Source organism: Vicia villosa, linkage group LG2, assembly GCF_029867415.1.
Source record: "Vicia villosa cultivar HV-30 ecotype Madison, WI linkage group LG2, Vvil1.0, whole genome shotgun sequence".
NCBI lineage: Eukaryota > Viridiplantae > Streptophyta > Magnoliopsida > Fabales > Fabaceae > Vicia > Vicia villosa.
In genome coordinates, this window is record NC_081181.1 from 183,305,830 (window position 1) to 183,377,918 (window position 72,089).

A 72,089-nucleotide genomic window follows, 5' to 3' on the forward strand; every position below is an offset into this window, starting at 1 on the left:
AACATGAGTTAGTCGAAATGGCTGCAGGTGGGTTAGATTATTCCATAAGGAAGAAATTAGACACCCAACATTTGAGAGATATGGCACAACTGGCAGATAGAGTACGCCAGGTCAAAAGGCTAAAAGCTGAAAAAGCCAGAGTTAGTAAATATCATAAGAAAGAAAAGATAGCTTATGTTACTACAAGTGAGTTCGACTCTAATAGTGATAGTGAATACGAAGAGGGAGAAGTCAACGTGGCTGAATTAAAGCCAGGACCACCATATATCTGTAAATTACTCAAGCCCTCAAAAGATAAAAATCCGATCGAAAGTAAAAATGAAAATTTTTCTAGTAAAACGTATTCATTTGATATAACAAAATGTGATGAAATATTTGATTTGTTGGTTGCTGATGGGAAAATCATAGTACCCCCAAGACTTAAAAATCCTCCTCTTGAACAAAAGAAAAAAAGAGGATTTTGTAAATTTCATAATTTCTTGGGTCATAAGACTTCTCAATGTGTCCTTTTCAGGGATTTGGTGCAGAAGACTTTGAAAGAAGGAAGGCTACAGTTTGGAGAAAAACCAAAGTCATAAATGCAAGTTGATACTAATCCTTTGCAAGTCGAAGAGGCTCACTATATTGAGCTTGCTGATGTAATGATGATCGAGACTACTGATGGTTTCGTTAGAAAGCAAGACGGCGCTACTGACGGCAAAGTTTTGAACATGGTCTATCCTGAACCAAAAGAAAGCCTTCTAAAATTCCTTGAGAGATGCCACAATAACAACTCTCAAGTTGGATTATGTCCAAGGTGTGATGCTGTTTTCAATGTTGATGTTGCAAACAAAGTGAGGTTTGACCCTCGTCGAGGCAAGAATCGTCAATTCATGTATACAGGAGAAAACAGTGGTCGAAGGGCTAGAGAATACAGGAAGATGTTTGAAAAACCAAGTACTTTCCGTCCCAAGACGGATGTCCCTGAAGATAAATGGGTGAAACCCTTTAACTTCAGAGGTAAACGTCCAGAATGGCAGATCCAAGGTGCTGGAGCAAATGCTGAAGGCTCTTGGACTGATAGTGGATCTAAAAGAAAAGATTACATATCTCCAAATTACAAAGAAAATAATCCCATGACTCGAACGCAGTGAAGGCGTTACCAAAGAAGCCATAAGAATGGACAAGAAAGCTCGAAAATGGTGCAGGCAGGATTTTCTCACTATCAGCCAAAACCTTTTCACAGGAAGTTGACTGAAGAGAAGGCTAAAATAGCAAATGAAAGACTGGCTGCAGGAATGATCCTAGGAAAGAAACTGATTAAAGAATTGGTTGACGATGATGCTCCGATCCTCAATACAGAAAAAGAGCCTTAGTATTCTCCACTGTCGGACGAAGAGGTCGACGACAACTTTGACATAGAGTCAGATGAGTTGTTAATCGACTGTGGAATTGTCTCTGTACTTCCAGTAGAGTTCGACAGAGTATCTGAGGTATCTGAGAACGAAGATGATTTTCTTCCTGACGAGAATGTAGAAGAAACGCCTGTCTGTTATTATGTAATGGGAAAAGGAGTAGTGGAAGAACAAAAGGCTGTGTTTGAGAAGCCAGGTCGAGGAATGATGTATCATTTGAAGCCTTTATTCATAAGGGCGAAAGTGGATGGTGTTCCAATAAACAAAATGTTTGTCGATGGTGGGGCTGCTGTAAACTTAATGCCTTATTCTTCGCTTCAGAAAGTGGGTAAGTCCGACAAAGATTTAAGGCCCCATAATATGGTGCCGTCTAATTATGAGGGCAAGACAAGTGGAATACTTGGAGTGATTCAAGTAACATTGGCTGTTGGTTCGATTGTCAGGTCAACCATCTTTATGGTGATTGCATCTCAGGCAAATTTTAAACTGCTGTTGGGTCGAGAATGGATCCATGGCATAGGGACAGTCCCTTCGACCTTACATCAGCGTGTGGCCATTTGGAGACCAGATGGTATAGTGGAGAATATTGAAGCTGACCAAAGTTATTACAAAACTGAAAGTGGTCGCAGACACTTCGACCAGCATCTGGCAAATGTAGCTCCTTGCTACAAAGCAGGAGAGGTGTATTCTTCTGATGAAAGTGTGTCTAAGTATCTGAACTTATACCCAAATTATGGTTTCATTTGGAATAAGGAAGATCCCAATGAACCATTGAATCATGAAAGTCCTCCAGAGCAGAGGACAATAGTCAAAGATGATGACCACTGAGTCAGAATACCTGGCTCGAATAACGGCTTATTTGGCCGAAAACAAAGAAAGAACGGCTTTAGAAGCCGAACTAGAGAAAAATATGGCTATTGAGGCCATGATGGTAAAAAATGAAAACAATCAAGAAGTCGATCACCAGGTCGAACGATTTGATGGAATATATGACGACGAACCTTTAGGTTTCGAAATGGATCCATTAGGATCAGTAAAAAGAATGCAAGCTCAAGATCCCCTGGAAGAAATCGATTTGGGTGATGGAATCATTAAAAGGCCTACATATGTAAGCACGAAGCTTGCAAGTGATTTAAAAACCAAGTTGGTTCGACTTTTAAAAGAATACAAAGATTGTTTTGCTTGGGATTATCATGAAATGCCTGGTTTGGGTCGACACGTGGTGGAGCATCGACTACCATTAAACCCAGGTAAGAAACCTATCAAGCAGCTTCCTAGAAGATTTGCGCCAGAGGTTATGGAAAAAATCAAAGTAGAAATTGAAAGATTGCTGAAAAGCAAGTTTATTCGAACTGCGAGGTATGTCAAATGGTTAGCTAATATAGTGCTTGTAATAAAGAAAAATGGTAGTCTTCGTATATGCATAGATTTCATAGATTTAAATAAGGCTACCCCTAAAGATGAATATCCCATGCCGGTTGCTAAAATGTTAGTCGACTCCGCAGCCGGATTTGAATATCTCAGTTTATTAGACAGATATTCAGGTTATAACCAAATTTTTATAGCTGACGAAGATGTACCTAAGACGGCGTTTCGATGCCCAGGTGCTTTAGGAACTTATGAATGGGTAGTAATGCCCTTTGGTTTAAAAAATGCTGGAGCTACATACCAACGAGCTATGAATTCCATGTTTCATGAATTTATTTACAAGTTTATGCAGGTTTATATCGATGATATTGTAATAAAATCTAACTCTGAAAATGGTCACTTAGACCATCTTCGACAGTCTTTTAAACGAATGAGAAAATATGGACTCAAAATGAATCCTTTAAAATGTGCTTTTCGTGTACATGCAGGGGATTTCCTGGGCTTCGTGGTTCACAAAAAAGGTATTGAGATTAACCAAAATAAGACGAAAGCGATCTTGGAGCTAAAGGCTCCAGAAACAAAGAAACAACTCCAGTCATTGCTGGGGAAGATTAATTTCTTGAGGAGATTTATCTCAAATCTAAGTGGCAAAACAAAGATATTTTCACCACTTGTGAAGCTCAAGAATCAAGATCAATTCAAATGGGAGCAAGAACATCAACAGGCATTCGACCAAATAAAAACTTATTTAACTAAGCCTCCTATTTTGTTACCCCCCAATAGGACAAAAAGTATGAAATTGTACATAGCTGCATCAGGCTCGACAATTGGGAGTATGTTAGCCCAAGAAGATGATAATGGCGTCGAAAGAGCTATGTATTATCTAAGTCGAACCTTAGTAGATGCTGAAACTAGGTATAATGATATTGAAAAGTTATGTTTATGCTTGTACTTCTCATGTAATAAACTTAAGCAATATATAAAGCCTGTTGATGTGTATGTGTCCTCTCATTTTGATGTTATTAAACATATGTTGTCTAAACCAATTTTGCATAGTCGAATTTGTAAATGGGCCTTAGCGCTAACTGAATTTTCCTTAACATATGTTCCTTTAAAAGCTATGAAAGGAAAAGTTGTGGCTGATTTTATAGTCGAACATGGGTTAGTCGAGTTCTCTGCAAATCTCATCGAACAAACTAATTGGAAGTTGTTTTTTGACGGTTCTAGTCACAAAAATGGATCAGGCATTGGAGTCTTGATTATTTCTCCTAAAGGACTTCCAACAAAGTTCCATTATAAAATGAAAGAAATATGCTCTAATAATGAGGTCGAATACGAAGCCTTGATAACTGGTTTGAAGGCCCTAATAGACTTAGGGGCAACACGAGTTGAAATTCGAGGTGATTCTGAGCTGGTAATTCGACAAATCAAAAAAGAGTATAAATGCATCAAAGAAAATCTAATAATGTATTATGCAATTGTGATACGCTTATTAGAAAAATTCGAACATGTTGAGATCTTGCATGTACCAAGATCTAATAATTACATTGCCAATGAATTGGCACAGATTGCTTTTGGGTATAGAGTTTCTAAAAACAAGTTAGAGAACAAAAGTCGAAACCTAAGAAAGAACTGAAACGCCATTTTTCTCTTTCCTGAAGTCAGTCGAAAGAAGTCGCTTGGGGGGCAATTTGTTACCCTAGGATTTCGACTTATTAAATAATGGTAAATAATCCCTAAAATAGGTGAGATTATTAAAGAATCTAAAGAGAAAAGTCTGACTAAAAGGTCTTGTTTAGTCAAAGCTGACGTTCGACTATCTACAAACCATCATTGCCAAGGTTCGACTAGAACAAACAGGAAAAATTTAGACGTTTTGTTTAAGTATAGCCCTGAAGTCGGAAGGCATCAGAAGTTAAGAGGCAGTTTCAAGCAGTTTTCTGGCAGTTTTCACAGGACGCGTGGAGGTCTCACAGTTGAAGATCTTGCATGTCGAAGACACGTGTTGACTGATAATCAGTCAACCGTTAGGAGTAGTTATTTTATTTTTACTATTTAAGCAAGTTCCATAGGAACAGTTTAGGGTCCGCATTTTCTACAAAACACAAGTAAACTCAAATCTCTGTGCAATAATGAGTGACGAGTGCAACTTTGGAATGTACGTATGCGTACCAGTTTAATTTATGCAATCATTTTACGTTATATCTCATTTTCAGTGCATATTTACTGCTCTTTTATTGCTTTTATTTACCTTAAAGCCTTTAATTTCATTGTTTACTTTTACTTTAAAGTGACTGTTGCATTTAATATAAACCAGATACACGTAATAAACAAATTAAAGCAATTAGTCCTGGAATATTCTAGTTGATTCCGCAAAAGTAACCTTTAAAAAGGAAACTAGCGCTTGTTTACCATTTTTCTGGGTAAACACTATCACAAATATATAATAAGTAGAAGGGGATAAGATTTTTACCACTAAAAGTGTACAACTGTCTGCCACCGTCCTTGCCTTCCACAGACTCCATCTCCCAGTCTATAGTAATTGTACGCCAGTACAGCCGATCCCCAGTTGTACTCATGGATATGTGTTGTATTTAATAAGTACGTCTGTGTACGACGAACTCGTGTCCACAAAGAGCTGTGTACCTATCAAATATAGGAAGTAACATCTCAGCGCCCGTTCTTTGTGTATATCTGCTTCCACCTAGTTGTAAGCAGCCTTATGTGCCGTAAGAAGCTCTGTATCATATAACCTCTACAAGGCGTGAAACTTCACATGCGCCTCGCGGGCCCTCTCCACCTCCTCAAGTGCGTCATCTGGATCGCACCCCAGCTTAGCAATTAGCATCTTCATCGCTTCCTCCTTCGTCAGCCTACCGTGACCAAGGAGGGCACCCCTGATAGGTAAATGCAAGAGGCTTGCCACATCATCTAGATTGATGATAATCTCGCCGTGAGGAAGATGAAATGAGGAAGTCTCCGGATGCCATCTCTCCACAAATGCCATCAGTATCCCATTATGTATCGTCGTGTACTGTAGCCCACCTGACAGAGGTCCCTCAGGCCAGAAGCTGCAAGTACATCCTGGAACCATGGCTCGTCAGGCTGCACAAGACTCGCTATCTTCTGGTCGTGGTTGTAGAACCTCTACGGATCCATATCCTGAAATTTTTTAAAAAATAAATACGATTATTAATTAGCAAATTCAGAAACTGAAGAAAAAAATTAATTAACACAGAAAATTTACCTCTCCATTCCATATACACCAGCTCATCCTTGTGTCTCGCCGGAAGTAGCACAGTAGATCCTGTATCGCCCGTCACAGGCACAGGCACATGAGCAGAAGTAGAAGAAGTGCCACGACAATGTCTCTGGGGGATGGCATCTGTGAGGAACCCTCAGCATTATCCTGGGGCCTCCGTGAAGTAGTGGTAGACGGGGAAGGCCCCTAAACTGGGATAGATGGAGAAGGCCCGATTGGAGCGGGTGTATCAACTGGAAAAGGCGTAGAGAGCCCCTTAACTGGGACAGATGTAGAAGGCCTGGCTAGAGTGGGTTTATCAGGTGGAACACTAGCTCCATCAGCCACCTGAGATACTACACGCGCCCGTTCACGCCGCACGGATGCATACTGTGGAGTCCTCTCATGTATATCTCTATCCGGAGCGTGAGTCATAATGTCTGCATTGTGATAACATCTACTTAGCTAGTATGTATCTATACATAAACAGTGATTTAAAAATAAACAAGAAATTTAAAAAAAAAACTCTTTCCATAGGTGCATCTACGGAAGCACCTTAGCTTCAAAATGTATGGTGCTTCCGTAGATGCACCTAAGGAAGCACCTTAGTTTCAAAATGTATGGTGCTTCTGCAGATGCACCTACGGAATGCCTTAAGGTTCATCTCTTTCGTAGGTGCATCTACGAAAGCCCTTGAAGCTCAAAAACGCAATAATGGCGTAACTGCACTGTTCAGTCACCTAAAACCTTATTTTGTTTGCATTATCGTCCAAAATAAACCCCAAACAGCACCTACATTGTCTCTAAAAAATATCTACAATCCTATCCAATCATTTCTACACCTAAATATCATATTCTAATTCGATTTCAAAATACTCTAAAATAAGTCAAAATGTCAAAAACTTACCGATTAAATAACGATTTGAACTTGATGGAATGTCTTGATACTTGATGTTGACAATGTAGGCCGAGTGTTTGAGAGTGTTTGGAGTTTAGAGAGTTTGAGAGATAAAAGTTTTAAATGAAGACAATGAGAGAGGGGAAATGTCTAGCGCGAGTTATAACATCAAACCTTTCCGTAGATGTATCTACATAAGAGTTCCGTAAGTGCATCTACGGAATAAAACAACATTACACAAAAAAATGGTGCTTCAATAGGCCGGCCTGATAGACTTAAAAAGCTTTTTAAAGGTCTGAGGCCTAGCCTTTTTTAACTAAGTAAATTTATAAAAAAGCCAAGACTTTTTCTATTTAAAAAAAGTGTGGCCTTACCTGAGTCTATGTAAGCTAGTCTGTAGGCCCCTATTATCGGCCTGACATATTTCTACCCGTACCTGCTAGTGTTATATATTGTACTTTTTTGTGTTTTCTATTTTGTCTTGTGATCGGAGTTCCTCTTTTTAGATAAATTATTTTTTGTTTAAAAAGAAAATATAAGTATTTGACTTGTTTGTATACCATGTATTTTTTTTAATTTATATGATTTAAAAGCACTAATATTCAATATTGTGTGTTGTCAAATTTATAAGATGGTCTCAAGTAAAGATGAAATGGAAGGAATTTATTTTAAATGGTTTGATGATCTCGAGTATGAAAAAATTTAAATGGAAAGAAATTAATCAAGAGTTTAAAGCTGCCACCAAACGAAAAATATCTAGTAAAAAATTTAAATAATAAGTTTGATTCAATGAAGAAAAATTGACATATTTGGAAGTTTATGTAATTTGACGTAATTGATTTGTTAAGCAATGTAGTCTGTCTAACTCAACCCTACAAAACCGGCTTGTAGGGTGAGGATTGCCCCCACTTATAAAGACATGTTCATGTCATATATTAACCGATGTGGGACTCCTAACATGATTTAGAATGAGATCAAGTTATACGAAAGCTGAGTTGTTTAGATGATCTTGGTATAAAAAATTAAGGTTAGTTTGTTTAATAAAATATTTTTAGTTAATTTACAATAAAAATAATTTAATATAAAATCTAAAAGTTAATGGTTAACTTTTTTTTGTTTGGAGAAACTTGTGGCTAAAACATGTCTTAATAAATCAATAGAAAATCTACTGTTGGATACACTATCTATTATGGAGAAACACCAATATCTTGGTATTCTAAGAAGGAATTAGTTGTGACACTTTTTTCTTGCGAGACTGAGTATATTGCATTGTCTTTATGTATGTGTGTGTCAAGTTGTATGGTTGATGAATTTGATGAAGGAGTTGTGCAACGAAGAGAATGAAGTTTGACATTAATGATAGGGAATGTTTATGTTATAAATCTTGTCAAGAATCGCATTGCACATGGGAGAAGCGAGCATATAGAGATGAGATTGTACTACTTGAGAGAACTTGTGAGCGAAAGAAAATTGAAGTTGGGGTATTGCAAAAGAGAAGATCAACTGTTTGATTTGCTGACAAAATGAGTGAATTAAAGTGTTGAAGAGGTTGAAGAAACACATGTGTATGGAAGACTTGAATTAGTGTGATGTGTTTAAAAAATTGGTAATTCAAGTATTCAACCGATTAAGTTAGGGTTATAATCGGTTACCATAACTGATAGTGAGTCTTCGTAACTGATTACCACAAGTCTGTAACCGATTATTACAACTAATAATGAATCTTCGTAATCGATTACCATGTAATCGGTTACCACAATCGATGTTTTTGTGATTGATTACCAATATTGATTATCGCCTCAAAATTTTTGCTTTCTGTTAAATTTGTTAACTATATTGTTGTGTAAAGTTGTATAAGTACCTCATTGGATTTTTAATGAAATGATACCACTATGCTACTCTATATAGTTGAATAGTGTTAACTTGTGATTGTTTTATCCCAACCGATCCATCCCATTTATGTATTCATTTTTAAATTTATTTAATATAAACTTGCAATTAAACGCTCAAAGTAAAAAAGTTATTGACGTGTAGAATTAGTGTAATGTGTAAATTTATCCATCTTATATTTGTATATATTGTTTTATATGACATTTCGGTAGAATGTCTCTTTCTCTGATGGCATTAATTTGAGCATTGCTTTTTAAAATATAGACCACTAATATTCAAAACTTGTGAAACTAAAGTTAGACAATGGGTTAGGTGATAATCAGAAGAAAATTAATATCTTTAAATGAAATTTTAATTGAGTAATGCCTGGGCTGACCAATACTTATTGATTGGAATTGGAATTAAGGATAACTTACGTGAAATATTCATAAATTTCAATTCAACAAGACATTTATTTAAAAAAAACCGTGATGATTCTCATATTGAAATTAAATAATATCTCGAAGCCCCGGTAGCACAGATTTAAGATCGACTGGAACATTAACATTATCTATAAAAACTCGAAGTTTGTACCATAACCCTTAACCTCGTCCGAAAACATTACAAAACTAATTTCCTGTATGTGTACAGATAACAGCATGACAGTGTATAGAAAGAGGAGCGTATGTTATAACTATAGAACAATTTAATTAAGTTGGGTAGGGACCAAATGGGGAACCAAAAACGGGACACATTTATATAGACATAGCACAAAGATTATGATACAACATATATGTGGCTGGTAATATTGTCTGGTTATATATAAATGGTTATGTTTTTAAATTTTTTGAGTCTTTACAGGAAATGAAAACTTGCAGAGTATTCTATTCCTGATTGATGTGTAGTGACCTATAAATACAAATATTATAATTGTTTTATTTGAAAGGTACGTAGAAATGTGGGGCCATTAAATAAAAGAGTGAAAGTTTCTGACTTGGCCCTTTTCTTTTTCATTGTGACTTAAATTATTTGTCTGGCTAGAAAATCAATATTGCTATTCATTGTTGAATGGTAATATTTGAATTATTAAACTACATTTAAAAAAAGTGTAAGTTGATTTTTGAAAGGTAATGTTTAAAATTAGATGTAAATATTTTAAAATTTTAAAAAAATTAAAAGAATAAAAAATAATATTAATGTATCATATTGTCTTTTAAATATATATAAAAGTATAATTAATTTATTTATCATAGTGTCTCTAGCTATACCATTTTTTCTAAAAAAATCATTGTTTTCCTTAGAAATCACATTTTAAGGATGTCAATGGGATTAGCGTGGTGACACATCTCCATTTTGATCCTCGATTCTATTTCACATCTTCGTGTCAAATCCTCGTCACAAAAGAAATTTGTTTTTTGTTTTCTTCCTCGCGGATTTCTACAGTATCGCAGAGTTTTATAAACATAAAAAAATTAATAATAAAAAATTCAAAAATTAACCACAAGAAATTAAAATATTTATCTTCCGATAAAATTATTATTTTGAAAATATTTAATTTGTGATCATGAGACTCATGGCCACCCAATTTTTAAACCTAAAAAATTTAAAATAATCATTTAGATCCCTCTCTTTATCGAACAATGCATATAGATTCTAAATTTTTTATAACATAAATAATATGAAATTACAAATAAACTTACATATAAATTTAAAATTATATATTAATTAAGGATATTATGATATATTTTAGACGACGCGAAGGATATGTTTGTCGTCCCGTCCACGACAGACCTTCCTTCTTCCTTCTTCATTTCATTTCAAAGACTTTACTTAGAAAAACTAAAACATAGCTCGTGAGTAAACTTGTCTTCCATTATTTTTCAAGCTTTCTCACTACTTTTATTGCATTGCGGCCAAGGCTAGGACATCAATCAACCTTTACTCAACTCCATTCAATTGAAAATCATCAATTTCTCACATTCATTACGTTTTTCAATTTTTTTTGTTTTGGTTTTTGATGAATTTATTTGAAGTTAAACACATTATAGGTTATTATGGTACATTAGGATGCATAATAGGCTGTTTATTGAGACATGCATATTGATTTTTTGAAGTTTAATTTAGTCACATTTGAACATTACTTTGTTTTTTTGTTTTCTAGTTATAGGAGGATACAAAAGTTAACTTCCTTTTTTTGTTGTCCTGCAATGCGGAAGTTCATTTTCGAATTTTGGTGTTCTCCTTTGTTTTTTTACTTATTTTTCCTGTTATATCCCTTATGTTTGGCTTATTTGATTATGATATGATTTTTCTAGTATAATAACAGTTAAAATGTCTGACAACATAATGTATTGCGGCATGATAGAGTGATCCAAAATGCTCCCGTTCAGAGAAAAAGAGTTAGGCTCTCTCGTCCAATAGTTGGTGCCATTTTATTCGTTACTAAAGCATCGTCTTATGGAGTTCAGGTGTCTCCGGCATCGTCCTCCCGGAAACTTGGTGCTTTTGTTCCTGATGCTTATCTAGGAGGCCCATTTGACATCCCACTGATTTTTTTTTTGTATGTAGAACATTTTGTCAAATGTGTGAGATGAAGAGGTAAAATAAATTTGTTTTTTTTATTCTTTTAAACATATGTGTTATAAGATTTGAACTTTCTGATTTTGATGTATTTTTTTACAGCACCGTGAGGCGTTGAAATGTATCAACCATGGTAGGAAGATTGTGAAGCTGCAACAGCCTTATAAACCATGGTTTACAAATGTCATGCATTTATCTGGGTTGTAACATTTACCCAAGATTGAGTATATGTTTATTAACCATGGTGTGTTAACTACTTTCATCAAGATATGGAACTCAAAGACTTCTTCCTTCCATCTTCCATTAATGGTATATTCAGCGAGGTGTCCATCACTCTTGATAATGTGTCATCCCTTCTGCGTCTTTCTATTAATGGTATACTTTTAAATTACTCCAGACTGACTGGATCTGAGGCACTGAATATTATGGTGTAATATTTGGGAATCGACCCAGGTGATGCCCAACAGGAGATGGATGACATTTGAAGATGTCATGCCATGTTTTGATTTCTAGAGATCTAGGCTATAAAGATACCACATGAATGCAGCAGTTAAGGATGATGGTGATGATGCACAGATGGAACATCACAAAGTATATGCATTGAGGTCATACCTCTTGTATTTGGTTGGCACATCCATATTCATGGATAAAAGTGCATATTATGTCGATGTCGTCTACCTGATATACTTTATTGACTTGGTAAGGAATAATGAGTACAAATGGAGGGCCTCTTGTCTGGTTTACCTCTACTCCAATTTAGCTGATGAATGCCTAGGGAAAACCAGACATATGACAAAAAGCAACACATTATTTACAGTAATATATTTGCAACTTTAGTGTTACTAATATTTCATATCACTTGTTTTTCTTTGTTACTAATATTTCATTTGTACCATTTTTAGGTATGGATCTGTCATACCCAAATTTTGACCGCCCCTAAGATTTCACATCATATAGCATCTCATATGCATCACTAACTCAAAACAGATACTCAGAGCAGTTGCTTGTTCACCAAGCTCACAAATTAGGGTTTCAGGCCTCTGAAGATTCAGACAAAGGATCAATCAATAACTGGAATGATCCTCAGTGTCTCATAAAGATCAGGATGCCTCATTCATCCTCATACAACCTTAAGTCTCAAGGCATCAAGCCTCAAATCCATCAAGTGCACCAAATTAGGATTTTTGACTCATCAGCAGGGCCGACCCTGGGCCAAGGCAAGCAGGCCCACAGCCCAGGGCCTAAAAAAATGGGACCGACCCTGCTCATTAGGGTCTACAGTTGAAATTTTCATCTTAGAAGTGTCTCAAAATTTAAAACATGATTCAAGAAGGTCAAGCATTCTCATATGATTCCCCTCATCAATATCTAAGCACAGGTGTGCTTCAACTCAAATCAACAGCTCGCAGTTTCATCTGGTCCACAATTAGGGTTTTTACCTAATTCACTTGGGAGGTTGACTTTTTAGCTAAGACATGATTTCATGATTCAAATCATGGTTCAAGGATCTCCAATACCTCATCATAATCCACTCACGTTATTCATTTGGTTAGAAGAGTCTGATTCAAGTGATACTTACAAGATTACAATTCATATAGAAAAAAGTCAACATTTTAGGGTTTTGACTTTTTAATGAAGAATTACATATTTTTTCATTCTAACTTTGAAAGGTCATAACTTCTTCATCCCTTGGCCAAAGTTTTTGTTCCAAAGCTCATTTTAAAGAGAAAATCAAGATCTACAACTTTTTCAAGGTGAAAATTTTCTCTAAAAGTGAATGGTTTTCAAGTTATGAACTCTTGAATCTTCTTTCAACGTACACTTAGAAAGAAATATTTCTAAGTCATTTTAACCTAATTTTTCACCAACTTCAAAGCTATTTTTCACAATGATCCAAAATGAATTCATTCAATCCATCAACAAGATTTCATCAAGACCAAATATCCAATTTAATGGCTAGGATCACTACTACGGAAAAGGGCTTTAAAAGCGATTTTTTTGGGCTTTTAGAGCGCTGCCGTAGGTAACGACAGCGCTTTTGAAACTCCAAAAGCGCTCTCGTAGCCCCCCCTATAAAAACGCTTTCTCAAGAAAAGCGCTCTCGTATCCCCCCTATAGCAGCGCTTTTTCCAAAAAAGCGCTCTGGTAGCCCCCCTATAGCAGCGCTCTTTCTAGAAAAGCGCTCTGGTAGCCCCCCCTATAAGAGCGCTTTTATCCAGAAAGCGCTCTCGTAGCCCCCCTATAGCAGCGCTTTTCTAGAAGCGCTTTCGTAGGTTGCGTTTTTTTTTTATTTTTTATGCTTTTTTTTTAATCTTAGGCAGCGCTTTTAGTAATAAAGCGCTTTAGTAGGTGGCCCTTTAAGAGCGTTTTTTAAAAGCGTTGTCGTTGCTAAATGAGGTATTTTAAAGTGCAACCTGTAATTTAAGCCTCCCAGTTCGACCTGTAATTTATATTTATTTTCAACCTGTAATATTTTCGACCTGTACTATATTTTCAACCTGTAATATTTTCGACCTGTAATATATTTTCGACCTGTGATATATTTTCAACCATAGGTAGGACAATATATATATACTAATATAATACCATTATAATATCCAAAATTATATATATACATCATTATAGTTCAATTCACATGTAACTAACTCATGTCAAACAAACTAAATCAGTAACATCAACAATATTATACTTCAAATATTGGCAACAGTATGAACAAAGTTAGTAACCACCTAGAGTACTATAATATTATACTTCAAAAGTTTGATCGTTTCCCGGCCTGGTCCTGCAAAGTATGAACAGAACAACACAATCAATTAAAGGCTCAACAACAACAACAAAAACAAACATGAAACAAACTATCAGTTTCAAATCAATCCACCAATATTGTAATGTGTCATCAATCCACCAATGTAATGTGTCATCAATCCAGTTTCAAATCAAACTATCAGCACCACTTAACAACAACAAAAACAAACATGATTCATATAACAACGTCATCATCGTCAACTAATATTAAGCAAAATGAACCAACATCCACCAAAGAAACTCAAACACAAAGTCATTATCAAAATAATGTATTCATAAAACTGTTCACACAGTAATGTATTCATACCTATATGAATAGTTGCTGAATATAAAATTGACACAACTCCTCTTTGATTTCTTCCAACTTACGCTTTTTAACCTTTATTACTGTACCCGGATAGATTTCCGTATGCTGGAAAATCATTAATTGTTCCAAACAACATCGCCCTCAAGTTGAAACTTTCTTTCCTATACCCATCGTAAACCTCCACACCATTCTCCCACAAAAACTTTAAATCTTCGATTAAGGGTGCCAAGTATACGTCTATGTCATTCCCTGGTTGTTTAGGCCCAGAAATTAGCATAGATAACATCATGTACTTACGCTTCATACATAACCACGAAGGTAGGTTATAAATCATAAGAATCACAGGCCAGGTACTATGCGAGATACTTTGAATACCATACTGGTTCATTCCATCAGTAGACAATGACAAGCGAAGGTTTCTTGCTTCTTTTCCAAATTCAGGATATTCACTATCAACTTTCATCCACTGTGGTGAGTCTGCCGGATGTCGCAACTTTCCATCAATAATTCTTTCATCTGCATGCCAAGTTAAGTGTCTTGAATCGGTTTCACTATGATACATGTGTCTAAATCTCGGAATTATAGGAAAATACCATAAGACTTTGGCCGGAGACAACTTTTTCTTATATCGAGGGGCACCGCATTTAGGACACTCATTCAACGCTGCATACTCGTTTCGAAACAAAACGCAATCATTTGGACATGTATGTATCTTATCATAGCTCATGCCAATAGAGGACAACATCTTCTTGGCTTCATACGTTCGATTGGGAAGAACATTATCCTCTAGTAGCATATCTTTCATAAGGGCTAATAACTCTGTGAAACTTTTATCCGACCATCCATTGTCCGCCTTTAAGTTGCACAACTTTAACACCGCAGACAATCTTGTGAATTTTGAACAACCATCATACAACGGTTTCTCTGCATCGCTTACCAACCTCTCGAACATTTTGGGACAATCCTCAAGATCTTCTTCAAGCGCTTCTGCAATCTCTTCGACTCGATCATAATCGTATGTGTCTGTGCAATCGTCGTTTGAAGCATACTTCGTATTACACCTCAACTCAACATTCCCGTTACTTTTCTCACCATGCAAACTCCAAACTGTATAACTTCTATCAATTCCAAACCGTAGTAAATACGATGCCAACTGATTCCCCGTCAATCTTATCCCATAACAGCAACCCATGCAAGGACACGCCATTCGAATCGGGTATTTGGCGTGCGCAACCGCAAACTTAACGAATTCCCATACCCCTTTCTCGTACTCTTTCGATAATCGGTTTGAATTCATCCATGTCTTATCCATGTCTTAATTAAGCTAAACAAAAACGATTAAACTTTCACTCTTCACAAGTAACCCCTATAGCGAATTCAATTCACAAAGTTAGTAAGTTCATCACTTAACGATTAACGAAATTGACATCAAGAATATTCCACATGTCGAAATAATGAGCAAAGCTCTTGAGCCTCTTTCATTTCTTCTTTGAAAGTAGATAACATGACTATAGTTTTTGTTAGAAATCATAAACCAAGAAATTGATAGTGCATGAAAAATAGAAGAGCAACTTATTATCTTGGAATTTTGTATCCTATATTAACTCTCTAAACACATAAAACTAATGAGCTATCAAGGAGGGTACTCTTATGTTTGTAGTTTACCATTAAACAAAATATTAAAATCAAGTGATTACAAAAAGTAGGTGCATGTGATCATATTATAACACATCATAATGTCAGTATAATGCGTTTCTGTCAAAACGCAAAGTATAAACGGAATGAATCCGGAGCAATAAAACGCAACATATATAATCACACAATTTCAGACAAATTCATCATAATACCAGTAATTTGAGAAAGAAATTTACCTCGAATGTTACCGAACTCAAGAAAACGCCAAACGTCGACCTAGGTCGGGAAACGATCAAACTTTCACTCTACACAAGTTATCCCTATAGCAAATTCACAAAGTTAGTAACCACCAAGACAAAATCGATTGAACAAAGGAAATCAACAATAGTTTGAAGTGTGTACATACTCGTAAATATGTAGTACCCGAGTCAATGATACGAGCTCCAAAGAGATCCAAAGTTATCAATCCAGTCAGACCTATACAAGAAATTCAATGCAATGTATGATTATAATAAGAATGGGTGAATAATGCAGATTCCATAAAACACAGTTTCAGAATAGTGCAGACACATACATTCATATTTCATTCAAAATAAATTCAAAAGCAATTCGAAGCAAAACTGACATGAAACCAACTCACTAACAGTTTTGTAACCAACCTGTTTTCAAACTTAACCTATAGAATTTCAAAAACAGAATTGCAATAAAATGTATTCAAGCATTTTCATGATGTGAATCATAGATGAAAGAGAGGGTTGCAATAAAATGTTTGCATATAATATTTTCCACGTAAATCAAACTAGAGAGGAAAGTTTTAATTAAAATTAGATCAACTCATAAAAATCAGTATCCATAAAGTAACAAATCAGTTCCCAATTGAAGTAAAAAATCCCTTCAAATTCCTATTTCAATTCACTATAAAATGGGACGATTCAGAAAAATACAGGGAGGCTTCACACATTCAAACACTAATCCCTCCTTCACCAACCACTACACATACACGAAAATTTCTCAGAACCTCCATCAAACAACACAACCACACCCTTCAAAAATCTCCATACCTCATTCAAACCTTTCAACCCTTCAACACAACCTCACCTCACAAAACTCGCATACATACAGAGAAAGGAAAAACGATTCAGCAAGGGGAACACGAAGTCACACACAACAGGCCTCACACCTTTCACACGAAAACCACCATTTCAACCTCGCCTCACCAATCAATAACCACTCATACCACACAGCCAAACCGCTACACACAACAACATCTCACAAAACTCAGAACCTCACACGCTCAACAACAAAACCGCACCATAAAAGAAACACACAGAGCAAAATCAAAATAATAACACAGCAAAGAATACCTTTAGGTTTTTATTTTTTTTATTCGTTGAAGAAGGTTGAAGAAGTGAGAAACAGGCAGAAGATTTTACACACCTTGAACAAAACCCTAAATCTGGAGAAGAAGATTTTACCTGAAAACAGTGATGCCGGAGAAGAGAGGTAACGGCCACAAGACGGCTGGAAACGGATGGAGGCGAGACGAACGGAGACGAGACGGACGGCGGCGATGAGACGGAGCGAGTAGACGGACGGAGTTGGTGAACAGAGCTAGCGCGAATTGATGGAGAAGAAGATAATGAACAGAAGCTAGCATATCTGAAAGAATAAGCCAAAATTTTTATTAATTTTAATTATAACATGGGTTACCAAAGCGCTTTTAAAAAGCGCTCTCTAAGCATGGGGTACCCGAGCGCTTTTAAACTAAAAAGCGCTGTCGTAAGGAAAGGCTATAAGAGCGCTTTCAAAAGCGCTTTCATATGTCAATCTATAAGAGCGCTTTTCAAAAGCGCTTTCGTAGGGTATGCACTTTTTTTAGCGAATTTTTTTTAAAAGGCTATGAGAGCGCTTTCACTAAAAAGCGCTTTCATATTTCCACCTATAAGAGCGCTTTTCAAAAGCGCTTTTGTAGGGTATGCACTTTTTTTAGCGAAATTTTTTTAAAAGGCTATGAGAGCGCTTTCACTAAAAAACACTTTCGTAAGGGCGCTTTTAAAAGACATTTTTGGCGTAGTGATATAAAATGTTCTCCTACTTAATATAAAATATGAAAGAAAATCACACATGAAATTTTGAATTATTAAAGAAGAATTTGTATTAAAATATTAACTTGATATAAAAAATTAACGTGTTTCGATGAATATAGGAATAATTTCCAGTCATGTAAATCAATGGTAGAACTTAATATTTCTACACTCATATGAATTGAATACAACATTTCTACCACAAAGTATAAATAAACATAAAATAAATTTTTTTTTTGCAACAAATACATCTTGATAACGCTATCTAAAAATAAGTGAAAATTATAAACATTATTTGAAATTTTGAATAAATATCCATAAGGCATCACATACAGAAGATAAGTTGGAACAAAATACTTTTCAAATTTTACTCTAAATTTCAAGATATCATTGTTGTTTTTGAATTTTGAAAATAACATAAGAAGTTATGGGGTGAGTCGCATAATAGTTTGTTCTCTTTAAGACACTGCGCGACGCTGTTTAAAAATATGCAAACCAGTCTAACTACCATAACACCTCTAAGATAAAAAGTTCAGCTCAACTGTACAATAACTACTTACACGGTAAGTATATTTTTAGAAAACACCCTCTGATGACGTTAAAACCACTCGATGATAGTGTTAAAACCACTCATATTTTCTGACAAAAAGTAGTCTTTGATGGCGTAAACAAACCACTCGAAAACAATTTTTTTTGTTTTTTTTTAAGATTTATGAGGTTTGGTCAGCAAAAAAGTGAGAAGACTTGATCGGCCAGACAAAACATGGAGGTCTGGTTGATAATTAGGGTTACTGTTAATTAATTTCCGTAATTTTATAGCACATCATTATTTTAATTAATAATAATTAATTAATTTACATTATACACAATTAATAAATTAATTAATATTTATTTTTTATCATTTCGAGTATAAAAAACTATTGGATCAAAATTCTAAGCTCAAACTGAGCTGCAAAAGTCCTTTGCCCCATAATAATGTTCCATGATTTTCGTGTTTTCCACAAATTTTTCAGGATATTTCAGGAGCTCCAAGAGAGTAGATTTTGTTAATGACGATGCTTAAAACCACTTCCATATGAAAACAAAAGTTCGACCAACAAAAGTGGTTGAAGAAGCATACCTCAATTTTCTGCTCCAGCTTGGCACAAACATTCATCACCGTACCGTTGCAACTAGTAACAAATCCGTGCATACACACTATTCGGTTACACGAATTAGGATACATCATTTATTTTAAATAAAAATATTTTAAAAAAATAAATAATTGATTATTTCGTATATAAAAATATTTAGATTAATAATAGATTTTTTACCGTATAACATTTTTGGATTAAAAATATTTAATCATAAATACCATTTCTCGTACATAATAATATTTAGATCAATAATATTTTTTTTTCCGTATATAGATTTTAATTTTGTTTAGGTATCATTTACAAGAATATCTGGATCAATAGTAAATTTCGTATATAAAAATATTTAGATCAATAATAAATTTTTTCCCGTATACCATTTTTTAATAAAAAATATTTGGGTCATAAATATTATTTTTAGTAAATAATAGATTTTTTTTCCGTATACAAATATTATTTTTGTTTAGGTATCATTTATAAAAATATTTGGATCAATATTAAATTTTCGTATATTAAAATGTTTAGATCAATAATATATTTTTTCCCGTGCACCATTTTTGGATCAAAAATATTTGATCATAAATACTATTTTTCGTATGTATAAATATTTAGGTCAATAGTAGATTTTTTCCTGTATACAGACTTCATTTTTGTTTACGTATCATTTAGAAAAATATTTAGATCAATAGTAAATTTCGTATATTAAAATATTTACATCATTAGTAGATTTTTTCCCGTATACCATTTTTGAATAAAAAATATTTGGATCATAAATAACATTTTTCGTAAATAATAATACAAATATTATTTTTATTTAGGTATCATTTACAAAAATATTTAGATCAATATTAAATTTTCATATAAAAAAATATTTAGATCAATAATAGATTTTTTCCCGTATACCATTTTTGGTTCAAAAATATTTGATCATAAATACCATTTCTCGTATATAAAAATATTTAGATCAATAATAGATTTTTTTCCGTATACTGACCACACTTTTGTTTAGGTATCATTTACAAAAATATTTGGATCAATATTAAATTTCGTATATAAAAATATTTAGATCAATAGTAGATTATTTTCCCGTATACCATTTTGAAATAAAAATATTTGAATCATAAATACCGTTTTTCCATATACAAATATTATTTTTGTTTAGGTGTCATTTACAAAAATATTTGGATCAATATCAAATTTTCGTATATAAAAATATTTAGATCAATAATAGATTTTTTGGCCTATTCCATTTTTGAATAAAAAATATTTGGATCATAAATTTTTCGTATATAAAAATGTTTAGATCAATAATAGATTTTTTTCCGTATACAAACTTCATTTTTGTTTAGGTATCATTTACAAAAATATTTGGATTAATAGTAAATTTCGTATATAAAAATATTTAGATCAATAGTAGATTTTTTCCCGTATATCATTTTTGAATAAAAAATATTTGTATCGTAAATACTTTTTTTCGTAAATAATAGATTTTTCTGTATACAAATATTATTTTTATTTAGGTATCATTTACAAAAATATTTAGATCAATATTAAATTTTCGTATATAAAAATATTTAGATCAATAATAGATTTTTTGAATAAATTTTTCCCATATATCATTTTTTACTAAAAAAATATTTCGATCATAAATACCATTTTTCATATATAAAAAATATATATCAATAATAAATATTTATTGGTGAAAGAAATAAGTGAGAAAGTGATGAAAGAGAAAAAAAATAGAGAATGAAGAGATATTTGATAAAATTAAAGAGTTGTATTATTTTAATAATAAAATTAACAACTTTATGGTACAAAGACCAAGAAACCACAATTTTAATGTTGTGGCAAAAAATCAAATAAGAATATTTTTTAATTTTCCACAACCATTAATTTTCTTATATTATAAATGTTCAACAAATTAAAGTATCCGAACATAAACTATTTTATAAGTACAACTTCGCAAAATTAACTTTTATAAACCGTTGCGACATATCAATGATTTTTTTTCTCTTTCTAATTTCAAATTTCAAATATGGAGAAACGAGTATAACATAACTTCGAAATGAATCCAATGATTACCTTGTTATATGGAGAATGAAAAACAATATAATCAGAACCTGAAATTGAAAAATATCTCCCTTCCAATTTTTCATATCTGTACATGCACAAACAGAATATGAAAACAATGAAAATACCATAAGTGTTGTTTTAGTTCTGTTTATTCTTACTTCTCACAAGATAATAGGTGTGTGATAGTTTTCCATTAACAACCTACAGCCCAAAAAGGTCAAAGGCGGAAATTTTAACCAATGTATGCTGAATATAATTTGGTAGAAATAATCAACAAAGCTCTTGCATGTAAATGGGGTACCTGCTCCCATGTAAAAAGGTCCATTCACTAGTACAAAAATGTTAATTTACACCCATTTTTTATTAAATTTACACCCATTATTTTTAATAAAAATCGGGTGTATATCCACCGGGTGAGAAATGTCTAACGAATTTACACACGTTTAAAACGGGTGTAAATACGTTCTAGTTTACACCCTATTTTAATTAAAATCGGGTGTAAATACGTTCTTAATTACTCCCCATTTTAAAAATATCGGGTGTAAATACGTTCTACGTTACACCCTATTTTAACAAAAATCATGTGTAATTGGGCGTAATTACGATTTTAATTACACCATGTTTTAATAAAAATCGGGTTTAGATACGTTCTTAATTACACCCTATTTTAATAAAAATCGGGTGTAATTACGTTCTTAATTACACTCAATTTTAATAAAAATCGGGTGTAGATACGTTCTTAATTACACCCCATTTTTATAAAAATCGGGTGTAAATACGCCATTTATGAATGAACAATTATATTATATTTAAATCTATTTACACCCTATTTCATATACACCATTTAGTTATATTTTATTTTCAGTCATAATATTGCAAATACTATAAAATCATATACATAAAAATCATATTTTAACTAAGTCAAAATATTTTTAATATTAACCAAAAAGTATACAAAATCATGTACAGTCATAATATTTCAAGTACTATAAAATCATACTATAAAATCATATACATAAAAATTATATTTTAACTAAGTCATAACACTTTCTTCATATATAAGTTTTCTTCTTCTTTGATTTTTGTTTTGGCCACATTTTCATGTCTTTATCCTCTTCAACCATTTGCATTTGATCTTGTAGATTTTGCTCCTCAACCTTTTGATTTTGAACTAAAGACAGTAGTCGAAGACGATTTAATCAAATCTTTCTCAAATCTGAAAAGTCTCACAAGAGTCATGGGTGGAAGTCTTATTGATCTTTATTGATGTTTATTAGTATCACATCTTTAGTTTTAAAAAAAAACTACGGTTCCTGAACATAGTTTAGCCTTTTATTGATGTGATACTAATAACTATGCATTAAAAGAAAGAATTTATATAACTGGAGTGATTTTCTCACCTGACTAATTGCAGCATAGCGAGCAAGACCCCATGCTGCTTCCTTGACAGCAAGAGCAGAAGGACTGTTGGGGATGCTCACGACAGTACGCCTAATATACGATAGAAACTCGTATGGTTAATAAAATGATCATGACAAGTAGTACCAATGCAAGCATACACTTACCATTTGGCGAAACTGGCACCTTGCTGGTATTATGCAGTCGAACGAGAAGCAAGATCGTCTAGACCTTGGCACTATGATTCATTGTTTGAGCCAGCTAGGGGCACTAAACCCTATTGTTCATGGCACATTAGCCATATGTTAAACATCATGCCTGATTAATAGAATACCACACTTACAAATGTATCCTAATGATATTACTGTGTTAGAGTAGATATGATAATCATCATGATATTATATATCATCTAAACCTTCTGCTTATTCTTTTCATCAATTGTGCAGTACAGCAAAAAGCAGTCAAGGTTTTGTTTACAAGCAGTTGAATGTAATTTCAAAATATGGCACAATTGCCACAAGTGGGAACCATTCTGTATTTTCAACAATTATGGGGTGATCAAAATGTTACAATGAAATTAAGAGGTTCAAATCTAAGATGCAATGCCCTGTTTACAGTAAAACTGTTAAATTACTGACAGTTAAAAAATGCACCTAAAATCAGCTACAAGTCTTTGATCATGAATGTCATTACATACATATATGGGTTTGAACTGCCTGTTCTGTTTCTCATCCTCGATGCTAATAAATCTGCCATCTGCTCTATATCAGGAAGAAACTTCAAAGCGTGATAATTGACTCTACATCTCAACTTGTTGATTTCTGAAGGAACATTGTCATATCTGAAACAATAACAGGGTCATTATGACAACATCAACAACATAAAATAAAATAAGAAGTGGAATCTTGCATTTGTATCATCGTTGGCCTACCCTAGCCTATCAACAAATGGTTTCAGAGCCATAATCTTTTTCTCCTTGATGCGAGGCAGAACATTGTCAATGTAAAACTGTGTAGGTGCATATTTTGGAATGTTCTTCAGAGTTCGTCTGAAAGACAACACATTCTTGCTTTGTTAGTCAAGTCAGTGGCATCAATATTGAGCAATTATTGGAAAATGTTGATAACAGTATTAATAATTTGCCAAAGTTAAGAGTAGCATGTAAAAAGTTGAATATAAAAGGCATATACAAAGGAGATTTGGTTTGTGTCTTCTCTGTCCATTCACAACAACCCATGGCCTCTCAAACCATCATCAATGCAGGATATTCATAGTGAAGAAGTAATTTAAACTCATAATAGTCAAGCTATTTGGTCTATACACTCAGCACTTGAACCAAAATCCATGTAAATAAATCCTCGGATGAAATAGAAAACCAACATAAAAACTAGTTTTTACATACTGGCAGGGGAATTTGTGCGTTTGACAGACTGAAATAAAAGGCACTGGAATCTAACTGCAAAATCATAATTGAACGCCATTTGATAACAAAATGCAGCAGATCAACCAAACCTTATGTCAATCAGTTCATGAATGAAACAACAAACAAGCATGATACTGGCTTTGGCCATACTAATCAATCCCTCAAATTGATATTACACAAACACACAGACACATCTGATTGAGACCACCTTAGTTCAAAAGTAACTTTTGTCATAGTTAATTCATTTAGCAACTTCTTTGTAGACATTGAATTGATGAAACTTAAATATCTACAATGAGTTATTAAATAGACTAACTTTGACAATTTACTTTCAGAGTAGGTGGAGACATATCGAGAAGGTCATCTTTACGCTAGTAGAGGAATAAAACTTGGCCCTTAGATCGAACCATGAAATGTCGGGGTCAGAAGATAAAATCATGTGACTTTTTAAATGGTGGACCATTAGAAAAACATTCAATCTTGACCATCCATAAACAGTTATATGGCTAAGATTTACTCCTCCACTTTCGTATAAAGAAGTCCTTTCACTAGATACATGACACATTCCTTGTGCATATGTAAATAGTTCTTCATCACTGGCTGCAGCTTGGGATTTATATTTTCAACATACCCTACTCAAAGGGACAAGAATCTATCAAACCTTATACTAGAAAATAGCTCTGTTTTATCATTAAACCATTCTGGGATATCGCGGACAATACGGACATCATACTTTAAGTAGTCAATGAAGTGGTCCACGTCAAAAATGTCTTCAAATTTCCTGTAATTATAAAATGTTAGGAATCCACGATCAGAAAAAAGAACAGCCAAAATGATTTTATTGAAAAACTGAAGAATCAACAGAACAAAGAGAATCCTCTCTTAAGAGGGTTTCCCCTTGTACAATTGAACTATTGTACGGTTTTTTCTAAATTAATCAAATCTCAATCCTCTTCTACTAAAATTATAAGATTGACTGAAAAGAAATTAAAAGTTAACACATTTTTCCATTAGCCAAGAATAAATAAAAAAAAAAAGAAAATCAAAACTGAATAAAAAAGAAGAAAGAATCGGGTTGGAACATTTCATCGAACACCTTGCGAGAAAGGATAAAATCTGCATTTTTCTTCATTTGAACTGGTAAGCGATCATCCAATTTAGCTTTACGATGTTGTATACTAGCTTTAATTTTAATTTAAACCAAAATCTGCACCGAAATTGAATCACAATCAAACTGTAGTAGAACCCGTAATTGAGTCGAAAACGTAAATTAAATTCTGAAACAAAACTCTATTTGAAATCGAAACAAACAAGTACCGAAAACTTGGCTCGAATGCAAAATATGAACCTTGAAAAAGCTCTGCTCGAATCCAAACTCCGCACTGAGTCGAAACCTCCAAACTCGAAGCAAAACATAACTGAGTAGCAATTGGTTTCTGAACAAAAAAACCTTCGCGAAAACCAAACATACTCGTGAAGCTCAAATAGAACCGCGAAACCGAAATTGAAACAATTCCAAATCAAAAACTGAATCTGATTGTTGGTTGTTTGTTTTATCAATTTTTTCTGAAAAACTAGATGAAGAATTTGAGTGTATTGTTGTTGTTATGTGAGAAAGATGAGAGAAAAAAAATACCTTTTGGAAAATAAGCACTTTTGTCGGGTTTAGATTCAAGTTTGAAGAAAACAATAGTTTTAAGAGTAAATATATAAAATAGGTAGTTAAAAAGAGAGTTAATAAAATAGATGGTGGTTTGTAAATGTGTTTAGAATAATATTAATATTTTGAATAATAAAATTAAATAATTTTTTTAACTAATTTAAATTTACACCCGTTTTAAATTTAACGGGAGTAATTGAGATTTGATAATAATAATATTTTTAATTTACACCCATTATTTTTAAAATAGGGTGTAAATTCTCACGTGCTATTACTTAAAATGACACTATATTTACAAAAATGCCATCATATTTCTTATTTACACCCGTTTTTAGTATATTGGGTGTAAATTTTAAAATTATATTGTTGTTTTTACACTAGTGATTGTATTGTCTCAGTCCAAATATATCCGAAACTTACACCAAAAAAATATGGTGGATGTAAATGGGGTACCTGCTCCCATGTTTAGCACTTGCAAATTAAGCAAACATGACTTTGATTTGTTCTCTAATCCTCATCAGTACAGGTCAATGGTTAGTGCATTATAGTATGTAACACTCACCAGACCAGACATTACCTATAGTATGAATAGAACTTAATACTCGTACCAAGCATATTGAGTTTGATATACATTTTGTTCAACACTGTATGTTACAAGATTACATGATCATTGAATACTATAAAGAATCTTTCACCACTCAGATGCCGAACCACAATTAGGCCATCGTTGACAACAGTAACGTCACAAACTTAGATCAAAAGTCAAAACTGAAAAATATCGCGTTAACTTTAACTGATTAAATATTCTAACAGTTATTATATAACTTTATATAATATTGATTTTGCAAATAGAAGTTCAATATGTATAGGAGCTCATACTGCACTGTCTGTACAAATGACAAGTCCATAGCGTCCATTCCATGAACTATTCTCCACCCAATTCACACAATTAAACAAAGCTGTCGTTCCACCATAGCGTCTGTTGATACATCACCTTCAATGTTGGTATTACCACACTCCTGATCATTATTACAACATACATGAGTAAATATAAGATAAGCCATAACAAGGAAATGACAAATTTCTTTACTTTGGTTCCTACGAAATTAAACTCGTCGATAAGTTTAGTTAACAATAAATTGGATTGCAACTTAAAAAGATCCTACATCAGATATCATCTTCTATGTTCTTTCTGCCCATATGTGCAAAAACACAAGTTTGGATGGGAAAGTTGGAGATTACATAAATTGAGATTGAGATACCTCAAAAACTAGCATCAGAAATGTCTTAATTGATTTGCTTTTGTCAATGACAGTTTTACTTCCTACCTCCAACCCATCAATTTTCTTTGGATCAATACTATAAGTGAACTAACAACAAGCATACTATAAATTAGGATTGTTGATGGTATGGTTTAAAAAACTAAACCGAACCGAACCAAAACATAATAAATATTTATTCGAACTGAATCCAACCGTTTCAATTTACTCAGAATCGAACCATAATCATTGGTTTGGTATCGTTTCTAAATTCCAAACCGTACGAAACTTTTAGAAGTTAATTTTTCACGAACCGAACCGTTTATTAAAGAACCGAACCATTAAACTATTTTTTAATTATTTTAAAAATAAATTAAAACTTTTTTTTATGTATTTTTTTTATTTTCAATTTCGGTTCAGTTTGTTTATAGTTTCGGTTCAGTTCGGTACAGTTTCGGTTCAGTTCGGTACAGTTTTGATTCGGTTCTAGAACTATTTGTATAATATGATTTGTCTCACTAACCAAACATAACAATTTGATTATTTTAACTCCATTACGGTTAAGATCGACGGTATGGTTCAGTTCATAATTTTTTTAACAGCCCTATAATAAATTTCAAAAACATAAAGAAAAAAAAATTGAATAACTGCAACTAAACCGTTACAGCTACATCAAACCCATTAACGTTCTAATCAAATCATTGAAAACAAAAAATGAAAAAGATTTATAGTTATGACAAGATATTGCATAATTGAAAATAAAGTGACCTCATTAAAATAACATCTTCAACCTCACTATAAATTGTCATACAATCTTGTCCAAGTCCAATAGTGTATTTCCCATTGCTCACACCATCATGAGCTTCAAAGCTTCCTACAAGAATCACACCATCTCAAAAATGACATAAGAATAAAAATCACAATTTCAACAGCCCTTAAGAAAAAAAACATTTTTTTAACCCTATAACTTGAAAAACAATATTAAAAATCACAACTTTAAATTAAACAAACATAAAAATCACAATTTTAACAACTCATATGAAATGAACACATTTTTGAAAGTAATCTAAGAAATAAAGAGGAAAGTGTTTTGATGGATAATAACTGTTGAACACAAGTGGGAGGGAAATAGATATCTATGAAAGACTTCAAACATTGTTGGGTGTGATTTGTGAATAAGCTATGTTTATGTTGTATTCATGTGGGTTGTGTTTTCTTAAAAAGATGTTCTTTTTACTTGCTCAATGAATCTAGAACACCATCTTGTTTTCTTAGTGTCATGTGGTGGATTTGGAAGTAACTATCATTCCTTTCAACTAACCCCTTTTTATGTGGAAATTTAAAAGGGTGATGTTTGAATGAAACTGAATTGAATGGAAAGTGTTTACTGTTGTTTGTTGTTAGTTGAGAAGCAACAATGTTATTACAAATACTAGAACTTATAACGAATGGATTAATGTTTCAAAATCTCAACATCTCAACTAGTATATTAAACCAGAAATAAAATGTTTAGAAATGAAAAATTGAATGGTGAAAATTAAAATTAGAGTTAAATATATTTTTAATTCCTTTTTCTATAAATGTATTCTACAATATTTTTGAATAATTTTTTTCAAATATATTTAAAATGTTATAAAAAATTATTTCTCATAAAATAAATATTAAATCTAGTTATAGATTTAAAATTTTGCTACATTTTTTCTTGAGTTTTTGCTATTTGAAAAATTCATATTTAATTTATCTTATATTAAAAATTCTGTTTTTTTTTTTGGTTGGTATTAAAGAGACTTTTTAAAAATATGTTTTGTACAAAATATAAAATGAAACTTTTTATGAAAACGAAAAATGAAATTTTATAATGATGAAAAACGTATTTAGTTTTTTAAAAAAGAATCATTAATGTATTTTTCTTAAGAAATGAGAAAAATCGGATGAATTTGTTTTAATTAAAAAGTAATAATAATAAAAATTGTCCTTTAAAAAATAAATAAATTTTTGCCTATGTATGACTTTACACTTTTCTTAATTTAAGAAGTAAAGGTTAAAAAATTAGTTGTTGAATAACTAGATAAAAATATTCATGAGAATTAAAAAAATATATAATGAAGGAAAAACTCTGAAGTGATGAAAGTTGGTGTCTAGAGTTGACCTTATTATTCTGTTAAAAAATAGTTGATCTTATTATTAAGTCCTTTAATATAAATGCAAGTCTTACTATGTAACATACTCTCTAGTTTGTTTTGTGAATTTTTTTCACATGTAACATTTTATTTTTCAAATAGGTATAAGTTGGTAGATAGAGGATGTCACACCAAACACACATTAGCACATGATATAAGTATATAACCAACATCAAGCAAATAAGTGTAGCATAATGAATTTCTTTTAGGATAAAGTTAACATGTACCCCAAGTCAGATTGTTAAGAAATCTAAATATAAAAAATCTGTATTGCAAAATTTAAAAACACATTAATTATTAATTTTTAATAAAAATAATATACAATTTCTAACAATTTTTTTTTTTACATTTAGCTCTTATCATGTGTCCTAAAACCACATGTTAGCATTACCCATAAAAATTTACTCGAATTAAATCGAACTGTTTCAATTTATTTAAAACCGAATTGAATCAAAATTATTGGTTTGGTATACTGTTTTGAAGTTCCGAACCGTTAGAAGAAATTTTTTTCTAAACCGAACCGTTTATTAAAGAATTGAACCGTTAAGCAATTTTTCAATTTTTTTAAAAAATATTTTTAACTTGTTTTAAGCATTTTTTATTTTTAGTTTTGGTTCGGTTCCGGTTCAATTTCAATTCAGTTCTAGAACTGTTTGTGCATTATAGTTTAGTTCACTGACCAAAAATAACTGTTCCGTTATTTTAACTTTAATGGTTCAGTTGAGTTTTTGTATTTTTTTTTAAAAGATCCACTCACAAATTGACTCGATTAATGCTATTGGAGAAATGACTTCTGCTTGTGAGCAAATGTATGTCATCCTAGAAGGCTTGTCCAAGAATGTGAATCTATGATTTTCTTGATAGTGGAAAATTTGGTTCAAACTCCATTGAAGAATCAGAGAATTTGCTTCTTTGTCATGAAACACACATAAAAATATGTTGACCATGTCACTTATAGCAACCTAAACATTCATCAATTCTCTCCCTTTGAAAGTCCTGGTCAGATTGTCATTGGCAATGCCTAAGGTGTGCTACTTCAATCTATTGACTTTTTTTTTTTTTGACTGTATTTATAAAAAGGTGTGTTACAAAAGAAAAATTCAGATGTTATCCTTATCTTCCAGCAATTTAAAATAATGGTTGAAATGAAATTCCCTTTAAAAGTCAAAGTTGTTCAGTCTGACTGGGGGTTGAATTTCATTGAACATAGATATATCATGACCTATTCCAAACCAAACTTACTCCAGTACTTACATATGCCATCTTTCCTCATATATTCCTATAATCAATAAGTTACCTTCTTAAACTTTCTCACCATTTATCAAACCTTCCACAATTAGAACTATTCTCACTCTAGCACTTTCCCAAGGCTGGAAACTAAAGCTGTTGGATATTAATAATGCGTTTTTCAATAGAATTCTTGAAAAAGATGTGTATATGACTCAACATCCTGGTTTTGAGTCTCGAAAAAAATTCTTCGGTGTGAAAACTTCACAAAGCTCTACATGGTCTCAAACAGGCGGACCTATGGCCTGATCAGACAAACTCTAAGGGACACTAGTGCCTAAACTTGACTTGCATGCAAGTGAATGTGACTCACATTTCTCCATCTAGTCCAAAGAAACTAAACTCATATAAATGTTGGTTTGTGTGGATGATATAATCCTAACTGGAAACAACACTCAACTTCTCACATTCATAATTACCAATCTCAATTCCAACTTTTCTCTAACAGAATTAGGAGATTGGGATCAAGGTTTAAAAAAGCGGTCGCAGTCGCGTAAAGGTTTTCGCGATTTTGGTCGGTACATGTGTATTGCGGTCGTCGCGGTGTGAATTAACCATAAATGTGTTCTTCAATATAGAAAACGGTGATAACGTATCGGTTTCGGCATCTTCCAAAACGGTTTTGCCGCGGCCGTTTTCGCGGTCGCGGACCGTTTTTTAAAACCCTGATTGGGATTATTTATTAGGCATTGAAGTGAAGTTTCAACCAAATGGGTGCGCCTACTTCTCTCTTAAGGAAACTATATTAGGGATTTACAAGCAAAGACCAACATACAGGAAGCTAAATTTTTATCCTCACCGATGGTAACTTGCCTCAAGCTTTCTAAGGAAGGGCCTGATACCAGAAATATTTAAAAAGCAATCTCAAAATGAGAAGGAAAATGAGAGTACCACAAAGGGACATGAACATGAGTCGTTGAGGTTTTGCAATTGAATCATCGACTTTGATGTTGATGATGCCACCAGTTCCTGATATCCTTCCCAAACCGTAGAAGCAGAGACACATTCGAGAAATGAATGAATCGCCAAAAGAAAACACGGACAAATCCCTAAATCCCAAACGAGCGTTTGCAATCGAAAAAGTGAATCAACAGCAGCTTCAAAAGCAGCTTCAGTTGATCTATATCTCAGGTCCTCAACAACTTGCAAATGTTATGGACCACAGCACAATATGTGACAATATTGCTCTAGCACACAACCTCATGCTCACACAAAACACATTGAGTTAGATTTATTTCTTATCAAATGGTACACATTGCAACACCGCAACCACAACTTAGAATCACGCACAACCCGATAAGATCAATGAGATACTTCTAATGAAAATATGATTATAGGCCAGGAACTACTACTACATGATAACGGAGGTGACAGTAACATGATACTAAACAGAATTATCAGTGTTATTTTCACTCTGTTTAGAACTATTACTTCGTCAAGTGGTTAAAACATGAGTTCAATGTGCATATATTTTTCCTTTAGAATTAGAATCAGATTTTGCTTTCAATTTTCTCGCTACAACTTTCACTTCAGCGTCAAATTTCAGTTATTATGGACCTGGCTTAATTCATTTGCTAATATACATTTTTTTTTAAAGCTTAGTATCCAGCCTTAGACCGACTAAGCCAAGAGAACGAATTCCACTACAAGAATTGATAGCATCTAGCAGAATTTGCACCTGAGACTTTGTAGGAGCGTTCTCTCAGGTCCCAATTCTTCACCAACATATCAGGGTTGTTAGTACAGAACTGTTAGTATAGCAAATCCAGTTCTAAACAAGGAATGTAAGTATATTTGAAATAATTAAATAATCAGCATAGTTTCTGATCTCATTAAACAAATGAATGAATATGATTTTTGAAGAATCAAATTTCCTGATACATGAAATTTCACCAAAACTCAAACTCTATAGACTCCCCTAAGACAAACAATCCAGAAGAATGAATGAAACACAACGGAACTTAAACCAATGTTGTCAATCGCTGATCACAGAAAATAGCGTATCGTGGAACAGTAGTGCTATAGGGCCGCCGCTATTTGAAAACGCTGATTTAAACTTCAACTGTTTTCTGATTGAGAGCAGTATATCTCCACCTCTCCTTCTCAACAAAATCAGCATCAAGAAACCTAGCAACAAAACACCAAAGCTTGTACACATCTTCAAAATTCGCCAAAAAGCCTAATGCAGCAGTAACAACACTTATTCCATCTTTTTCCCTCTCTTTCTTTTTTCCTTCCTTTAAAATCCTCCCCTTTTCATCTCCATACTTATCTGCAAACCATATATGATGTAACAACCCATAGCTAATCGAAATGCTGCTTCTATCAGCAAGCTTCTGAACAAGAACAGGTTCGACTTTTTCGCCTTTCCAATCAAATACATTGAATGCAATTGCGGGTCCTCTATCGAATTTAACTTTCGGACCATAAATCTTCACTAGAGGAACACCTTCTGTGTTAGGATGCTTAAGTTTGGACATCGAATTTACCAACCAGTTAATCAAGTACCTCGCCCGATCGTTAATCAGTATCAATCCTAATGAATCAACTTGGTCTAAACACTTACATTCAATATCAAAGTCTTCATTTTTTTCACTCTCTTTAACAGTAACACCCTTTTGAAGGATTTGAACTTGCTTATCATCCACTTCCTCGATTTCGAACCTTTGTGATTGTTTTGACTCTTCATGTGGATCTATGATCTTAATCTCAGATGCTTCTCCTTTCTCAAATTTTGCAGATAAAGATGTCATATAAAATGGTTCTTCTTCTTTTAAATGCAAGGTAAGTATTGATGAATCTTTCTGATTTTTTTCTGGTACAAGGTTTACAATTCCAACAGAAGAATTTGTTTCCAACATTGAAATCGAAGTTTTCTTGATGAAAAGGCAACCGAATCCAGAAGGGTTTTCACCAAAAACTTTATAACAAGAACAAATAAGAAAATCAGGTTGAAAAAGCGAAAGACCGAAACAATCCATGTCCTTTGATCCCAATGCACAAGCATCAACCAAAACATTCCAACCATTCTCTTGTGCTATACTAATCCAAATATAAGGATACCTCGATCCTGTTACTCTCGAATGGAGTGGCAAAACAAAAAGACCCTTCTTGTTCTTCTTCTTCTTTCCATTACTCACAATCATTTTCCTCAATTTCGCCGACTGAATTCTTAGCCTTGGCCATGAAAACTCAGCAGACATAGCTTTCGCTCCTCGTTTCTCCGACGAACCAATCATCGCTTCAATAGCTTCGCTCTCGTGATCATAAACTGTCAAAAGCTTTCTACTTTTCTGAAAGTGATAACAATCTGCTACAAGCTTGAAAGCTGATGTTCTATTAGCTGTAAAAACCATGTAGTAATCATTTTCCGATACGTTAAGGTACTTCATGATTCTTTTTCTCATTGCAGACTCGAATTCGGAGTCTTTTCCACCATGAAGAAGTAAAGTCTTCAAGAATCCAGTTTTACAGGAGATACTAAAGAACGGCATATCAGTAAACGGAGGTGAATAATCTTGTGTTTTCTGATGAACAGAAAGTTCGGTTTTTGATGAATCGTGAACATGATAGTGCTGCATTTGAGAGTAAGAAAAAAGACCAATACCGATATAATCAAGACAAGTATGATTAGAAACCGAAAGATGAGAATACTCCTTAGCTCTGACATGATCAACCTGTTCTGTCTCGGAGTATTGAGGATAAACCTTGCTGAATTCAGTGAATGATTCTTGAAGAGATGGAAGAGATTCATGGTTTGTGAAATGAGTGTTTGGGAAGATTAAGGATGTTGTTGAGGAAGCAAAAGTGTGACGACATTCTGAGGAACTGTTTCTGTGTTTTGGTGATTTTGTGGTTTGGGAATTTGGGGAGGTGAAAATTGAGGTTGTGCAACAACATTGTTGAGGACATGTTTGTGATGATTCGTTTTGGGTAAGGGTATCCATAGTTGTTTTTTTTTAAGGTTTTTTTTTTCTGTTTTTTTGAGGTTAAAGATAAGTCTTAAATGTTTATATGTATTAGATGTTTACAATATTATATTTTTCTATCCAGCTAATGAGTTTCTTGATTTTTTTCTGCCAACCGGCATACAAGAAAAAATGCACATATGCAGAAAGCAATGAATTTTTCTAATTTTTTTTATTAATATATTATTTTTAAATTTTAATAAAAATTAAAAAATGTGTATTTTAATTCTGTTAATTCAACTTAACTAAAAAAAAATTGAATATTCAATTACACGAGTTGAACTTGCGGTATGTCATCTAAAAAAAGAAATTTTGTTTATTAGACTAATACTCCAAAAATAAAAAATATGCATATTTTAATATTTATACACAATTACACATCAATTAAGTGATTATTTAATCAATCAAAGTTTTGGAATGTAGAAATAGTATTTTTGTGTTTGGATGAAGGTGGCCAAATACGGCATTGTAAGATCCACCAAAAAAAATGTCAGCTATAACAATGTGGACTTTGTCTTCTATAGTTTGCAAGGTTGACCCATTAAAATTAAAAATTATTTCCACTAGCCAATCATTCTTGAATTTTCCAACTTTGTTTGATTGTGATCAAGTATTATACTTTTAAAAATCTCCTTACAAAATAAATTATTTAAATATATAATTTTAAAGATAAATAATTGATTTTGTCAAGTTAATGATACAGTTTATTATTTACTTATCTTCTATTTTTTTTAGAAATTAAATATTTACTAGGTATAAATGTAGAGACTAACATTACAAAGTATGATCGAATATGATATAAAGTATAATTCTTTTATAAAAATTAATATATTACGTGTTCATGATTGAGTTTAAATCGGAGACATTTAATTATTCAAAAAGATATTGATCATCATTTTATCTTTTTATTTTGTGTAATCTCATATGAGAAGATAAAACTATTATATATTTTTTTTGACTTATTCTGTTTAAAAACAAATTTTAAAAGAATTCAAGTTTAAATAATAGTTAAATTAATTTTTATCGGATTTTTTTATCGTTCTATCAAAATATTAAGACTTTTGTTAACACAAAAACAAAATATTTAGTAAATTTTACTTTTGTAGATTCATTTTCTCCAATTTCATTCTCATTGTTTTTTTCTTTGGAGAAGTATGCCAATTTCTTTCTCATTGTTTTTTAGAGAGGTAGTATGATTTTTCTATTTATATTTTATTACATGTGATCATTCCTAATTAACATTACGTAGACAATGACGCGAGATTGTGTGGGTATGAGCTAAGATAAGTGATGCTAATATATACTATATGGAGATCAAAACAATAAAATTGCTATCTAATCTTGGCCACCCATAATAGAATACAAAGCAAAATTTAACACATCTAGTTTTTAACATTAGCTATAAAAATATAATGCATACATATATTTGAAAATTAAATTTAATGTAATGGGAAACTTCGCAATATTTTCAAATTCAGAAAAAATAAAATAAAATACTTCATTGAATAGAGTAAATTAGCTAGGAAGTATATTTATTAAAATATACAGAAAATTACCATAATTAAATATTATATTAATTTTTAATTGAACTTAATTATTGCATCCTTTTGATTTTTTTAATTTTTCTTTTTATATTCAAAATTATAAGAAGTCATTTTTAAAGTATTGAACAGGTAAATTTTAAAATAATTATTTTATATTTAATTTCATAACATGTAATTTTAAAAATATAAATTAATATTTTCCTTAGCTAGAGCTAGGGGGTAAAACTAGCTGTCATAGTATTGAGAAGTGAGAACCAGTCATGAAATGAGTTGGATAGCAGGCCCATTAGCTATACATTTGTTTGGTTTTTAGTTAGAAAAATCCTTTTGCCCCAAAGTAATGGTAAGAGTTATCAAGCACCAATCTAGGTTTGACCTTTTGCAATGTTCTTTTTTCTTCTTTTTTTTTGATAAAATGACTTTTTGTAATGTTAAACCAAACATAGCCAAATGGATAATACATATGAGGCATGAGAAGGATAGAACCTAAGTCAGAAGAACATAGTGACTTTGGTTGTCTTTAAAGTGTATGCAAATTCAATAATTGAAAAATAATTGCAAGCTATACAACAAAAATTTGAGTGTGGGGAACAAATGAAAAAGGTATCATGGGTTGCTTTCGGTTGAGATGGCAAATAAATTTCTTAGCGAATGTTTCAAGGCATTAATGATTTTGAATAAGACATTTTTAAATTATATAAGGAGGTTACCCTCCTTCTAAGCACAAATCCAATCCATTATTGGAAATCAATCTAGTGACTTTTGAAAAACCTAACATGATCAACATTAATGGGTTTTTGAATGAAATGGAAAGAAATATGTTGGTGGAGTTGATCAAGCAATACGAAGTTTTTTGAGTTACCAAGAGATTTCTAATTTAACTAGAAAGTTATTCCAAAACAAATTACTAATTAAAGATGGCTTGCCAACTGTTCAATAAGATTGGTCCTCTCAACTAACACATATGTGTGTATGTTTATGTTGAAATCTTGCACTAGAGCATTGTTGAACATGTGAGTCTTTACTAAAGCCGACACAAGAAATTTATAGTGGTTTGGTCTAAAGAAGTGACCTACTCCTCTTTATAAAAATTGATTTTGAGAGTATTCACTATTTTCTTGAAGATTTTTAGAAGGTTAACACATGAACCCTCTTATGGAAGGAAATGAAGTTTCGGGCTAACTTCCAATCAAACAACGAACTGAGGCTTGAAGTGGTTAGTCTTCAAACCAAACAACGAACAGGCTTGAAGCGATTAGTTTTTGCACCGAACGAAGATTTTGCAAAAGATGATCTCGAACAGAATTTGGGTTTTGAGTTGGCTATCCTCTGAGTTGAACTGAAGTTTTATACGGGTCGGTCATGAACCAAATCGAAATTTTTAACAAGTTGATCTCGAACATACTGAGCTTTTAACCGTACCGAACTTAAAAATCGAGTAAGATTTTACGCCAGCCTGATCTCGAACTAATAAATCTTTTGACATGTTTGAGCTCAAGAACCGTTTTGAAAATTTTCACTAGTTATTCTTCACGAATTCAAAAAGAGAGCTTTTCTTCAATAGCAGAGCTCATGAACCAAACAAAGACTTATTAAAATCCTCAAAGATAAACAAAGAGCTTCTACGATAGTTTAGCTCTCAATCAAGATAATCACTTGCTAAGGAAGAACGATTTACCCAAGAGAAAAAACTACTCTTGATAAATGTATAATTAAGTCCTCACCCAGAACAAAATTCCTCACTAAACTCAAGAGCGCTCTCAAAGAACTGTGGTTAAAATATGTGAGAAAAATAGAAATGATTCAAAGAGATTACGAGAGAAAGATAAATTGAGGTTTTTCATGTTTTTGGGATGATTTGAAATGATAGAGAAACTCTCTATTTATAGGTTAAGAAATGGTCTTAATTTAGAAGCAACTCATGGGCCAATTAAATGACTTATTCCATTAACTAATTTATTATGCATTGCAATTAATCAATTTTTTATGACCAAAAGGAAGATTTTGATACAGAGTCGTTACTAATTATTAAGAGACTCTCATAATCCATTATAGAATAGATTATGCATCACCTAAATGATTAGGCTATAATTTAATCGATTAGACTGCTTAAAAAACCTTACTTGACTAAGCAGACTATCTCTTAATCATCTCCTTATACTCCAAAAATATATTTTTTGGTTGTTTTAATTAAAACGTGAGAAGCTTCTCTGTGTTTTAAGTGTATGTGTGTGTGTGTTTTAGCCATAATACTTCCATAAATGTCCTTATGTCTTTTAAAATACAATGATCACTCAGATAGACACGAGTAGGCGAGCTTTCGCACTTCCCCTCTTTCACACTTTAAAGCTTCAAGTCCTAGCATTATCTTTGAATTTATCATCAAACCAAACCTTGAGTCTTCTTGATTAGGCTTGAGATATTTCCGTATTAGTTGTCTTCATCTGATATGTCTTAAATCACCAGTGATAATAAACTTTAAGTATTCACTTGACAGTCTTGGATTAAAGTGTTGACTTTAAACACAAATATTTAGCTTGATTCAGAAGAACAGATTGATCAAATACCTTATGCTTCTTTGACCACTTGAGCTAACTTCAAGACTTCAAGTGTTGTCATAAAAAAAACAATTTAAGTGCTGCCATATTCAAAGCTAAGCAGTTTCTTCTTGAATCTTGCTATCAATAAGGTTTACCATATTGGATCACTTCTTGACTATACCTGCAAGCACATAAATTCACAAGCATGAAAATTATGAACATTCAAACAGAAAGGGTGAGTATTTCATAATTATTATATAAGACACAAGGAATAAATATAGTAGTGATACACAATTATCAACAACCACACATATACCGATACAAGTGTATTCTCATGCTTAACATATTTACTCACACCTTCACATCATTATCTACTCACAATATCACCATATAATCCAATCAAACTCATCATCTAAATCATCATTTACATCACAAATAGTAAAAACACCACCCAATCAAATATCATGCAATGTCACAAACAATACAATGCAACATTAATAGACTCATGCATGTGGTACCAAACTTCACTGATGACTCAGTCATCATTCTCCAAAGATCTCCACCAATAGAATTGATTCCCACTTGTAACCGGAGTACTTCACAATATCGCACCCAATCCGCACAATGGGATTGAGGCCACCACTGGACCATTTGTCCTGCAAATATCACTGAACTATCATCCTACAAATATGATATGAATGCATGATGCTCAATGTCACAAAATCAACTACCACGGCTAGTCAATATGGCATCATCATTCATTTACTCATCATAACTACATCTTTCGCATAGCATGTAAGCACATCAATACATGCTTAACATCACCTCATCTAACACATCACATATCCACATCACCTAAATCACCATCATACAATCATCATATAATCATCACCAAACACTCATAATAAATGCATCATCGTCATAACGACTTCAATTCATCATAGAAAGCATACATCATATTATATCAAGCATCATCGCATTACCTCACCATAATAACATCACAACAACAACACATTTACAAAAACGAACAATGCACACATATAGTCAATTAATCAAGCTCTACATCTTTTACAAACCGCCTCCCAAACCCTCCTAAACGTGCGAATTAAATTCCAGAAAATTACTCAGAAATTAGTATAAAATATAAGCTTTCATATTTCAAAACAATTTTTCAAAAATATTAATTGTTGTCCCAGATTACCGCGCTAAGCGGCCTCCTTACTGCGCTAAGAGTGTTCCTCTCTGACTTGACCTTTGTTTTATTTTCAAAAGTGCGCTAAGCAAGGTCTGCAATTTCTGCAGAAAACCCTGCGTGACCTGCATCAAACCAGTCTGAATCTTTCACCCAAAAACATGTTTTAATCATTATTTTTCTGCGATTTAATGCCTATTTACCTTAGACTATTGCAACTTTGATTCCCTTCTCAGGCTTCTACGGTTGTTTCTCTTCTCTCATCTTTGTGCCATACCCTTTTTCTCCGTTCCTCCAAGATCCCTCGATTGCACAGAATGAACACTAACACTTACTTTTCCAAGTTTAGCCCTTGGACTCTTTCTATGATCTTTCTATTTTATCCTCACTTAACTTCTTAGAAGTTACTACATTGTCCTCATAGTCTTTACACCAATACTACTTCATCCATTTATTTTATTATTCTATTTTATTCATATTATAGCTAATGATCACTAAATAAATAACCAATTCTAGTTATTTATCCCAACAATATTATTACTAATTAAACTCTATTTAATCTATTAACACAACATACCACTTAATTCAAGGCACTACCCCACAACACATCATCTCAACAATACATCACGTAATCACAAATAAATCATGATTAATCTCATTGACTCATATATTCACACTTAATTAATTAGTTAATTAATTAATTAATTAATTAATCAATGTTTTTGGAGTGTTACATCAACAACCTAATCTCAATCATTGATATTCATTCAATGACATCCAATATCTCATGTTGTAACCATTGGCGACATTTTGAAAGGCCATCCCTATATAAGCGTGACTATGTGTCACACCGAGTTATAATTCATTCATTCACTTGGAAGTTTCATCTCTCACATTTTAGCGACTTGAGATACCATGAATTCACAATGCAAACAAAATCATGATGAGCATTTACAATCAAGTACAACAGTAAAATACGAATCCCCTTAGTGAAAGACGTCTCCACATAGAAGAGAATCAACATAAAATTCCTTCTCAAATTGAAACTCAATTAGGTGTGCTACAACACGATCACTCTAGAGCATCCTTGAAGGGCACTCTTTTCGAAATCACGTCACACCTACAAAGAGCATCACGATTTCCATAAAATACGTCATCTCCGCCTTCACATCCGAAATCCGCCTTCTCATAACTCATAAGACGACGATAAAAGCCATGTTCCACTTAAAGATTTCCATCCCATGAAGCCCCTCTCACACTGTTCTTAGAGGGAAACCATCATGGTGCTTGATGACACTCTCTCGTAACGTAATTTTTATAACATTATATTAGTTATTTCATAAAGTTTCATCTCATTTTGATTGAGTTTAATTAGGATTTACTATGTTTTTAAATAAATGGAAGAAAAAGGAATAAATAAGAAAATATGAAGAAATGGTGTGAAAAAGAGCAAATTGGAAAACAGTTTTGTAAAAATGTCAGCCAACTAATTTTTCGTATTCTCATTTTCAAAGATAACATTTCCTTTTCAACATGATTCCTAAGGAAATGGTTCTGAATTTTTATATGTTAAGTTTGTGAATGAAGTACATGATTCTTACTAAGGCTTGTTGCGGTAGTGTTATCGCATGTGATTGGAAAATAACTTAATTTTAATTCGTAATCCAATAACTTTAGCTTTATCCATAAGACTTGTGCACAACAATCATTGGCGGTTATATATTTTTCCTTGACAGTAGAAAGAAAAATACTATGTTGCTTCTTACTATGCCAAGAAACTAAACAATTTTCAAACAAATGTTAGGTACCACTAGTGTTTTTCTATTCGACTTATAACCAACAAAATTAGAATCGAAAAAACTACTAATCTTTATTTGCTACCTTTGGGAAATCAAAGACCGTGATGTGAGGTTCCGTTGAGATATACCTCAAAATCTTTTATAAAATATTAAAGGGGATTCCCTAGGCGACGCCTAAAATCTACATACATACACACACTAAACATAATATATGACCTACTCGCAGTTAAATAGAGTAAAAATCCTATTATACCTCTATATTTGGTAATGTTGATCTCTACGCCATTATCGTCTTTATCTATCAGCACATTTGATGTCATGGGGGATGAAATGCTTATCAAATTTAACATGTTAAACTTTTTTATAAGCTCCAAGAATTACTTTGTTTGGCTGATAAACTTTCCATCTTCAACTTTATTTATTTGCAATCCTAGGAAGTAGGTTATATCTCTTATTAGAGACATTTCAAATCCCCTGCATGAAACTTGCAAAATCCTTGCAAAGGGATTCATCAGTAGCTCCAAATATAATATCATCAAAGTAAATGTGAACTAAAAGAATATGCTTTGCTTTACGTCTAATAAACAAAGTAGTATCTACTTAGCCACTATTACATCCTTGTTTGATAAAAAATTCAATAAGGCGCTCATACGAAACTATGAGAGCTTGTTTGAGACCATAAAGGTCTCATTTAAGTTTAAAAACGTAATTCGTATTTTCGTGATCCTCAAAACCAGAAGGTTGAAAGGCATAGACTTCTTCGTTTATAAATTCATTAAGAAATACATATTTGACATCCATTTGATACAATTCAGAATTATGGCATCATGCGAATACCAAAAGGAGTCGAATTGTTTCATGATAAGTTACACGAGCATAAGTCTCCTCGTTGTCAATTCCTTTAGCTTGAATATACCCTTTTTCCACTATCCTAAATTTATTTATGATAATTATGTCATTTTCATCCAATTTATTCCTAAACACCCATCTAGTGCAAATGACTATTTTATCAGATGAATATGGAACAAGGTCCCAAACGTCATTTCATTTAAATTGAATGAACTTTTCTTACATATCAAAGAGCCATCCCTCATTAAGTAAATCATCATATATAGTTATAGGTTCAATTTGAGAGATGAAATAAAAGTACTTACAAAATTGTTAACCTAAATCTTATACTTACACCTTTCATGATATCGTAGAGTATCTCATCTAACATATGATCTCTTGCAACATTCCAATACAGAGGCAGCTGAAGTGAGATTTCTTGTTTATCTTCCTCTTATTCTCTTTCCTCTTTGTTTTCAATAATGTCCTCTTCGGTGGATAAAGGGGGATCCTCTTTGTGAATGTCGTAGTTGATCAAGTTTTCACTTATCACACTTGAAACATCAAAAGAACTACCTTTCCTCGTCTTTTGGGGTGAGGATTCATAAAAGCCACATCAACTGAAATATGCCTTCATCAGACTTAGCATCAAACGTACCAATATGTTCCTTCCTGTTATTTGAAATAAAACATTTGCAGCCAAAAACACAAAAATAAGAAATGTTAGGTTTACTCCCTTTGAGTAACTCATAAGGTGTCTTCTCAAGGATTGGTCGAATGACTACCTTATTTAAGACATGGCATGTGATATTAATCACATCCTCCTAAAAGTACTTAGGAAAAATCATTTCTCTTATCATTGTCCGAGTTAATTCTTCTAAAACATGGTTTTTTACACTCAATAACACCATTTTGGTATGGAGTTCTTGAACATGTGAAGTTATGAGTGATCTCGCTTTCGTTACAAAAGTTTCCAAATTGATGGTTTACAAACTCACTACCAAGATTACTATGGAGTGATAATATTTGCAAACTTAACGAAAGCATTAAATATTTCTCTCGAAGGGACAAACAAGTTTGGATGGAGAAACTCGAGAGGTTTTTAAGTTGAAACAATTTTTTTTTGATTTAAAAGACAATCTCATTTACTTTTCCATTTGGCGTGCATCAAAATAGAAAACTTTATTTTAGATAGACCAACTACTAGATTCTTAGATGTTATCGTCTCATTTATTAAGTCAAAACGTACATGTCATAAAAGTCTATGCAAAAGCGAATAATCTTCATTCTTAGTGACTAAACATTTAGTACCATACGTTGACACATCATCCAAGTCAAGCAAACAAATATTATCAATCCTAGAATCTTTTAACACAAGAATTTTACTTGCCTTATGTTCAATTATGCAATTCAATGCATCGAAAGCAATAAAATATCCCGTGTCTCATAATTTACTAATGCTAAGTGAATTGTGATTAAGTCCTTTAACCAATAAAACACCTTCTACGGCAATTATGGAAGGATTTCCCACAACACCTTCCAATATTTTATCTCTTGTGTTTTCTCCATATGTGACGTGAGTGCTTATTTGTAATCGAACTTGATAAATATCAAAGTGTCTCCCGTCACATGTCTTGAGCATTTGCTATCTAGGAACCATAACCGTTTCACAAAGTGTTGATAGTGTTTAGAACTAACTCACATAGAGTGATGAAAAATTATGTATGGTACATGGATGAAAATGATTTGATCTTCTAAGTTATTTATAGAAGCCCATTGGACCTGAGCTAGAGAGTAATTATTTTCGCTCCTCCATCAGAAATGTGAGGAGTAAGGGAGTTATTCTTCTTTAGATCATGAGAAGGAGGGTTATCCTCTTCGATCTTCGTTTGATTGCTAATTTTGCAGGTCCACCTCGTGCAACTATATTGAAATAGCTCGCACCACCGCGCATCAAATATTTGCACCAACAATTTTGATTCCTGAACATAACAGTATGAATATTTAGAGAATATAATCGAGTTGTTTAAATAACTATGAAGTAATACCATTATCCAAATTCACCTTCAAAGGGAGGTGTTTAAAGACCACTCCATCTAATGCAACCTATATTTATTTTTGATAATTTACTCTAGGGATACGAACAAAACCAAACTTATTCTCTCACTTGTCATATTGGGCCAAAATAAAAATGTCTTCCACATATCTATTAAAGAACTTTTTGAAACGCCCGCATCTTAGAGCTCACAGAGAAATCTAAAATAAAAGGAGACAAGCTCCTTTTCAAAACCATCCCAGTTTCCAGGAAGAACCACCGATCTAGCCAAGCAACAAATAAAAACCCAAAGCACAGAAGGATCCAAGCACAGGCAAAACAAATGAAAATTAAAAGATGATAATGTGTTAAAGCAAAATAGTTGTAATTTCAACCATAGCTTGCCTATTAAAATCATACAATGAAATCAGAGTAACATGTAGAGAACAACGAAATCCTCATACAATACAAACTTTTGGTACATATTATTCACCCTAACCGCACCAAATTATGAAATAAACCCTTTAATTAAGTCAATTAATTTCCTAGCTTTCAATGGATCATAATACTCTGTTGCATGACAACCTTCCTCAAAGTCCTTCACAACATGAACACCCTTTTCCTCCATCAATTGTGCCAACTCTTTCTCACGATCCACCATTGGATCTCCATCATTCCCACTCACCAATACCTTCCATCCAACGTCCCTTATCTTATCGAACTTCTCGAGAACATTCCAAATCCTTGGATTGCAATACTCATGATCGCGGTCAGCTCCAATTGGAAGTGCTAATTCCCACATTAAATCAGTAACACACAATGGAACAATTGGATCATTCACAAGCTTTAATTCGGATTCAGTTCTTTCTTTCCCGCCAAAAAATGGTTGGCGTAATATTAACCCTTGAATTTTAATTGGTTCGAGTTCCTTTACAGCCTCTATTGTTCGTAGACCTGAAATTGTTGTGTAATAAATTAAATGTATGTATGGATATATTCAATCTTATTGTATTTAATACACATAAATATACCAAATTATTCAAAATTAATATATTTAAATTAATGAAAAAAACAACAAAATTATAATATAATTCAAAATAAAAAATCAATTCTACTAATAAATGTAATAAAATATATATTCTCTAAGCATTTTGTAATAATTTTCATATTTGTAAACAATATTTATTATAACATAGTTGCCACTTTTAATTTTTAATATAAATCTTATTATGATATTTTCGAAATTAGTCCACTTTCAAGCATAAAATTCTCAAGGCGCCAATCCAATTAGTAATAGTGTATAGCACATAAGAGGAGACGTCAATTCAATTGTCGACAAGGTACAGTACATAAGAGGAGACCTCAATTCAATTGACATCAGTGTCCAAACACATAAATGAGACAGGAGGGAGAATACACTCTCTCTCCTATGTGTTTGCACACTATCGCCAATTGGATCAACGCCTCCTCTTATGTGTTGTACACGGTCGCCAATTAGATTGGCATCTCCTTTGTGTTGAGAATTTTTTCTTTTATTTGAAAGTGGATTGTTTGAAAAATACATGAAAAAAAGTGGGTTAGATTGGATAAAAATTTCCCAAAACTAAAATGATATTACATAAACATGAAACATATGGTTTATTAATAGAAATGATAATTGAACTCATATTCGAGCCATAATCATTTATGTCTTAGATTTTAACTAATTGTGATTAGTGGCTTAATTACTAACTAATTTAGTTAGTTTGTTGGATTTGTTACTTAACCAACACGATATATTCACGTTTCATTAATTCAATTATCAAATCACTCTTTGCACTTCATTTAATCTTTTCCATTATTGAACAAAGGAGTGCAAACACTAGAGAGGAGGAGGTGAATTGTGAAGTGTAGAGATTGTGATTAATTTGAAAATTCTTTTATTTTGAAATATAATGTATGTTAGTGGAGAGATAAAGTAGAAAAAAAATAGAAAGAAGGATTTAGAGAGAAAAGAAAATTAAACAACGAAAAATTAAATAGATGAAAATAGAGAGATTGCATCAATACTCAAATCTTAGAGGAAACCCTCAAAATTAAAGCTTTTACCACTAGGCCACACACACGCACATAATTTATAATTTATTATATTTGTTGAAGGATATATATATATATATATATATATATATATATATATATATATATATATATATATATATATATATATATATATATATATATATATATATATATCAAGTGAGAGTGTTATTTTTATGTGAGAGTTGTAAAAATAATTATTAGTCCTTCGATTTAAATATAAATATAAATGAATGAGATTAAAAATTTTATATGTAATTTTTTCTAATTATTTATGAAAAAGTCAAATAAAAAATAAAGGGTTAAATAAGTTTTAGGTCCCTATAAATATTGCACTTTTCATTTTTATTTCCTCCCTATCTTTAGGCAACGGTTTTTACAAAAAAATCGTTGTCAAAATCAGCTAAAATCGTTGCCAAAACCCAGAAGGGACTAAAAATAAAAACTGTCATATTTATAGGGACCGGAAACTTATTTAATCCAAAAATAAATGATAAAAGAGAATCACATACCAAATTTTTAATTTCAATTTTTATGTTTAAATGGAAAGGCTAAATAAAAAGTGTTCTACTAAACTATTATTGTCAAAGATTTCAGCATGACCAAGATTTTTAATTCTAAATAGGAAATGATTTTGTAGATACCTGCGTGGTAAGCAATGGTAGCACCAGCACTCTTCCCCATGAGATAACACTTAGAATAATCAGCATAACGTGTCAACCATTCATCTTCCATACTTTTTATCCAAAACAAAGCTTCCATCGCATCATCATACGCCGCCGGCAACCGGTGCTCCGGTGCAAGACGGTACCCGACAGAGACAACGAAAACACCAATCTCATCAACCATATTCACACAGAAATCATGAAACATAGTTGAACCAGCACTGGCTAAGATAAATCCACTTCCATGAAAAAATACGACGAGAGGTAGTTTTTGATTGTTGGGAAGTGGTTTGTTGGGTAGGAATAATCGAACCCATGTTTTGTTAGTTTGGTTTATTGTGATGTCTTTGGTGAGAACGGTGGTTGGAAGTGTTGTGTCGGATGAAGGTGAGGTGTGTGGAACTTGGAGTAAGCGTGTGATTGTGTTGTCGGGGTTGCGGAGGAGATGAAGATGTTTGTAGGGATCAATGGTTTGAGACGGTGGTGGTGTTTGAGACATGTTGGAGATGGGACTAAGTTTAGTCTAAAGTGAAATGGGGACTCACTCGGTGTACTTTATAGATCGACAACTATTGGTATTTTTTAAATCAAAAGTGAAATTAATTGGTACTAAGATTTAAAAAAAATAAATAAAGTTTTTGCCCAGAATTTCTTTATGAATCCCCCTTAATCTTGTTAGTGATTAACTCCTTAGACTCGACAAGCCAATTCAGACTACTTCAGTTCGGCGTTAAAGAATTTACCAAACTGCGAGGGGTCAAGAACGCGGTTGGATATCATGGGAGGAAGTAGAGGGACCAACTACTTCTGCTCCCGGGAGTCATCTATCCCGTGTGAGTGGAGAAGGAGAACTTTCATTGAAACAACCAAACAGTTTATGTGTGAGTGGAGAAGGAGAACTCCATACGATATCAAATCAAAACCCATTGCATATCTTAAAAAAATTAATAAACTTAGAGTTTAGTATTTACTTAGTGTTCTGAGATTTAAAAACTTAGATTCATTATTTTTTACCTGAAATCAAAATTAGGCTGTCTTGTTTTCCTAGTGATATTCCATCAATACCACTATATAATATTAACCCATGTTTGTTTAATTTAATTCGTAACGATAAAATACATAATACTGTATCACCAAATCTTATTTTGACAACACATAAGAGTTTATAAAAAAAATAACATGCTAAGTCACACTACCACAAAACCTCTATAACAGTGACTTGTGTTTATTTAATTCTCAATAGTAATAGTTTCATACTACATGTTCAAATAAAAGAACAATAATTTAAATGGCAAATCAAACATTTATTACTTGTCATTCTGGATAGTTGTTGTTCCTAAGAAGCGAAAGAGGAAACGAAACCCTTCACCAATCCAATGAAATTCTTTGCCTTAGATGGTTCAGAAAACTCAACACCATGAAAACCTTCTTCTTGAAAATCAATCACCACTTCCACACCCTTCTCCTCCATCAATTTCACCAATTCCTTACTGCGATCCACCAGTGGATCCCCACCGTTCATACTCACTAACACCTTCCACCCTTGATCCTTAATCTTCTCATATTTTTCATCAACACCATCCCCAGCCGTTAGATTAGAATACTCATGATCACGGTTACCTCCAACTCCAATTGGTAATGCTAATTTCCATAACAAATCACTAACACACAATGGAAAGTGAGGATTGTTCTCTAGTCTCACCTCTGACTCAGTCCTCTCGGTCCCACCAAAAAATGGTTGACGCAATATCAACCCTTGAAATTTCAACGGCTCAAGATCTTTCACGTTTTCAACCACACGTAGTCCTGCATGGTATGCAATGGTAGCTCCAGCACTATTCCCCATTATAAAACACTTAGAATAGTCAACATATTTGGTCAACCATTCATCTCCACTAGATTTAATCAAACTCAATGCCTCCATAGCATCATCATAAGCCGCCGGTAACCGGTGCTCCGGCGCGAGGCGATAATCCACCGATGCAATAACAGCGTCCACAGTTTCAGCCATTTCAACACAAAAATCATGGTATGGAGTGGAGGCTGCACTTGTTATGACGAAGCCACTTCCATGAAAGAAAACAATAAGTGGTAAGACACTGTTGTTTTGGTCTGAAACAGTTGCTTTTTTAGGTAGGAATAATCGAAGCCATGTTTTGTTTGAATTATTGATGGTGAGATCTTTGGTTAGAACAGAGATTGGGAGAGTGGTGTCTGATGAAGGCGAAGTGTGTGGATCTTCAAGATTTCGAGTGAGTGTATCGTTGGGATTGTAGTGGGCATTGAGGAATTGGTAGGGATCAATTGTTGTTGATGGTGGTTGCAAAGTTGGATTAGACATAGTGTGTAGTCTATGGTGAGATATGGAATGAAATGTTTTGAGGTTTATGTAAAGATATATATAGAGTTTATTAATTTCTTTATTAATAATTTCAACCAAGCAAAGGGTAGTTTAATATATGTGGTCTATGTTCTTGACTAAAAAATTCAACCGAATGAAGTTCCTTGCTTAATTTGATAACTAAAATCGTAATAAAAGTCTATATAAATTCAACAGAATGAAGTTCCTTGCTTAATTTGATTACTAAATCGTAGTTATTGGTTTTTATGGAACTAGAATGTTCATTATTTCTAAGCACATACACACGAAACCCACGAAGACTATATAGTCATTTTTTCAAAGCAAAACAAAAACAAAACTTTTCCTCTAGTTTTTATTCAGGTTCCCAACATGAAACTTTCTCTCTCCCAAAACAAAATAACATTATTATAACAGTGAACATAAATAATTGGAAATAAAAAAATAAAGAATGAGAAGGTTTGAGATCAAATCCTTCTATTGCTCCAAATGAAGAATGAGCCATGATGGGGAGATCAATATGAGTGTTTTTAGTAGCCCAAGATTGCAAATCGACCATGTGTCTTGTATTGGGAGATAAATTACGTACCTATGTATTAATTCATGGGAACCCATAATAGCAATTGAAGTCACCAAAAAGACTACATGGAAGGTTTTTATGGGTTGGGAGAAGGTTTGTAAGATGGATCCAAAAGTTTTTTCTAGCTAAATAGAAAGTGGAGGCATATATGAGTGCAAAACAAATTTGAATAGAGTCTTGGTGGATAGTAAAAGAGATATGTTGGTCAGAAACAGAAACAATATGGGGATCAAGATTGTATGTGCATGGGGCACCAAAGGTTAGGGGAGCATGTTGGGTCTATTGTTAAAAGAAAAAAACATCATATCTATCTTCTTGAGGAAATATTGAGGGAGATTGTTAATCTTCATCGCTGGCTCAACAGTGAAGTAAAAGTCAGGTTTGTTGTTTTTGATAAGATTTTAAAGAGCCAATCTAGTTGGGTCATTGGCTAAACCCCTAGCATTCCAATACAAGCACTTGATTGAGAAAGCTTGTTGTTGCCAGTTCTAGATATAGTTGAGTACATAATCCTGGATTTGTTTCTCTGCCTCAATTTCTTCTTTTGAGATTTCTCATGGCCAGTTCAAAGCCTAAAAATCCAGGGTCATGGTTAAAATTTTTAACAGATAGATCTTCATCATCATTGTTCTCAGCTAGACTGGCCCATGATTTTTCAAGAAAGTTCTCATTCTTGTTCTAGATTTGTTCAATGGTATCAACCACATCGTAATTGAGCCTTTTGGGCCAAATAACTCTATTGTGGAGTTTATGTTTGTAGGTTTCAAAGACCTGACTGGTATTCATCTTCATGAATTGTTATTGCTAATCTATCTCCCTTAACATAAGCTATATGTAGTTGATTAATTGGAAAATTACAAATATTGTCAACAACTTCAGCAAAGGATTTAGAGGTATTGTTAGTGGATTTCGTGTGTACCTGTGGGGTGAGAGAAGCTTGTTGTTGAGTTTGTTGGGCTTCAGGAAAAAGATCTAAGGGTTGAGCAAGCATTGGAGAGGAAATGATGCGATAGCTAGGTCAACAATTACGTTCACTCGCCGCCTGTGAGTTTGAAAACATTTTGGTATCTATAATATAAGAAAATTAATGGCTCTGGAAAATCCAAATTTAACATTTTTTCTTTCCCCTCCGCCTCATTGATTTGGGGGTAAAATGTGTCCAAAATTTACTTTTTCTAACCAAATTATACTATTAGTTACATACAAAACATATTTGATCTTAATAGTTAAAGTGAGGCAAAAAGTTTGTTCTCAAAGGACAAAAAAGTTAACTAAATGGTGTGTAACGATTTCATATTTGCAAACACATAGAAAAAGCTGGTTGACAAAGTAGATACAAAGTACAAGGCATATCTTCTTTTTTGAAATTTCAAATTTTTTAAAAAGGGAAAATACTTAGATAGACACAGATACACCACCTGGATTTACACACAACCAATCACATATTTTTATTAATTAAATAATAAAACTAAAATTATCTCTCTCCTCCATTATCACAACCACCCTCCATGTTGGCAATTAAAAACGAAATTAAATTTTAAATAAATTTAAATTCTCTCTCTTCTTATTGGTTGTTCCTAAATATATGGATTTAGGTCCGTGTCCATGCAAGAATTGCTCTTTAAAAAGTGCTTCCTTAAAGACCACCCGCCCTTTCTTTTGTCCACCAGATATTTTTTATTTGGAACCCTATTGTCCATCAAACCGTGCCAAGACTTCCTCTTGGTTTTCCTCTTTATTTTATCTTTCTTCACCATTTCTACTTTCTCTTCTTCACAAATTTATTTTCTCTTTCTTCACCATTTATACTTTCTCAAACCGTGCATCTCTTCTTCACCTCTACACGTTTCTGAGTTTATGGTTTATGGTTTTAGCTACTGGTATTGTGAAATATTTTTGGTTTACGAGTTTTTGATTTCGTTATTTATTTATGTCTTCGTTTTCGTTTCTGAGTTTATGGATTTAGAGGAAGATATCCAACTAAAAACAAGTAAAAGAACATAGAAAAGGTAGTATTTAGTTGTTTTGGTTTATGAGTTTGCAGACAAGTTAAAGTTGTCTTGTTTTCTTTGTTAACCTAATAAGTTCAGTAACCTAACAAGTTCAAGTTTTGCAGGCAAATGTATTTTTTTGTGTTTAAGGAGTTTTTGAGATCTGGTTTGGTGAGATCTGGAAATTAGAATCAGATCTTGTATATGTGGTTTAAGTTGACATAGTTTTATTTTCAGGTAACAATGATATCTAAATCAAAATTGGAACTTTTTCTATACAAAATATTCAAAACTGGAACTTTTTCTATACCAAATATTCATGGTTTGTTTATGCAGTTTGTTGTTGATAGCTAACGCTGGCTTTGCAATATATATGGCTTCATTGTTTCCTTATCTTATTTTTCTGCTCGTCTGATTTTCCACTGTTTATAAAGATTTGACTTTTATGCTTAGGCTGGAAGAATAAATGACGTAAAAAAAAGTTATACGGGAGCTTTGGGTAGCATCTAATTTCTTACTGATAAAAAAAGATGTTGTATCTTGAAAGTGAACATTAGGCATAGAATTGATCCATATCAAGTTTTCCATTACTCTGGAATTTGCATTGAATGTTGTATCTTGAACTGAATGTATTGATTTTCTTTGTTTATCTGGAATTTCCATTACTCTAAGAGATTTTCTTGCTTTGTATGCATAAGAGAAGATCCGTCATCAATCTTATTTAGTTGTTGTATGTTCAGGAAAAAATAAAGAATTTACTGTTGTATGATTTTTTCTTGAAAGGTACGAAACCTCTCTCTATTACATTCGTTGGGAAGACACTTTCACCAACATCTTTACTCACTGAGCTCAATGAGATAGGTGGAAGACATGGAATTGGCCCATTGACATGATTGAGAATCTTCTTGTAGGCATGAAGAAACCTCATCAATTTTTGTGACTGAAATTGTACAAAGGGTTTGTTACTGTAACAGGTAGGAAGAGTCCCTTCAGCATGTATAGGCAAGATATATCATCACATCATTCAAGGGTAGAAATATATATGATCAAACTAATGTTGTTGGTTTTATCTAGCTTTATGGTGTTCCAATAAGAGTTCCGGTAATGCTTCAACAGAGAATTCAATTTAAGTGTTGATATCATTTCAAAATATGTATTTGTTTGCAATATGACCACATGCTTTGTTTTGTTAGATGACATAATTGTCTTTTCTCTAATATTTCAGTTCAGTTTTGTTTATTCTACAGAGATGAAATTGTAATCCTATATTGTCATAGACAAAACAAATTCAATCCAAGGTGGTATGTTGTCCTTAAGTGGCTAAGCACATTTTTTGTAATTTGTTTATTTAATTTGTTTTGTATCATATTAAATACTATTTAATATTATTTAGCAGAGAAACCTATAGACAGTTAGACACATTATTCTCTATTTCCATCAACGAGCATATCTAAATTTTAGTCTTTTGTGAAAACTAGTGCTTGCATTTTCTTCTATGTTTCTTAGACCATCTCCAATGGTGCAACCCATTTTTGAGTTCTTTATGGGTCCCACCAGTCATATCATCTCAAAATAATTTATTTAATATTTATTTTATTGGTGTAATTCAAATGGGTCCCACAACTTTAGCTAAGAAATTAATTTGATTGGGTACCACAATTTTTTACTAGTTGCATTGCAATGCAATTATACTATGACGGGTATGGATCCTCTCCATTTTCTAAAAGAAATGGAAAATTTCATTATTATAGTTTTAGATGTATAAAATTAAATAATCATTAAATATATGTCACATGTCTTCGATATGCGTGTTGTTTACACATAAAACTATAATAATGGAGTAAATGGAAGGAGAGAAAAATGGAGAGGATCTTAACCCTACTATGACATGGCAAATTGATTCAATATTTAATTATTATATTAATGTCTAGTTGGAGAACTCATTGCAAAAGTACTACCATTGGAGATGCTCTTAGTGTAAAGTTGTATTTTTTTTCTAAAATCAATCGAGGGTTCAAATTGACAACTTTATGTCAATGTTGTTCTATGGTTTTGTAGCATTGTGAGAATTTATGAAATAGATTTTTTTTTTTTAAATTGCAAAGATGAATAGAAGAGAATTGGTGCTGTTTGCCATTATTTTATATAGGTTTACACGTATAATCTTTTGCAATAGGCTATTTACAAAGATACACCCAAAAATATTATAATCTAATAATGGAAAATTCGTCAAAAATTTAAATTGTATTAAATATTACGAATAAGATATTTTAGACGGGGAATTGTAAATTAAGAAACAAAAAATATTGATCTTTTTAAAATTATTTTTTACTGTTTTAGTTATTCCAAATTTGTTTTAGTTATTTCAAATTGATAGTGTTTCTAAAATTAAAAGAATTTCTTATTTGGATTATTGATAATATTTTAATAAATAGAATTGTCTTCATAATGTTGATAATTTTTGTTTTAGATATTATTGAAAAAATATGAAAGTAAGACGGTTAAATTTCTTCATATGAGAATTATTTTTGTAAATAAACTTAAATAGATATACAAACTCTATTTAAATTTTTTAGTTATTTAAATTTGATAATTTTTACAAAACTGAAATAGTTAATGCAAATTTTCTTAACAAAGACTCTCAACTTGACAGATAAAACATATGAGAAAAAATTTATACAATATTTATAATTAATAAAAAAAATATACATCAAATTTGTTTTACTTTCTTTTTATTTTTATTATATTTTAAAAAAACAAATGCATGTAATACACAGTAACCGTGCGAATGCACGCGTATCCCAGTAGTTTCAACCATAAAAATGTACTGAATTTCAAAATTATTAACCATAGAAAAGAGAATCTTAAGATGCAACTGGCACACCTAATGCACGTGAACAAATTCATTGTTTATATATCTGTCTAATTTAATAATTTCTTTATAATGATAGACATTATAGTTATACTTTTAAATTTCAACTTGACGCAGAAAAATACATTGCTATCTTATTCATTTTTACGCTTATGTCATATTGCATAAACTTTATCCACTATAATGAACATGAGGCCTAGAAAATAGAAATTGGATATCAAAAAAACCAAAACAAATCTACAATTATTTCATACCATAGCTTTCGCCATTAAATACCATCATATATCATATGATATTTCCAAAATCAACCATGGCCCTCTTTTGCTTATCAATATTCACATTTTCTTTCACCTTAACAATCCTCTTATTGTTAAACTCAACAACACCCCAGACACAATCATCTCAAACAAAACCATGCAACGATGATCCTTACAAACAACTCAACCTTATTCGTTATCCAAATGGCACAATCATTCGACAAAACAAATCTACGACACCTCCTTCATTAGATCCTGCCCTCCCCGTTGTCTCCAAAGATCTCATCATCAACAAATCAAAACCCACGTGGGCTCGGATCTACCTACCCCACAAAGCACTAGATCTCACCTCCAAGAAACTTCCTCTTTTAATTTTTTTTCATGGTGGTGGATTCATTTTTCTCAGTGCTGCTTCGAAAATTTTCAATGATTTTTGTTTCAACATGGCAAACAACGTTGTAGCGGTTGTCGTGTCGGTGGAGTATCGTCTCACACCGGAACATAGACTCCCTGCTGCATATGAAGATGCGGTGGAGGCGCTGCACTGGATCAAAAGTAACCAATCAGATGAGTGGTTAAGAAACCACGTTGATTATTCTAATGTTTTTATTATGGGTAGTAGTGCGGGTGGAAATATAGCATACAACGCGGGTCTACGTGTAGCAATGGTGGAAGATGTAGAAGATGAAGTTTCTAAGATGATCAAAGGGCTTATATTGATTCAACCTTTTTTCAGTGGGACCCATAGGACACGTTCGGAGGTTAGGCTTGCTAATGATTCTCATTTGTTATTGTGTAATAATGATGCGTTATGGGAATTATCGTTACCGATTGGTGTTGATCGTGATCATGAGTATTGTAATCCAATGGTGAGAGATAATGTTTTGAGGTTAAAGAAGGTTAGAGAATTTGGGTGGTGGGTGTTGGTGACCGACTGTGAAGGTGATCCACTTGTGGACCGTTCGATTGGGTTAGTGAGATTGATGGAGGAGAATGGAGTGAATGTTGTGGGACATTTTACAAAAGGAGGTTATCATGGGGTTCAAGATAGTGAGCCTTTGAAAGCAATGGAACTTTTTGGGGTGATTAAAACATTTATTTCATCTTTGCATAGTCACACTATAGAATGAAGTACATTGATTGTGTTAGTTGAATGTGTTAAATGTTTAGAAAATGAAAATAAATATCAATAAAACTAGAATTTGGATTATTGTTTAAAGTTAGTCCATTAATTTGTCGCCAGTAAGCATAAGATGACTATCACTAATCTATTCAACATTTGCTAAAGCCCTTTCAAAATTTTGAAGGAATATATCGTCCATTTTACTGAGGTGACAATCAGGATCGTTCCGAATCAAGAGATATTTGTAAGAGCGTTTTAGAATAGATTTAGGGCATAACACTTCAATGAATCACTCGCTTAGAGACCAATTACGTCCAGGGGACGAACCCAAAATTTTTAAATAATAGGGGTAATATAAATTTACAGAGTTATTTTCAAAATTAATAAACTTCACTTTATATTCATATAAATAAATATTATTTTTTCAGCTATTTCAAAATTTAAATAAAATTAAATAATGTTGTTATTTTCAATATAAATAAAATTATTCCTATATAACTTAAATATCATTGACCTCCCATATAATTTTATATTTATTTTTTATAATATTTATGGCACAAATGATTATAAACAATTTTAATTGTCATTACTAGATTAGTAATATAGGTGATTCTAAAATATCATATACTAATGTTTTTCTAAATGCTACAAACTTTATTAAAAGTAGACCATTTTTTTATGTTTTTGTATCCTAATATAATACTATTACATTATTATCATATAAAGAGATATTAACTTACCTAGAATAAAATAAATTGTTGAGGGCACCAATGATACACGATTATGTTTTAGCATCAAAGCTGCTTTCAAGAAATATAACTAATAATTAATTGTTGATATTATATGTAATTGGTGATACATATATAGCTTCTTTCAATAGATATAACTAATAATTAATTACTTATATTCACAATTAACATGGCCCCGTCCCTGACTACGTCCATGATTGAAATGCGACCCTGAAAGAATGTTACATCAAGGACAAGGAGAGCAATGATGAGAAGAAGACCCATAATGCAAAAGAACACCCCCTAAATGCGAACAATAAACTCCTAAAGGAGTCAGTACACGTCGTCCATGCAGGATAGAACAACATTCAAGCAAAATGGAAAACCCACCAAAAACTTTACTCCTTTGAACGTCCGTCGTGAGAAAATATGGCATGAGATCTTACATATGCATAACATCCCCAGCCTCCAGCTCCCAAGGTTGACGTTATGCGGCCAGATCCTCACAGTTGGTGAAATTTTTACAAGGTCATGTGACATCAAAAGGAGGACTGCTACCAACTCAAAAAGGATATAAAGCACTTATCCAAGAGAAACACATGAAGAAATTCGTCAACGGAAGCTCAGTCAGGGATCACACGATTCTAATACTCAAGCGAGAGGTTCCAAAGGTAACCGTACACTTTTATGAGATAGTCCTTATGCTTTTACAATATGTTAAAGCAGACGTGTCGAGACAGACTTTCACATACTTCAAGTTTTGTCAAATGTTTTTTCTTGTAGACACTTGTTGAGTTATGTTTTACTTGGTTGTCGTCATCAGAGTGTCAAGTTATCAAAGCCTACTAATTTGGTTTGAATTTTTAACTACTTTAAATGCTTTATGCTTGATTTGTCATTAAGGATAGTAGTCATCATTAAAAGTTGTTGTCTTCATTAAAAGCATATCACCTTGAAGTAACCTACAAGACAAGGTTCCACACTCTATCCTTTTTGATGACGACATAACACCTCTTAGGGAGGTGGTAAAAGAAATAGATAAAAGTGTTTGAAGTAATCAAACTCTCCCTAAATTAAGTAGAGAGTATACTATACTTCCCTTGTGAGTATATCTCCCCCCTTTGTCAAGATGTTGTATTTTAAAATTGTTGAGACATTTAAATTGCCTACATTTGCTAAAACATGGTTCTTAAGTGATGTTGAGCAAGATGTTGAAATATCTTGTTATGCTTTCATAACGAGTTCAATTGTCATGTGATTTGACAGATGTTCTTTCAGATGTTATGACATCCTACACCATAATATCCTAACAATTAAGACCGGTTTTTTAACTTTGAAATATTTTATTGCAAAATATGAGAATCTAGAATATTCAAATAACCATTACAAACGTAGGCAATCAAGGGATGATTAGGACAAATGCATATTAGTCTCTGTTTTTAGAAAAAGAATATTGGATTTATTTTAAAGTCCAAGCCCGTTCTTTAAGATTCTATAAAAAAGGAACTTGGGAAACCTGGTTTTGCCAATCATTCACATAAGGAAAATCGTGGGTGCAATAAGGGTTGTTGTTTTCGGAGTCTCTCAAGTTCTTCATGTGTTATGCTCTTTGTGTCACTCATGTATCTTCTGATATATTGAGATGAACCTCTATTCTCACTCTTGAATCTTTTAGGAAAAAGAGTTCAATATTATTTTTAATAAAAGCTTTTAAGCAAGATCAAATATTGTTCTTAGTTAGGGTGCTTAACTAAGTATTTTTATTGGAAAGTATAATCATTCTATTTGGGTTCCCTCTACCACAGGGTGTGTGACTGTTGTATCACTACAGTAATTGGAAGTGGGATGTCAATCTCCCAGGTCTATATGGTGACTTCTAGGCAGAAGTAGCACTGGGTAGGGATTAGGCGATGTGGTGGTCGTTTTGTTTACCTCCCCGTTTCACTTGGGAGGACGGCACGCTAGACCCTTCACGCGAAATTTGGAAGGAGAATGCGCCCGTGGTGGGATGAATTTTGTTTCAGTTCTTCCTACGATATCACACGAACTTTCTTATTTGTCCTACGAGTAGGAAAGGGGAAAAAATATCTCAACTAAACCCTAGGAGTTTGCTAAGTGTGGGGATTTCACCTAGACTAGAAATTCTGGAGTTCGGGAGGTCGGTTATACATAGGGAAGTGTTTAAACACCCTACATATCTGTAGTACTCTACAGGAACCTTCTCTGTGTCATTGTGATTGTGTTTATTGCTAATGATTGGGAAAGTTTCTCCTTTGTATTAGGAGAAGGAATTGAATTGATTAAAGAAAGACAGACAGACAGACAAACTGACTATTTTTGGTATTTTATTAGCTCGCTGAGATTCCTTGTGAACCTCATGCCTACATATCCCTAGTGGAAGTCAGAGCTTAATGTAGTTCGGGGAACTAACTAGGGAAATTAATGATTTTTTGGTGCCTTGCTTGAAGCTCAAGGTTGAAGCTTGAATTAAATCTCTGTTTACAGTAAAGAGACATGAAATCATCTTTACAGAGAGGTATTAGTACTATTCTACCACAAACATTGAAAGGAGTGACAGAATAACTGAATTTATTTCATTCAAAAGGGGGACCTTACTTGTGTATGTGCAAGTATACCAGTCAAATGCCTCTTAAATGAAAGAAAAATGCTCATCCAAATTAGGGAAAGTTACCACATGTCTGGGTTTTACTGCCAGCTCATGCCTTTCAAAATCCTAAATGGGAGACTTGATTAAAATTGAAATGAAATGTAATGTTTGTTTGAATGTGGTAGAGTAGTAAAAATATCTCTCTATAGAGATAAGCTATGTCTATCTACTGTATAAAAGATTTGACTTTAGCTGGCTTGTATGAGGCCCAAGCTTGAGGCTTTTTGATTGATTAATTAATTATTATTGACTCTGGGAGATGACTCCACTGGGGATTAATTACAGGGTATTTTTGTGTTCTGTACAAAGCCCAGAATTGAGGCTGACTCTACTTAAGGAGACTCTATTTATGTGCCTTGTACAAAGCCCAAGGTTGTGGCTAACTGCTAAGGATAATTGAATGAATGACTCCATTTTATGTGCCTTGTACAAAGCCCAAGGTTGTGGCTGACTCTAGCTAGGGAAAACATTATTTTCTGCCTTGTACAAAGCCCAAGGTTGTGGCAGACTCTTAAATAAACTGAGTATGGATGACTCTAAGGGGAAAAGATCCTAGGTGTTAGGAATCTTTGACACATGAAAATATGGTTTATCTGCCTTGTACAAAGCCCAAGGTTGTGGCTTACTGAATGATGAAGAACTCACTGGGGGAGACTCTATTATCTGTCTTGTACAATGCCCAAGGTTGAGGCTGACTCTTGACAGGGGAATTTTATTGTTTGGGTGCCTTGTATGAAGCCCAAGGTTGAGGCTAACTGTTTTTGTTGGTTTTGACTCTACTGAGGAGATTTTATTTATTGAAAGACTGTTTTTCTTTGGAAGCTAACCCTTTCCAGGAATTTTGACTCAGCTGGTGAATTTATCTATTAAAAGACTGATTTTATCATGTTTTTTGGAGGCTGACCCTTTCCAGGGGTTTTGACTCTTTTGGGGAAATTATCTCCTAAGAGAATGAATCTTTATTTATTTATTAATTGACTTTGGAAGCTAACCCTTTCCAGAGATTTTTATTAAAAATGAAAGAATGTGTGGAAGCTAACCCTTTCCAGGGATTTTTATTAAAAATGAAAGAATGTGTGGAAGCTAACCCTTTCCAGGGATTTTTATTAAAAATGAAAGAATGTGTGGAAGCTAACCCTTTCCAGGGATTTTTAAAAATGAAAGAATGTGTGGAAGCTAACCCTTTCCAGGGATTTTTGTTGAAATGGAGGTTGATTTTAATTGACTTTGGAGGCTAACCCTTTCCAGGGATTGGCAGAAAGATTATCTAGTGGAGACTTCTTGTTTAAAGCCCAAGATGAAGGCTGACTCTTACTGAGGATAAACAAATATGGATCCTAGACTCTGCTAAAGAAGATTGATGAAGATAAGGGTGACAGAGACTGTCCATGTCTCTCATTCCAAAAGGTGTACTCAATGTAAAATTGAGACAAACTTAGCTTGTTTAAAGTCTGGTTTAAATTGGAAGAAACTCACCAGGGTAGGCTAAAAGGTGACTAAAGACCTGTTCCTATGTTTATAAGAAACCTGATGGGTCCTTGTATACAAGCTCAAGAGGAAGCTGGATATGCTTTTAAGAAGCCTGTGGGTCCTTGTACAAAGCCCAAGAGGAGGCTAATCGAGGGTCCTTGTTATAGCACAAGAGAAAGCTATGTAGTTTTGAACTTATTTTGGCTCTAAGCAAATGGGTAAGAGGTTTCACCGGGAATAATTCCTCTTTGGGTGGATGTATCCTATTATTTTTGGATTCTAAGGTTTTTACCAAGATGTTTCACCGGGAATAATTCATCTTGGGGGTTTGAACTACAGATCTCTAATTAGGAAAGAGCCTTCACCGGGAAGACATTCTCAATCCTAGGCCATATTCCTATAATATATATATAGTTTAACTGTCCTAGGGTTTACACTCAAACGTAGTTCTAAACAAATATATGCACAGTTTATATTTGACAGTAATTTAAATAAAGACTGTAAATTGAAAGCTTGTAAAGCCTAACCTGGATGGAGTGGAGGCCTTTGGAGAAGTATGTACAGAGCCTCAACAGTAATTGGTGGATAACAGTTGAATATATATATGATAAACAGTTAAGGGTTTTTGAAAACAGAAGAAGTGAAGATGGACAAAGGTCACATAGGTATCTGAAGAGTTTCACCGGGAATAATGCCCTTCAAATACCAGAAGAATGTTTTGAAAACAGAAAGAAGATTTTGAAAATACAGTTTTGAAAACAAGCTAAGAAGAGAAGGTTTTTGGGACTTACACTCTATTAGAGGCCCAGTACTTTACAGTACTGGTGTAAAAGCAATTTGAAAATGATTTGGAATGATACAAGGTTTTGTTGTTTGAAAACCCTAATCATTTGATTTATTCGGAGATTGAAAACAGTTTTGAAAATTGACAAAAGTCAACTTAATTAAGGTAAAAATAAAGATTTTTAACTAATTAAGACCTAAACAATTAGGGTTTTATCATAAACTTATTTACAAAATGATTAGGTTAAAACAAAGTGAATATATACATTTAAAGTATTTAAGAAAACACTTAAAACATACTATTTTAAACCTAATTAAAACACATGAAATAAATAATATTTTTATGATTTTTTTGATTATTCACAAAATAGATATATTAAATGACAAGTGTGTGAAAAATGAAGTGAAAATGATTTAATTTGATAGGTGAATTATTCATGTGAAGTTGTGAAGAAAATAAAAGAAATTATGTGTTAAAAAATAGTTTTTGGCCCTTGGAAGATTTGAACCCACGCCCTTGAAGTCACCAGCCCAAAACAACACCACTGAGCCAACGCGCGCTTGGTGATAATAACTCTCACTCAATTGGTTATGTTTCAAAACAAGTGATAAATCATTGAAAAATAAAAGAATCAAAAAGTCTGGGGCGAGGGGGATTCGAACCCCAGACTTTGGGCACGCGCTACACACAAACACTCTTTACCACTGGGCTGTAACGATTTAGTCGTTTATAAAACAACTTCCATTCAAAATAAAATAAACTTTGGCCCCAGATTTAAATTTTTGCGCGCCATGGCCATAGTCATCTTCTTCCTCGAGCTCAAGGATTTTCAAAATCCTAACTCTCTGGTTTCTCAACTAAATGACATGATGTAAACATCAATCTTGTTCTAAATTTCCTCACGAATCCAGATATGTAACTAACATTTATTTATATGAACTATGGCTACCTAATTTCTCAGAAAACTCTAAGAACACATGAACCCTAATTTTGAAATTAAATGACAAACAAGATGAATAAATGAAAGATGAGAGAGGGTTTTCAATCCTCTGATGATGCTAAACAAGATAGAATCGAGCTTTAACTCAAAGAGTGCTTAAATTAAAGAGGTGAGGTTCAGAAACTTATCTCTGAAAATGGAGGTCGTGAGGATGATGGCGAACACCTGGGCTTGAATGAATGATCTCAATAGCTTCCTTGAGACTCAATGATGCTAACTGAATGCTTATTGGAGCTTGAATCCTCCTGAATTGCTCTATGGACCTCCCTCGATTTGAGCTTCAAGTAGACATGGAGGTTGTTGAATTTGGAGTTACAGACGAGCTGCAGCCATCTGGTTAGCTTCACTATGACCTGAGGAGTGTGCCTGGATGATTGGCTTGGCTTGAAACCTCCTGAATTACTCTATGGACCTCCAACTGCAAATGCTCCAAAGTGAGAGCAACAATGGTGTTCCTCCACTTACAGAAGTGATCCAGGTGTTTGGATCACCTCAAATGAACTCCCTTGAGATGTTAGAATGCTTACTTTCCAAAGATAAGCTTTGGTTTGAAGAAAACGATTCTTCTTGCCAAAGAACTTTGAAAAACCATAAGCATGAGAAGAGAAAGAGAAAGCAAGGAATAAGGTTGCTTTGGTGTGTTTTCTGAATGAGAAAGAGACCTCTATTTATAGGCAATTGGTTCAGAGCAATTGATCATAGTAAGCTTGCTTAGTGTAGTGAGTTTGGTTTCTTAGCCATGAAGAAATTCAAAGAATATTCCAAGTGTGATCATTGCATTTTCGAGCCAACTCCCCTATCCATTGATTCTATCTGATCTTAGGGGACATTTCAGATGCAAAGTGAGCTCTAATTGGTTGGTGAGAAGATTCCTTGGGTGATTCATCAATTTGCCATAAATTCACAAATGTAATCATTACATAATCACATGTTCTTGTTTTAGGAATCTTCCTCAATTATCATGGCATGGTGAAAATGAATGCATGGCATGTTTTCAGATGTGTTATGGGTCGTGTAGCATCCATATTTGAGGTCATGTGCACAAAATTTCAAAGTTCAAAAATGATGCATGACCTATAATTTCACTTCATGAGGCCAACTTTGAACAAGCATAACTCTTAGCTCAAAATGAATTTGGAGAAGGTTGAACACAATTTGGAAAGCCCTAAACATCTACTTCAAATCATTAGTTTGGAGTTTCTTCAAAATCCTTTGGCAAATTTGTGAAAAATGAGGCCAAAGTTGGAAGAAAACTAGGTTAAAACACTTAGAAAAATTTCTAAGTGTTTATGACCTAAAACTCCAAAACTTCTAAAACTCTTAAATGATTGATCTTTTGAAAAAAGTTCCTTTGTAAGATGTTGTTTTATTTTGCAAGATCTACAACTTTCATGTTGGAAGTTTTTTGAGTTGTGTAGGTGAAATTTTGAGTTCTCACCATGCCTTAAAAAACCCTAATTCCCGACTTTTTGCTCCTTGATGAATTTCTTTGAATTTCTTTGGTCAAATGACTTTACCATCCATATATTGATGATATTGATCCTTGAAAGTCATTTTTTGACCAAAGATCTCAAAAGTCAATGGTGATCCTATACAGTTGACTTTTTCCAGAGAAGGTGAGATTTTGGACTTTTGTGTAGAATCAAGATCTTCTCCTCAAATGAATGATGTAAATGGATTATATTGAGGTAGTAGAGATTCTTGAATCATGTCTTGAGTTTTGGATCCATGCCCTGATTAAAAGTCAACTATCTTGGTGAATTAGGTCAAAAACCCTAATTGTCGACCAGATGAAAATGATGACTGTAGACTTTGAATTGAGGTGTGATGTCCAGTGGATCTTGTCATATGAGTTATTTGAAGATGATTGATGTCTTTGAATGATCCCCTAGGGCTTTTTATGGTTTCCCAAAGGTGATCCCTGATTTTAGTCCTTGATAGGGCTCCAAACTCTAGTCTGTTGATCTGAGTAATTCTGTACTTAGATGACTGGGTGTTTAATCAATCATAGGTGAAATAATGAAGCTCTTGAGTCTTATGATTGTATTAGAGACTAATCTTCCTATTGATTGATCCTTTGCCTGAGTCTTCTTGTCTTTGAACACCCTCGATTGAATGTCAGACTGCTCTGGGTACTTACTCTGACTTGATGAAAATCCTGAAGATATGTCATCTCAGGGGGGTCAAAAATTAGGGTATGACAGATGCCCCTATTTAAGTTTCTTTTATCTGGAGGGAGAGAGATTGAGATCTCGATCTCTCCTGCGTAAAAGAGACTTAAATATCAAAGAATGCCCGAATTTTGGGCGCTCCTGAGATGATAAAATCTTTGCATGATTTGATCCCGTTGTCGCACTTGGCGGGGGATGAGGAGACAAACTCCTGTAGAAATACTTGATGTGGACTCTGGCGAATGGATGGCAGTGTAGGATGCGCAATCCATCTTCTTTAACCAAGTATTGATACTTAGAAAAAGGTAAACAACCTCCTCTCGTTTCGGATGTCCATATCTCGAAACTGGTCTTAGTTGTGTTTGGACAATATCTCAGATAAAGAGAAAATTTCCAACGGTTTGTTTCCTCATCAAACTTCTTACCAGCACTTGGAGGTAAGATACCATTTGACGGTAATAAAGAAACTTCAAAGGTTTATTTCCTCATCAAACTTCTCATCAGCACTTGGAGATGAGATACCATTTGACGGTAATAAAGAAACTTCAAGGGTTGTTTCCTCATCAAACTTCTCATCAGCACTTGGAGATGAGATACCATTTGATGGTAATAAAGAAACTTCAAGGGTTGTTTCCTCATCAAACTTCTCATCAGCACTTGGAGATGAGATACCATTTGATGGTAATAAAGAAACTTCAAGGGTTTGTTTCCTCATCAAACTTCTCATCAGCACTTGGAGATGAGATACCATTTGACGATAATAAAGAAACTTCACCATCTTCCCTTTTGACCTGGCATCTTTGAAAGATTGTCATATGGGCCCGTGCTCTTTTGAGGGGCTAATGACTTTGTTTGAAGGCGGACGAACTGTTTTCGGGGTGAAAACTGCCATTCGTCGACTCTGTACCTGGGGAATCAACAAACTGTTTTCCTAAGAGGAAAACTACCATTTATCGACTCTGTGGGGGAACTAAACATCCCTGAAACAGACAAACTGTTTGAAGAAACTGCCATTTGTCGATCTCTTGAGTATTTAACAGACAAACTGTCTTTCCTTGGGGAAAGACTACCATTTGTTGACTCCGCTGGGGATCATGAACTATCTTCTGGATGAAGACTACCATTCACTGATTCTGCTGGGGAATCATTTGTCGATCTGCTGGGAGATTCTGAATTACTTTCAAAAAGGGGCATTTCCGGATCTTGCTGGGAAAATACCAAACCTGTAGGGAATTCCAAAATGCGAAGCAGACTATCTTATCTGAAGAAGACTGTCGAGTGTCGCTCCACAGGAGAATCTCGGCTGAGGATTTCCAAAAGTGAACAAACTATCTCTTTGAGGGAGACTACCATCTATTGACTTGCTTGGGGAAATCCTTGTGTATGAACTGTTGTCTCGAAGGAAAAAGTTTCTCCGGAACTTGCAGGGGAAACTCGAGTTCATGCCTCACTGACTTAGGCATTCACAGGATCAAAGCCTGATTCGACTATGCAATTATGATGTAATGTATGCATGAATATTATGACAATGATAAAATGTAAAGTGAATGTGAATGGAATTGTCGCGGATGTAAAATCCTATGATACGACTGAAATTCTTGTGGATCAGAAGATGTCCTCTTCTTGGAGTTCGAACTCCGTTGGGAATATCTGGTTATCAGTTGTCCGCTGTCCGAAGTAAGTAGTATGAATTGAAGATCCGTCATCGGGAGATGTTCGCAAAGCGACCTCATGGGGAAATCTTGGTTCCCGGAGTCTCAACCGTTCTCGGAGCAACTGTTTGCATTCTTCCTATTGTTTGTAAACCTTAGAAAGAAATTTCACCTTTATTTTTGCAAGTAAATTCATTTTATTTTATGAAAACATTTGTTTCAAGAGAATGACTGTTTAAACTTAAAATGCATTTCAAGAAACTGAATAAGACTAGATTGCAAAGGAAAGCACAAGGCTCAAATTATTATATATGGAATGGTAATCAGCCAAATGCTTGATTCCATGGAGTATTTACAAAGTTGGAAATTGGTAATTTTTGGGAAAAGGGCTACGATGAAACGTGACGACCGTTATCTTTCCCTTCCACTCCAAGTCGCGCTGTATTCGTGCTTCGTAGAAGATGACCTACTGCTGATGAACACTCCGCTATGGATTTTGAATGATCAAGTTTGTCCTGAACACAGTTACTTGCCATATATCCCTAACTTTTGCGTAAACTACCCCTTTCGGGTTTTAAGTTTACCGGGATTGATTATTATTATCATTATTTTTTATATGTCTCTAACTTTTGCCTGAACCGCCCTTTCGGGTTTTCGATTCACCGAGACGCTCTTTTTTGCCTAAGCCGCTCTTTGCGAGTTTTCAACTTAGCGAGCTGTTCTTTTAATTATTTAGGCGAAGTATTTCTTGACTGCGTCGACGTTCACAGGACGGGTGAATTCTTCTCCATCCATAGTCGTGAGTATTAAGGCTCCTCCTGAGAAAGCTCTCTTGACCACGTAGGGGCCGTCATAATTGGGAGTCCATTTCCCTCTCGAATCTGTGAGAAAAGATTGAATCTTTTTGAGTACAAGGTCGCCTTCTTTGATTGTGCGAGGTCGAACCTTTTTGTCGAAAGCTTTCTTCATTCTTTGTTGATATAGCTGTCCGTGGCATAAAGCTGTCATGCGCTTTTCTTCGATTAAGTTCAATTCATCGAATCTGCTTTGACACCACTCGGCTTCTGTTAATTTTGCTTCCATCAAGACTCTCATTGATGGAATCTCAACCTCTATTGGTAGGACTGCCTCCATGCCATATACAAGGGAGAAAGGAGTTGCTCCAGTCGAAGTACGTACTGATGTACGGTAACCATGAAGAGCATACGGGAGCATTTCATGCCAATCTTTGTAAGTGATGACCATCTTCTGAATGATTTTCTTGATGTTTTTGTTAGCTGCTTCTACAGCTCCATTCATTTTTGGTCTGTAAGGAGATGAGTTGTGATGCTCAATCTTGAAATCTTCACAAAGCTCCTTCATCATTTTGTTATTCAAATTTGACCCATTGTCAGTGATTATCTTGCTAGGAATGCCGTAGCGACAGATGATGTGATTCTTGATAAACCTGACGACAACTTGTCTTGTAACGTTTGCATATGAAGCTGCTTCAACCCATTTGGTGAAATAGTCTATAGCTACCAAAATGAAGCGATGTCCGTTGGACGCTTTTGGCTCGATCATTCCAATCATGTCGATTCCCCACATGGAGAAAGGCCAAGGGGAAGAGAGTATATTGAGAAGAGATGGTGGCACATGAATTCTATCGGCGTAGATCTGGCATTTGTGACACCTCTTTGCGTACTGGTAGCAATCTGACTCCATTGTCAGCCAATAATATCCTGCTCTCAGTATTTTCCTTGTCATGGTATGTCCATTGGTGTGAGTACCAAAGGAACCTTCATGTATTTCTCTCATGAGTATTTCTGCTTCTTTTCTGTCAACGCATCTGAGCAAAACCATGTCGAAGTTTCTCTTGTACAGAACATCTTCATTCAGGAAGAATCTACAAGCTAACTTTCTCAAAGTCTTTCTATCTTTCTTTGACGCCCCAAGAGGGTATTCTTGTCTTTGAAGAAAGTTCTTGATGTCGTGATACCACGGTTTGTCGTCGATGATTGCTTCTACTGTGAAAACATGAGCGGGCCTATCCAGGCGCATAACATCGATTTGAAAAACCATAAGCATGAGAAGAGAAAGAGAAAGCAAGGAATAAGGTTGCTTTGGTGTGTTTTCTGAATGAGAAAGAGACCTCTATTTATAGGCAATTGGTTCAGAGCAATTGATCATAGTAAGCTTGCTTAGTGTAGTGAGTTTGGTTTCTTAGCCATGAAGAAATTCAAAGAATATTCCAAGTGTGATCATTGCATTTTCGAGCCAACTCCCCTATCCATTGATTCTATCTGATCTTAGGGGACATTTAAGATGCAAAGTGAGCTCTAATTGGTTGGTGAGAAGATTCCTTGGGTGATTCATCAATTTGCCATAAATTCACAAATGTAATCATTACATAATCACATGTTCTTGTTTTAGGAATCTTCCTCAATTATCATGGCATGGTGAAAATGAATGCATGGCATGTTTTCAGATGTGTTATGGGTCGTGTAGCATCCATATTTGAGGTCATGTGCACAAAATTTCAAAGTTCAAAAATGATGCATGACCTATAATTTCACTTCATGAGGCCAACTTTGAACAAGCATTACTCTTAGCTCATAATCAATTTGGAGAAGGTTGAACACAATTTGGAAAGCCCTAAACATCTACTTCAAATCATTAGTTTGGAGTTTCTTCAAAATCCTTTGGCAAATTTGTGAAAAATGAGGCCAAAGTTGGAAGAAAACTAGGTTAAAACACTTAGAAAAATTTCTAAGTGTTTATGACCTAAAACTCCAAAACTTCTAAAACTCTTAAATGATTGATCTTTTGAAAAAAGTTCCTTTGTAAGATGTTGTTTTATTTTTCAAGATCTACAACTTTCATGTTGGAAGTTTTTTGAGTTGTGTAGGTGAAATTTTGAGTTCTCACCATGCCTTAAAAAACCCTAATTCCCGACTTTTTGCTCCTTGATGAATTTCTTTGAATTTCTTTGGTCAAATGACTTTACCATCCATATATTGATGATATTGATCCTTGAAAGTCATTTTTTGACCAAAGATCTCAAAAGTCAATGGTGATCCTATACAGTTGACTTTTTCCAGAGAAGGTGAGATTTTGGACTTTTGTGTAGAATCAAGATCTTCTCCTCAAATGAATGATGTAAATGGATTATATTGAGGTAGTAGAGATTCTTGAATCATGTCTTGAGTTTTGGATCCATGCCCTGATTAAAAGTCAACTATCTTGGTGAATTAGGTCAAAAACCCTAATTGTCGACCAGATGAAAATGATGACTGTAGACTTTGAATTGAGGTGTGATGTCCAGTGGATCTTGTCATATGAGTTATTTGAAGATGATTGATGTCTTTGAATGATCCCCTAGGGCTTTTTATGGTTTCCCAAAGGTGATCCCTGATTTTAGTCCTTGATAGGGCTCCAAACTCTAGTCTGTTGATCTGAGTAATTCTGTACTTAGATGACTGGGTGTTTAATCAATCATAGGTGAAATAATGAAGATCTTGAGTCTTATGATTGTATTAGAGACTAATCTTCCTATTGATTGATCCTTTGCCTGAGTCTTCTTGTCTTTGAACACCCTCGATTGAATGTCAGACTGCTCTGGGTACTTACTCTGACTTGATGAAAATCCTGAAGATATGTCATCTCAGGGGGGTCAAAAATTAGGGTATGACAGGCGAGAAGTTCTAAGCTGGGACTATTTAGACTTTGAACTAGTACTACTAATAGTGGATTTTCTTCCTGGCTTGATAGCTCTCAGATTAGGTGTTGTTATAACATTTGTCTTGACATTGTGTATTGTTAGGACATCTGTCTCGACATCTGTTGTAAGTTCCAGAATATCAATTGACATCAGAGAAGGCGCCATGTTCTGTCTATTGGGTGAGCTCTAGGGAAAAAATTTCCCCTCACCTTATCATCCTCTAAAAACCAATCCCATGTAACTACTTTAATCATTCTCAATCCATCAAAATTGTTTAATAAACCCCCATAAAAAAGAATCATGTTTCTACAATTCCAAATCGACCAACGAAAAGCTATGCCAAGATTCCAACCTAAGTCTTGCTTGAAAGAAGAAAAAGACTCTACCTCTAAATCTTGTAACCTCTCCAAAATGGAGCCCAAAAATCTAAGAGATCCACATGAAGCCATAGACAAAGCTTTCTCCACCTCCGTTTAGAGATTGGACACCCACTGAAGAGATTTTCTAAGTCTTCTTCATGACTAAAACATAACGGACACACTAAATTGTGATCCCCGCCTAGAATTCCCCACTTAGCTATATTCGTCCTAGATGGCAACCTATTCAAAATCAACCTCCAACCAAAAATTACAATTTTACTATGCATTTTTGCTTTCTATTAACTCTTGAACACCAGACATTGTTATTGATCCAACAAACCATCTGCAATATTTAAGGATGAAATGAAATCATAGCAATCCATAACAGAGAAACCATCCTTATCCTTCCACCACGTGAACCGGTCGCAAAGAGTATGATAACACTGAATTTGACCTTATATTTGACTCTATTTTCATATGTTTTATTAGTTCCATGGTTTTGTAGTTGTCAACAATTTTGCTAAAACATGGTACTTGACAGATGCTGAGCAAGATGTCATAATATCTTGACTAATACTGCTACAACAAAATTGAGCTTATATTAAAAATAAATGTCCTAACAGATGTCATGACATTCTAAACCAGAACTTGAGTTCATGCCATTTTAAATCTTGACAGATTTGATTTAATTTTGTGATATTTATTTTCAGATATATCTCAATAATATTTACAGGTTAAGAAGATTTAAATCTGGAACTTTAGAATCAAATTACATCAGAATTAAAGTTTCTAATATTAATTTATTGAACTATTTAGGAAACTTGAAGATTTGTTCCAAGATTCAAAAAGGGACTCTGCAGATTTGGTGCATTGGCTAGCGTATGGATTAAGTAAAGATTAAGGCAAAGGTTACGAAGCCCATGGACTTACTGAAGACTATTTAAAGAGAATCCTAACCTAATTGAAATATATCTGAAGAATTACAAATTAATTAGAGGTTATAATCATATGCGAGATTGATTTGTCCCTATATATATGTTAGGCTTCTAGAAACATAAGAGGTTAAAATCAATCTTAATTTATAAATAATATTCTTTGATTGTTAAGTGGTCAGAGAATTTACCTTAAATACAT

At 33.5% G+C, this 72,089-nt stretch overlaps 5 protein-coding genes and 1 long non-coding RNA gene across 11 annotated transcripts; 1 reads left to right on the forward strand and 5 right to left on the reverse strand.

The window, feature by feature from the left end:
* Positions 1-22,235: 22,235 nt before the first annotated feature.
* Positions 22,236-25,872, reverse strand: LOC131653201 (protein PECTIC ARABINOGALACTAN SYNTHESIS-RELATED-like). 6 transcript variants are annotated; one of them, XR_009299001.1, is made up of 7 exons: positions 25,526-25,872; positions 25,305-25,415; positions 23,717-24,989; positions 23,483-23,626; positions 22,953-23,062; positions 22,788-22,878; positions 22,237-22,603 (listed from the first exon to the last, which is right to left on the reverse strand). XR_009299001.1 is itself a non-coding variant. In XM_058923291.1 (7 exons), exons 2-6 carry the CDS (start codon positions 25,338-25,340, stop codon positions 23,056-23,058), a joined length of 426 nt encoding a protein of 141 aa, XP_058779274.1. In that variant the 5' UTR covers positions 25,341-25,415; positions 25,526-25,872; the 3' UTR covers positions 22,240-22,603; positions 22,788-23,055. The 6 variants fall into 6 exon arrangements, 4 of the variants coding, with proteins under 4 accessions (XP_058779271.1, XP_058779274.1, XP_058779273.1 ...); XM_058923291.1 differs by having other exon boundaries at positions 22,240-22,603; positions 22,788-23,062; positions 23,717-23,833; positions 24,870-24,989; positions 25,303-25,415; XR_009299000.1 differs by having other exon boundaries at positions 22,236-22,603; positions 22,788-23,062.
* Positions 25,873-26,451: 579 nt separating this feature from the next.
* LOC131647615 (uncharacterized) lies at positions 26,452-28,318 on the reverse strand. Its single transcript, XR_009297886.1, has 3 exons — positions 28,233-28,318; positions 27,896-28,001; positions 26,452-26,887 (listed from the first exon to the last, which is right to left on the reverse strand). It is a non-coding gene; the product is annotated as an uncharacterized LOC131647615 (long non-coding RNA).
* Positions 28,319-32,402: 4,084 nt separating this feature from the next.
* Positions 32,403-34,588, reverse strand: LOC131647616 (molybdenum cofactor sulfurase-like). Its single transcript, XM_058917488.1, has one exon. The coding sequence runs from the start codon at positions 34,539-34,541 to the stop codon at positions 32,646-32,648; it is 1,896 nt and encodes a 631-aa protein (XP_058773471.1). The 5' UTR covers positions 34,542-34,588; the 3' UTR covers positions 32,403-32,645.
* Positions 34,589-44,850: 10,262 nt separating this feature from the next.
* Positions 44,851-48,261, reverse strand: LOC131653204 (carboxylesterase 1-like). Its single transcript, XM_058923293.1, has 2 exons — positions 47,221-48,261; positions 44,851-45,454 (listed from the first exon to the last, which is right to left on the reverse strand). The coding sequence occupies exons 1-2, from the start codon at positions 47,738-47,740 to the stop codon at positions 45,009-45,011; spliced, it is 966 nt and encodes a 321-aa protein (XP_058779276.1). The 5' UTR covers positions 47,741-48,261; the 3' UTR covers positions 44,851-45,008.
* Positions 48,262-48,408: 147 nt separating this feature from the next.
* On the reverse strand, positions 48,409-49,650 carry LOC131653202 (carboxylesterase 1-like). Its single transcript, XM_058923292.1, has one exon. It carries the CDS (start codon positions 49,580-49,582, stop codon positions 48,578-48,580), a length of 1,005 nt encoding a protein of 334 aa, XP_058779275.1. The 5' UTR covers positions 49,583-49,650; the 3' UTR covers positions 48,409-48,577.
* A 5,581-nt stretch (positions 49,651-55,231) lies between these two features.
* On the forward strand, positions 55,232-56,519 carry LOC131647617 (probable carboxylesterase 120). Its single transcript, XM_058917489.1, has one exon. The coding sequence runs from the start codon at positions 55,333-55,335 to the stop codon at positions 56,428-56,430; it is 1,098 nt and encodes a 365-aa protein (XP_058773472.1). The 5' UTR covers positions 55,232-55,332; the 3' UTR covers positions 56,431-56,519.
* The last annotated feature ends 15,570 nt before the right edge of the window (positions 56,520-72,089 follow it).

Bases quoted from the DNA above. Each gene is read 5' to 3' on its own strand.
- LOC131653201 (XM_058923288.1), bottom strand. From the start codon at position 25,340: ATGAAGAAAAATGCAGATTTTATCCTTTCTCGCAAGGT. The intron at 24,990-25,302 runs GTTCGATGAAAT...TTATAATTACAG, and splicing joins TTTATCCTTTCTCGCAAGGT to GAAATTTGAAGACATTTTTG. The intron at 23,834-24,869 runs GTTTGATAGATT...GTTGTCTTTCAG, and splicing joins GAGCTATTTTCTAGTATAAG to ACGAACTCTGAAGAACATTC.
- LOC131647616 (XM_058917488.1), bottom strand. From the start codon at position 34,541: ATGGATACCCTTACCCAAAACGAATCATCACAAACATGTCCTCAACAA.
- LOC131653204 (XM_058923293.1), bottom strand. From the start codon at position 47,740: ATGTCTCAAACACCACCACCGTCTCAAACCATTGATCCCTACAAACAT. The intron at 45,455-47,220 runs GTATCTACAAAA...CAACAATTTCAG, and splicing joins TACCATTGCTTACCACGCAG to GTCTACGAACAATAGAGGCT.
- LOC131653202 (XM_058923292.1), bottom strand. From the start codon at position 49,582: ATGTCTAATCCAACTTTGCAACCACCATCAACAACAATTGATCCCTAC.
- LOC131647617 (XM_058917489.1), top strand. From the start codon at position 55,333: ATGATATTTCCAAAATCAACCATGGCCCTCTTTTGCTTATCAATATTC.